General features: G+C 39.4%; 1 protein-coding gene across 3 annotated transcripts; it reads left to right on the top strand.

Annotated features, from left to right (window-relative positions):
* The first annotated feature begins 42940 nt into the window (after positions 1–42940).
* LOC115521210 (neuronal regeneration related protein) lies at positions 42941–70095 on the top strand. 3 transcript variants are annotated; one of them, XM_030326270.1, is made up of 5 exons: positions 42941–43028; positions 43449–43490; positions 44803–44866; positions 65304–65381; positions 69662–70095. In XM_030326270.1, the coding sequence occupies exons 3-5, from the start codon at positions 44864–44866 to the stop codon at positions 69785–69787; spliced, it is 207 nt and encodes a 68-aa protein (XP_030182130.1). In that variant the 5' UTR covers positions 42941–43028; positions 43449–43490; positions 44803–44863; the 3' UTR covers positions 69788–70095. The 3 variants fall into 3 exon arrangements, with proteins under 3 accessions (XP_030182130.1, XP_030182121.1, XP_030182139.1); XM_030326261.1 differs by lacking the exon at positions 42941–43028 and having other exon boundaries at positions 43236–43490; XM_030326279.1 differs by lacking the exons at positions 42941–43028; positions 43449–43490 and adding an exon at positions 44389–44603.
* The last annotated feature ends 1994 nt before the right edge of the window (positions 70096–72089 follow it).

The raw sequence follows: 72089 nt of genomic DNA, 5'->3' as shown, positions 1-72089 counted from the left end.
ATCATCTTTAAAAATTGCTGTCTTAAAAGTGATAATTTCCTTGTTTAAAAAAAATCAGAGATTTTTAAAAGAAAATACGTTGCATAGAGTTTAAACCCGTATAATATGACAAAATTGGTTGAATTGTTTTAATCAATACACATTTACATAATATCTGGTAACTTCCAGGCAAGATTCCTTCATGTTTATTAGTCATTCCTAGGAGTCATCTGAAAGAAAGGTTAGGATTGTTATTCTCCAATGATTGAATAACCTGATGGGATGTAATAAAGTTAGTGATTTTTTCCCCATCTTATAAGAGAGTCTGTACTAAAATTGGGCCTGAAATAAAGCATCTCTGACTTTCCAGTTGTTAACATTGAGTCAACAACGAAGAGGTATGAGATTTTGTTTAGGATTTTATGTCTTTATTTTATTTTATTTTAGCTGACATCTGTAGTCAGATACGTGAAGTTATTTTTTAAGATAAATTAGGTTTAATTGTCTTACATGCAGCCTTGTAAAGACATCAAAATTTGCCAGCCCACATTTTTTTTTAAAATAGACTTTCCAAGTAGCCAATTCCCCAGCACAGTCTGTTCCCTCTCCTCTAGCCAAAAGCCACATCAAATCTGGCTCTCCCTGGAGGTCTAGGAAGGACCAAGGCAGGCAGGTCTCTGTTTCAGGAAGCATGATCTCTGGGGGTCTTGTTCCCACACCAGACACATGTTACTAAAACACACCAACCTCCTCATGCATTTAAGTTTATGTCAGGTCTGTGACACAATCCACAATTTGGTCCATTTCTAGGGGCAGGATCCAAAGGACCTATTCAAACTTACAGTAGAGAAGAACTGGTTACTCCCTTGAAAATTTTTTTAAAAAAATTAAAAAACATAAAATAAAAAGGACAAACTTTTGGATTGGCACCAGAATCCAAATAGTCAGGGCTAGAAGGCCTGAATTAGATACTCAGTGTCCTTCCCATGTTGGACCAAGAATTCAAGGCTAAATTGATCTCCAAGGCTGGTGGTTATAACAAATATGCTGGGTAATTTACACCTCCACCCCCCACCAATAACACTTGGTGAGAAAGTATTTTTTCCTTTCTCACTCCTCACGCTTTGCTATAGCAGAATATGGACATTATGATTGTAAATCTGTTATCCCTCATTGAAGAGCACTGGAGGTCTATGCCTTCTCTGCAGTAGGCTGATCATCCTTCTTGACGAAGCTTAGCACATGAATCTCCCTCTCTCTCTCTGTATGGAAATACTCTGGGACAACACAGAATGTAACTATGTCTTCAAGGCTATGTCAACAGAGGTAGCAGTAACCATCCATAGTGATAGTTGGATATGTGTATTCTTTGACCCAAGGGAGCAAGGGGTGGGATAGGAGTAGATTTACATAGCTATTCCTGTCCCTAATGAATAGGCCTATGCATGTTCTTCTTCCCCTACTCCCAGCTATTTATTTTGGAAAGTTTCAAACCTACAGAATGAAAAAAGCATAATACAGTAATGCTCATACACCTTCTCCTAGAATCACCAGTTGTTAACATTTGTCACATTTGCTCAGTCTCTCCTTCTCTTCTCTACCTCTGTAACAAACATGCATTTTCCATTCGATCATTAATTTGTTTATTTGCTAAAGCATTTGAGAACTCATTATAGGCCTTGTAACAGTTCATCCCAAATAGATGAATGTGTATCTGTTAAAAAAAAAAAGGACAAATCCTATAAAAACAAATACCAAGATATTTGGTATTTATACAATACCACTATCTAATACACAGTTCTAATTTTGATTTCATCAACTGTCCCAATAAGGAACTTTATACTTGTTTTTTTTTTTTTTTTTTAATCTGGCATCCACTTAAGAGCATGTATTAGATTTCATTGTCATGTCACTTCAGTCTCCTTTTTATCTAGAACAACTCTCCTGCCTTTTACACTTTTTGAAGATCCCATACCAGTTGTTTTGCAATTGTTCTTCAATTTTGATTTGTCAGATTGTTTCTTCATGATTGCTTTCAGGGCACATTAGTTCTTCTCAGGAATACTACATGAATGATACTGTGGCCTCACCAGTACATCTATCAGTCAGGGAGCCCATACTTCAGAAGTTACTTGATTCTTTTTTATTTCCTTCTGTGTGGTTATGTTATCTATTTGATACATAGTTAGGTTCATTTGATTCTGTTTGCATTAAATTTTGAATCCCCATAATTTATTTAACCTTTTTATTTAACATGTAAAATATTGGGATGCCTGGGTGGCTCATTCGGTTAAGTGGCCGACTTCAGCTCGGGTCATGATCTCGTGGTCTGTGGGTTCAAGCCGCGCATCGGGCTCTGTGCTGACAGCTCAGAGCCTGGAGCCTGCTTCAGATTCTGTGTCTCCGTTTCTCTCTGCTCCTCTCCCGCTTGCACTCTGTTTCTCTCTGTCTCTGGAAAATGAATAAATGTTACAAAATTAATATATAAAATATTAACATGGTCCAAAAATTAAAATTATATAAAATGAGATGATTAGTGAAATCCTATCCCACTTGCTATAGCTTCCAGTCTGTTCCTTACAGATTCCCTATATATAATAGATTTCTTTTTAGACTTAACAGATTTCATTAGATTGATTATTCTTCCCACACAGACATACACACACACATATTCATTCTCTCATACATATCACATATTCTATTTTGCACCTTACTTTATTCAGTTAACCATATGTTCTAAAAATTACTTCATACAAGTTAATATAGATCTTCCTCACTATTTTTAAACACTACATAATACTTCATCATGTGGCCATATCGTAGTTTATCCAGCTGTCTCCAGTGTATGGGCATTTAGTTTGTTTTCAGTATCTAGCTATTACAAACGTGGGATGAATAACCTCATGCATATTTTTTTTCTGTATTGTTGTAGGTATAAATTTAGGGGGAAATTCTAGATGTGGAATTGCTAGTTTGAAGAATAAATTTCTATAGAGCTTTTTTCCCTCCAGAGCAGTTGTACAATTTTGCATTCCCACCAGTGATGAGTGGGAGGGCCACTGCATCTGTATTGTTAAGCTTCTAAAGTTTTGCCAACTTGATAGGTGAAAAATGGTTTTTCCGTTTAAACTGCATTTGTCTTATTACAAGTGAAGTTGAACATTTTTCTTATGTTCATGAGCTCTTTCTATATGACTTTCATGTCTGCTCATTTTGTGTGCCCTATTTTCTAATATATATATACATGTATAAATAATAAACATGTATAAACATGTATAAGCACATATATATGTATAAGCATGTATAAGCATAAACATGTATAAACATGTATAAGCATATATATGTGTAAGCATATATATACACACAGATTTGTAGAAATTATCTATCTATCTATCTATCTATCTATCTATCTATCTATCTATCACCTATCTATCTTTGCTCCTTTTCTCCTCTACCTTTTAGAATTCGGTGCCATATTAGGGAAAGTAACTTTTTACCTGTACTACCTGATGCAAATGTTGCTTAGCAATTTGTATTTATCCTTGATTTTGCTTATGGTGTTTTTCTGCCATGGAAAAGGATTGTATTGTTGTTTAGTGTAGTCCACAAGTGTCACTTGTTTCTTTTATTACATCTGGATTTTAAGTAATAGACAGTTTTCCCTCCACTTAGGTCATAAAAGAATTTACCTGTGTTTTCTTCTAGTCCTTTTATGGTTTCATTTCATTTTATTTTGACATTTAATTATCAGTTTATTCTTGTGTAGGTGAGGTATAGTGTCTTTTTCCAGCTTGTTATCCAGTTATTCCAAATCATTTGTTAAAAAGTCTCTCTGTTCCCAATGTTTTAAGATGCCACCTTCACCATATACTACATTTCCATATGCCATCTCTTTCTGGATTTTTTTTTTCTGATCTGTGGTTCTAACTAAGCATTCATGGGTAGTACCACGCTGCTTTAATTCTGGAGATGTCTGTTAACATTTCTAATGGACTAGTCCTTCCTTCATTTCTCTTACTTTTCTCTTATCTCATCTCAAATCCTTCATTAAGCCTGTCCTGGCTACTCCAGAAAGCAAGTTTGGAATCAGTTTGTTAGTTCAAGGATGGGGGGAGTTTACTAGTTTTATTGGGGTTACATTACATTATAAATTAATCCATGGAGAACTCATATCTTTATGATATTTATTCATCTTATTCAAGAAAAAGAAATATCTTTCTACTTATTCAAATATATTTTTGTGTTACTGAGGAAGCCTTGCACATATCTTAAGTTTATTCCTATATATTTTATCTTTTGTGTCTATGCATGATTTTGTATCTTCCCCCTTCCAAATTTTAACACTAGTCTCTGTGAGGGACACAACATAAAATGACATTGAAAAATTCTATCAGGAAATATAACTGATAATACATCAGGGGATTTTTAGATGATAGGTCTATTAATAATGCTGAATATTCTTTCTTTGTGACAATAATAAATATTAATAGGCATTTAAAATGCAACCTTGTCTTTGTACTTGCATCAACATAAATGCTTTGAGCAACAGAAGATAAACTTAATATTGCTTACAAAGGGAGAACCCCAAACATTAGAATATTATCAAAACGAGCATGTAATTAAAAGGAAGCAGATAAAGAGGATCAGGAAAGGAGATCATTGCAAAGATGTGTACAGAATTCAGAGACAGCAATTTACTGTTTAGTATGATGTGCATTTTAGACAAAATATTCCATTGGTTCCTGTGACTACATCAATCTAGACTTTTTTGAAACCTCTCTGAATTAGTTTTCTCTACCTTTGATAATCACCTCTGTCAGTTTTTATCAAGATGTGCTCCATCTAAAGCTTCTCCTCGGGAGGGTTCATCCACTATCACAACTTCATTTCCCATCCAGATAAAATAAAACCCTATCATTAGACTTTACCATTTCCCATCCAGATAAAATAAAATCCCTATCATTAGACTTTACCCAAGTAATATTTTTACCTCTCAACGTGACTCTGTGGTTGGTATCAGTGGCACTTGTTCATATCTGTTAACTTGCTCCACAGCTATATTGAACTCACCTTATCTAAAAGCAGAACCAATTTGAGATCCCAGTTTGTGTCTTTGGCAACACCATCTTCCCCAGTTTTGACTCCAGTGTTCCTTAGTTATTTATGATCAGTCAACAAATTCTGTGATTTTTTTTTTCCCCTTCTTATTTCTTGCTTCTGTTATTTCAACTTCATCCTTAAGGTCATTGTCACAGTCTGCTGGAAGGGCCACCTATGGAGCCTAAAGTCCCTTGCAATCCACTAAATATTCTGCAGGATGTTTTGCATTTTCAGAAAACAGAATGATGAAATTATGTTTCCATACACATTAAGTAAGTTTGGATGTAAAATTCTAACTTAAAAAAATACATGATATATTTTTAATAATCTTGGTCCTTTTACTTGTGCTGAAGGACGTGCCAGTTTGCTCTGGATAATTTCCAGGAAGTGGGGTGCATTTGAGTTGACATTTTCATATCATTAGTTTGTTATTTTGTACACTTGCTAAACTGTATTTTAGAAAGTACTGTGCTGTTGTAGACCCTGTCATCTCTCTTGTAGAGAGCTCTGCAATGTCATGCTCACTCTCTTTCCTGCTTCTCATTTCTCATTTCAATACTCTTTCCTGCATAAGGCACCAAGTCCATTCCTTAGGAACATAACCATGCTCTTCAATATTTCCAACAAAAAGGCTTTAACAATCTTGGGGGTCACATGCTTGATCATTCACCTATTTCTTTTGCCCAAGACAAATTTTCTCCCTGTCCTTTCTAACACTCTATTTGACACATCTTTAATGTTTTTTGTTCATTGTGTTCTTAGCCTTAATAGCATCCTACTTAAACTTACACTCAACTAAATCTTATTTTTCCTTCAAGGTTCTTTTCAAATTATTCTTCATTAAGCCTTTTCTGACTACTCCAGGCAGCACCGTCTTCTCCTTAAAGCCTATAGTAGTGGTTCTTAATCAGAGATACTCACCAGAATCCTCTATTTTACATTTAAATTAAAAAAACACAAATGTCTGGGCCCTCTGCCTGGAGATTTTGATTCCATAGGTCTGAATACATAATCAGAGAACTTTATTTTTTCAAGCTCCACCAGTGATCAGAGCTAGCTGCATGATTGGCGGGATCCCATGCAAAAGAGAAATGCAGGGCCCCTTGCTCAAAAAGCAGTGGGGAAAAAAGCCTTTTCCCTCTCCTTCCATTATATCCCATTCAACTTGTCATGATATTTTGTACTTGCCATTTAGTGTTGTTATTTTTAACAGAGTAAAATTTTGAGTTTTTAGGATGAATTTTATTGTTCATCTTTATATTGTACAGTGCCGGTTTTAAGTGCATACATAAGATGATTGAAGTGCTATGTGATACCACTGAAATTATGCAATTCATACTCCGTAGCTCATGCATGCTTATGTTCTTTTCTTATCAGAACAGTGGAAAACTCACAGGCTAACTGAACTGTTTTTATTTCAGTTCTGGTATGCCCACATTCTACCAACTCTCTCTACCTTCCGCTTATTCAAGAGTAAAGAAAAGTCAGAAGGAAAAGCACTTAGGAGAAGCCTTCTGTTTTTCCTTTTCTCTCATTATTTTGAGTAAGTGTTTGGTGAGTTCAAGGAAGTAACACAAGTAAGAGAGGAAATGGTATGATTCCTTGGTCACCATGGCCTTCTTTCTGCATTAAAAGCAAGTGTGGGGATGAACACAAAAGTAGTCTCTGGGGGCTTTCATCACCCTAGCACCCTCACCTCAGTCATAGTGTGAAGGCAAATGCACATTTAAAAATAGGAGGTTTGAATTTCCCTGTTGAAAATATGGAAAGAGAGTCTCCTCTCCCCTCTTTTCTTAGAGCATTTACTTTAGAAATATTATAATTGAGAGTTCTTTCTGTCTCAAATGTATGTAAATCTTTAAAAACTAAGTAATTCTTTTGCTAGCTTAAGGACCCCAGGAATGTCTTTCTCACAGACCTGAGAACCGTCAATTGCAATGTAGTCATCAGGGAAGGTAATGCCCATATATCCCAGTTTCTATGGGAGGGTAGGAACCCGGAATCAATCAAAAACTACCTCCTTTGGTAAGGATATGAGAAGTATATTTTTCCTTTGGATAAAGCCATTTAGCTAGCAAAATGGTCACCCCAATTTCCAGGTGCATTTAAGATGAGCCATGTGTGACAAATGGTACTGTGAAGTCCTCTTACTTGAGGACTAGTTATCGTTTATCTTGAGAACACGTGTGATAATGAGTTATCTCTGCTTGGCTCTATAAAAAAGTGAAATTTCTGTCTTCACAATCTCTTCAGTAGATTGCCTGTGATACAGATCACATTATGGTTGAATGCTTATTCAATAATGAAAATGTTTTTTTCCTCATCTACCTTTGTGGAAAGGTTGCCTGGGTTGGAAGGAGATTTTGTCTAAATATATCTCCCCAGTAATATCTACTTTGAGCCTTCTGAACTCCCATGAACTCCAGAATTCTATGCTCTTGGGCCACCATGAACATTGTAGGTGAAAGGGGAAGCAAGGGATGACTGTAGATATACATGTCATGTACATGCTCTGTTGTTCCATAGGACTTCATTTACAAAACACAGGTTGTAAGATGAAATTATTAAGAATTTCAAGATGGTGGGGCGCTTGGGGTGGTTCAGTCAGTTAAGCGTCTGACTCTTGGTTTCAGCTCAGGTCATGATCTCATGGTTGATGAGATCGAGCCCCGTGGCAAGCTCTGCATTGACACTGCAGAGCCTACTTGGGATTCTCTCTCTCTCTCTCTCTCTCTTTCTCTCAAAATGAATAAATTAAAAAAAAATTTCAAGATGGCATCAGCAGAACATTAAACCAAGTGTGGGGCCCTTTTAAGTTCAGGTGATCCTGTGGGTCTGCAGAGGTGGTATGTCTAGGAAGCCTGCCCTGTTGGTGATTCTAATATGGACCCCTAATTAACAATCACTGGCTTACAGCAAATACTATCCAAACCATTGATCCTCAGTTCTAATAAAATACCTTAAACAATGAAAATGCCAGTAATTTTTCTGCATGCTTATTACTTTTTAAATTATATTTCATTAAATATAAAATTCCATTACCAACAAGTTCTAAGAAAAAGACAAAATTCTTCTAAATTTCATCATATCTACCTTTACCCTAGAGAAGTGGACTTCTGGCTAAGTCTTAGAAACATTTTATTTACAAATAATTTTCCAAGTAAATAACATCATCCTTTACCTGGTTCAGAGTTTATATAACCAGAGATATGTGACTATAGTCTTGGACAACCTTAAGTCAGAAATAACTGGTATTAAATCCAAGTATTTTGTTCCTTAATGGGGGAAATGGAACCAATCTCAGACTTTGTTGCAAACATTTGTATATACATTACAAGAGTAGATTAGGAGCATATGAGAAATGTAGGCCGTATAAACAGCAAGACTACAACAGAGGGAGGACACGAAGAAAGATGTTAAAGGGATTGTATAATAGAATCAACCATCTCAGGGCAAAAAGTCTTCTTTAACACCCATCAATCCCACATGGAATTTAACAATGATAATGCCAAATCTCCCAGGAAATGTTAAAATAGCTATAGGACTCTATATTGACCAAGGTATGGAATTATATAATCCATTTTCTTTTTTATTTCATTTCTAGAAAGTCTATGGCTTAAACAATTTAATTGCCTATTTCTCTATGGTCTTAAAAAAGCAGGAGTTTACTTTAATCATGTTTGTTAAAATTAAATTTGACCTGTCACTCAAACTCCAGCTCTACCAAAGGAAGTATAGTATCCTTTTCCAATAATGATTATAATGATAATTTTTAGGTCAAAATATCCAGGTTAGGTCACTAAATTTAAGGTGGGAAATGGTATAATTATCTAATTAATTCCCAGTAATCTGTGCTTAGTATAAAGTCCCAAATAATAACAATGTGTGAGGGCTAAAATATGAATGAGTTCTTGGTTCTTGTAGACTTGGTGGTCTTTCCTAACAGTTTTTACATTCTGTACTTTCTACACATTTGTTTTCCTCTTACTTAAAGTCTACTCTCCTTCTTCCATAAATGTGTTCTATTGAATTGTCTAAAACTTACTTCATGCTGGTACACTCAGTTTTCAAAGAAAACCAGTTTTTCTATAGAGGATAAAAACACCATCCTCATCAGGGCCTTTGCAGTTGGAAGGCTTTTCTGATTCTTTGAGGCCGCTCCCAGTTCTCACATTTCAATTATCTCATTTAGTGGACTCATTTCATTTGAAGATAAAACTGGCACACTTTTGAACTCATTTGACATGTGAGACCCTGCAACCCAGCAACCCTGTCTGCTGGCCTTCCCAGTTTAGCTCCAGAGACTCTACAAGCTCCAGCAAGATTATCAGCTTTATATTTAGTATCAGAAAGTGCATATTTAAATGATGGACTCCATAAATTCAAGGGAAGACAGCCCATGCAGAACATGATACCTGTAAGGTCTGGTCTGTTGTTCAAATTGTCTTTTCTTCTCTAAATTCTGGTATATCTAAGCCTGATCCTAAAAGTGTTCATATTTCTTATAGGCTAGTGATGGGGCCAGTATTCCTCCATCAATTTTAAGGCATAAGCAGAAAAGGCAATTGCAAGAAAAGGAAATGCCACAGTGTAAATACAAACTGTAAGTTTTCAGTATTTTTGCTCCAGCACTTGCATAGTTCCTGGCACATAATAGTTACTCAATAAATAAGTATTTGTTGAATGGATGAATTGTTGAATCTCAATTTTCTTCTCTAATTTGTCCCACAGGCCACGTGTATTTTCCACTAGTAAGTTGTTTACTTTTATTTGTTTGTATTTGTATACACTACAGTCATGTTTTATTTTCATTCCCAAGACTCTACTATTCCTCTTAGCAGTATGGGTACTATGAATTCTTCACATTTGCCTTCTATTACCCATTTTTACAGCAGGAACAGCAACCCTAAATACAATTTAGATCTCATTTACTGGCTTGGTAGTTGTTTAATGGTTTTGTGCAAGGTAAAAGTGTCTCCACAATGTGATTTTAAGCTTCTTGAGAGCAGGAAAAATGCCACAAGTCCCTTTGTGTTACCTACAGGTTATATACAAATATTAGGTGATTAATAAGTGGTCATTATATCCTGACTGTTTGATTGACTAAGTCAAGTGAGTCAGCTCTTAGCAGTTATTCATTCATTCACTAAATATTTACTGAGCCAGACTGTGACACCAGTGAAAGCTTCAAGCAGACGTTTCTTTAAAAATATTTTCCCTTTGTCATGACTGTCCTTGTAATGTCTGTTTCACAATTTGATGAAAAATAAGAATTATGTAAAGAAGCAGAAGACCTGAGTCTTGGCTCTTCTTTCTTGGTTCAGTGACTTTGGGATGCCAACCAATACAGCACTTGTGGTAGAATAAATGTCCCTCAAAGATGTCCATATCCTAATTCCCAGAACCTGTGAATATGTCACTTTACATGCAAAAGTAGGACTTAAGGATTTTAAGATAGGGAGATGATTCTGGGTTATCATGTGGACTCATAATAATCACATGAGTCCCCAGAAGATGAAAGAAGGAGGCAGAAGAATCTGAGAAAAGAGATGTGAGGACAAAAGCTAGAGGTGAGAGAGAAGGAGGGAGAGAGAAAGAAAAACTTGAAGATACTATGCTGAGGCTTTGAAGATAGAGGAAGAGGCCGTGACCCAAGGAACGCAGACTTCTAAGAGCTAGAAAGGGCAGGGGCACCTGGGTGGCTCAGTCGATTAAGTGGCCAACTCTTGATTTCACCTCAGGTCATGATCTCACAGTTCTTGAGTTGGAGCCCTGCGTCAGGCTCTGTGTTGACAGCTTGGAGCCTAATTGGGATCCTCTCTCTCTCTCTCTATCTCTCTCTCTCTCTGTCTTCTCTGCCCTTCCCCTGCTCATTCTCTCTCTCTCTCTCTCCCTCTCTCTCTCTCTGTCTCTCACTCACTCAGTAAATAAATAAACTTAAAAAAAAATAAAAGCTAGAAATGGCAGGAAAACACACTCTCCCTTACAGCCTCCAAAAGGAATGCAAGCCTTGATCTTAGCCCAGTGAAAGTCTTGTTGGGCTTCTGATTTCCAGAACTGTGAGATAATATATTTGTACGGTTTTAAGTTTGTGGTAATTTATTACAGCTGCAATAGGAAACTAACATGGTGGTTAATTCGGGCTTTCCTGTTTAAACACCTGGCTTTGCTTCAGTAGTTCTACCTCCAACATGGGAACAATGAAAGCATATTCCTCATAAGTTGTTTGCTAAGCTATGCTTGGAGATTAATAAATATCCATTTATTCCATATGTTCTACATGTTTTCAGTTGATTTTAAAATACCTGTTATGACTGTCATTTGTATATTGTTTACCTATTTAATTAGTTATTCCTGGAAGAAATAGCTAAATTTTACAAAAGCAATGTATTCTCAAAGTATTAGTATATTTTAATGCATGAATAGTTTCTTAAATACATAAGTGGCTAGATTTCAGGGTTAAAGGATATAAATTCTCTGATTTGATTATTAATAGTAATAGAAATTTTAATTCCTATGTAATTTGGACAAATTAAATACATTTTTTTAAAATTCACAGACTATAAAAAAGAGGCAAAATCTAATCAAAAGGGTGATTCAAGCAACCGTGGAAAAATTTTGGTGTCAAGGGAAATGGTTCAGAATAATTCAGATTGATTGTCCACACAGCTTGAATTTGCCAAATGAAGGCCAAGTTTCCACTACATTCTGCCGTGCAGGGCTTCCTTGTGAAGCAGTGTCAGCAAAATCACCTTGAAGTTTCTTACAGGAATCAGCAGTCATGAATAGAATATAACCATGAGGTAGCCAGTCCACTCCCTGGCCACTGACATCTTCATTTTATTTATTTTTGTGTATTCATTTAGTAATCATCCATCTGTACTTCCCCATCTACTTATACAAAGTAGAAAGAGTTAAGAAGAGCAAAATAGAGACACAACACAGTAAAATATCAGTGTCTCCTTATAGAAGTCATTATTATACTACTTTAATCAAAGATACTTAAGCTGGCTAATGAAAACATTAATTCTTTTCTGTTTATTAAAAAGGCTATAGATTACACTTAGATCTTAGAAGCTTTTTACAGTAGACATTCACTCATCAACTTTCCTTAGCATTCATTAAGTATAAAGCATTACACAAAAGAATGAGGAGAGTTCCTAAAACCCGACACTTCTCAAAATAAGGAAAAAGAGAATTCATTTGGGAACCGCCCATATTTTATTTGAATTCATAGCACTTAACTTGAGTGAGTGGCTTGGGGAGAGCTCTGTCATTTCACATGCCTGGTTATAATTGTTAATCAGTACAACATGGCCCCTTTCCTTTCCAAAGACCTGTTTGTATTCTTTGTATGGTAATGTTCAACTTGGAAGAGCTAGAAAAACTAGATATAACAAGAAACATTATCACAAAGGAATGTTCACATTCTGATGTGGCTTTAATATATGCCAATTGAGTCAATTGCCATCCACTGTATAAATAACACACAGAAAACTAAGTTATGGTTGAATCACCAGTAGAACTGAATTTTGTATATTCATTGCATTCAAATAATTTCTTCCTATTTTCTCCTTTCTTTGGTCTTTTCTCATCTCTTCTTTCTCTTACTCACATGCTGAAAGATTGCCAGAATGTGTTTTCTACTGGTTCTGTCACATCTAGTCATCTCTCTTTTCAGAATACGATAGACAGTATTTATATAAGTGAAGTATCTCAGAGAAAACTGCTTTGCCCTTTTTCCATGTGGGTGCTGTAAGAGTAGAATCCAATTGTTATCTGGCCTGTGAAGACCTTTTGTGGGAAATCAGGCCATTTGTTTTTTTATTGTATACACAAGTTTAATTTACACAATCTTTATAATAGTTTTCTTTTAATTCTAAGATGTTGGTAACAACATATATGTTAACTTTTTCCAAAAATATTAAACAACTGGGTTAGTTGGTTATTTAATTATGGTCTATCTCATTCTAACAGGATATCTAGGGCAGTATATCAGACTCTAAACAAGACAATAGAAATTAAAAAATAAAAAGTTTGGCTAGGAGAATGAGACTATCAGGAGGCAGGTAAGGATGCATTCATGCTGGCCATAAGAGCTTATATAATTACAAAACCTGGGTCATAGAATGGGCTCTAAGCAATCAATTAAGTGTGAATTTCTTTTTTTTTTTTTTTTTTTTTTAATTTTTTTTTTCAACGTTTATTTATTTTTGGGACAGAGAGAGACAGAGCATGAACGGGGGAGGGGCAGAGAGAGAGGGAGACACAGAATTGGAAACAGGCTCCAGGCTCCGAGCCATCAGCCCAGAGCCTGACGCGGGGCTCGAACTCACGGACCGCGAGATCGTGACCTGGCTGAAGTCGGACGCTTAACCGACTGCGCCACCCAGGCGCCCCAAGTGTGAATTTCTTATTGTCAATTAAAAATTAATATATTTGTCCAGAGAAACAAGTAGTTTCTTCACACCTTGGTCTAAAGCAAATTATTTGTGTAGTAATAATAATTCGTGTTCTCTGTCTCTTTGTCTCACACACACACACACACACACACGCACAAACACACGCTATTGGGCATTGGAGCTGAAGTATATGTGTGGCTTCAGAATGTTTTTTACTAAGACCACTGAGGAATACCAGTGTCAGGTGAGGAGTGGTCGTGGGGACCTAGAGCAGAGGATACTGCTGGCTGGGACTTGGGAGTAAGCCCGGTGAGGACATATCCAGCAGGGCTGAGAATATAAGACAGAGACATTTCCTAAACTGACAGGTCTAACGGCTGCTGCTGGCTCCATGTAGTTCACTCTGATATGCAAAATTCTGATCATTTCCCCCTGCTAGGGAGATTAACATTTGTCAAGTCTTTAAAAATCCTAGTTCCCTGAAAGTGCCACCTTTAGATGCAATGGCATTAGTTCTGCATTGTACATTGATTTTCTTTACTTCATACTGGATTTTAAGAAAGGCATTGAAACCTGACATGTATGCAGAGGGAAGTGACAAGAACAAAGAAGTTTTCCCAAATCATTGTACCTGAGGAACATGTGACAGACTTGGTGGTATTTGAGGACAACAGTAAGTTGGTACCAAGGATCTTTAAATGTTTAAGGCAATCATGTTAAAGACTTTTCTTAAAAAGTTATTTTATTTATTTATTTTTTCAATATATGAAATTTATTGTCAAATTGGTTTCCATACATTTAGGAGGCCAGGAGGGGAGCAGAGCTAGAACCAATAAATGAAAGTAAGCACAGAGGACAGATAACTTAGCAAATAAGAAAGGACCCTCTAAGGATTAGAATTGTTTAAAATCAAATGAGCTGCTTTGAGAACAGTTAACATAAGCACCTTGTTGTTAGAAGTAAACAGTCAGAAGCTGAATGAACATTAATGAAAGATGGGGCTCTTTTAGAGGAAATTGGACAAGGTGGCCTTTTCTGGCTCCTAGACAACTCGATGAAAAATAGTGATCTTCCTTCATTTTTCTCTCTAGCTTTTGCCCTGCCCTCACCCTCTCTCTGCATCTTCTTCCCTCTACCTATCTCCTTCTAATAGCTTATTTATAAACTATAAGGACTCAGGAAGATGTAGGAATGTTTCAAACCTCACTCCTGCCCCAGAGTTGCCTCTCTCATCCCCCTCACTTCCCATTCACTGCTGTTGATAATTGATATTTTCCCCTATGTGATAAAATGTGCTAGACAAACACAGCTTCAAGACCTCTTTCTTCTCCCACCAACTCACTACTCCAAGCCACTTCTTACATATAAATTGTGAAATTACCATGGCATGCATGTGTTTTTTACCAACAGTAGCTTGCAAAACTTGGAGTAACGATTATTCACTTTAAGATAAAAATGAGTCATGTCTGAGATCAACGTCTCTCTGTTTAACAATGCCATGTTTCTTGTTAATGAATAAAATCATAATGGATATTTTGCGGTCCAAAGAATCTATATTAAAGGAAGAAATGAAACAAGGTCCCAGTGATGGATTACTAGCTGAGAACACGTCCTCTTCTTTCCCTCCAGGAAAATAGAACACAGATTCTGGTTGTAGTTCATATACAGATCTGATGTCCTCTCTAGGCAAGACACTCAGTGACTTTGTAACTCCAAACCCGATGATGGCACCAGAGGAGCCCCGTGTATACAAGCCTTCTCTTGGATGGAACAGTTTCTCCTTTTCCCAGGCACACCCAGCCTGACTTTGTGGAACGTAATTTTGTGTCAGATATCATTGTACATTCTTTATAAAAATGAGTGGAATGAGTGACAGCTAGGAATGCTGAAAAATATAACTTTTTATTTTATTATTATCATTTATTTTTTTATTATTATATACCATTGCCTTAATATTTCTCAAACCAAGTCCCATTGTCTTCATAGGTAATTTACAACCAAATAAGGTTTGGAAATGCTTCACATTCTGTGCATTCTTGGAGAGACAAAATGTATATCAGTATATTGAAGATTCTGAGAAGTCCTGCAGGAAAGAACTTGTTTAGACATGTTTGACTTAACATTTCCTCAACTTATTCGACCATGAAAAACCTTTCTTTCAAAGAACATCAGTGGAGCAAGACTTCACTGCCCTGTTGGACACAATCTGAGGAATGCTACATTATAGTAAACCAAAGGTAGTGTAGTGTACAGGTACGTAGCCTGCTACCTGACCTTAAATGGGTGCTTAATAAATACAACTTTTTTTTTTGTTTGTTTCTCAAGGCAGGAGTAACTGTCCACCAAAAATTCATGCTGCTCTTCTTTACTGTAATTTTGCAGGGAAACAAACTACATTCCCAACCTCCCTTGCGTGAGCTCATATACAGAGTTCTGACCAGTGAAATATGAATAAAAATTAAACATAGCACTTATAGGCATAGCTTGTAAAAAACAAACAAACACACACACACCCAATGTGACATTCTTTCCTACTTCCCCAGCCTACCGGCTGCGTATATTGCTCAGGAGAGCATTGAGAGCCACATGTTGAAGATGGCAAACCTTCTATCGGTTTGAGTTCCTGAATTTTTTGTGGAGCAGAGCCCTCCCTTCTGTCATCTACCCCCCACCGCACATACATATCAATTGGATTTTACATGAGAAAAAAAATAGTGCCTTATCTTAAATTTATGTTGGCCAGGAAGATTACTGAGTTCACCGCTACTTGGATAGGAAGATTTTATCATTGCTAAACAGAAATATAAGCCAACACCTACTTGATATGTCTAGTGTCATTAATTCATTTATTCAGCCATTCAACAAACAATTTATTGGTCATGCACAAGGTGCTAAGTTTAAGAATATAAATATGACTAAATTACAGCCTCCATCTAAAGGTAAACAGATATTTATACAAATGAAATCACAAAATTTGGAAATTCCTCCAAGTGGTTATATTACTAGAATGAAGGAGAAAACCCATATATCAATTTAATAGATGTTTGTATGCTTGGCAAAATTCAACACCCAGTCAGCATAAAAAATGTTCAGCAAACTAGGAATAGTAAGGAATTTCCTCAAATGGATAAAGAATATCCATGAAAAAAAACAAACAAATTACAGCTAATGTCATACTTAAATGTTGAACAACTGATTGTTTCCCCCTTGACATCAGAAACAATGCAAGGGTGCCTATTTTTCATCATTTCTGTAAAGCACAGTTCTGGATGTCTTATCCAGTGAATTAAGGCAAGAAAAATACACAAAATGCATAAAGGTCAGGAAGGAAGATTTAAAAGTATCCCTATCGGTAGAAATGATTGCTACAAAAAACCCTAGGGAACCTGAAAACTGGCTAGAATTAGAACTAATTAATTCATCAAGATCCCAGGATGCAAGGTAAATATACAAAAAAATGAATTGTATTCTTATGTGCCATCTGCAAACAATAGGAAAACCAAACTTTTCAGCAGAAATTTATTTTTAGGAATAAACTGAACAAAAAAAGTCTAATATTTAAACACTGAAAACTAGAAAATGTCACTGAGAGAAATTAAAGACAACATAAATGAATGGAAAGATATACCACGTTCATGCATCAAAAGACTCAATTTGCAATTTTAACCAAATTAATGTATAGATTTAATGTAGTCAAGTGAAAATTCCAGCAGTTTAATTTTGTAGAGATAGACAAACTGATTCTAAAATTCATGTGGAAATGCAAAAGACCAGAATAACAAATGCAAATTTTTTTAAAGGTAAATTTGATGCTTAACCAACTGAGCCACCCAGGTGCCCCTTCAAATTTTTTTAAAGGTAAATTTGATAGGGCACCTGAGTGGTTCAGTTGGTTGAGCATCTGATCTCAGCCCAGGTTATGATCTCATGGTTGGTTCAGGAGTTCAAACTCCGCATCGGGCTTCCTGCTCTCAGCCCAGAGACTGCTTTAGATCCTCTGTTCCTCTTTCTCTGACCCTCCCCGACTCATGCTCTCGCTCTCTCTCGCTCTCTCTCTCTCTCTCAAAAATAAATAAAGCATTAAAAAAAAAATAATAAAGGTAAAGTTGGAAGACTAATCGTACCAGATTTAAGGACTCATTCTAAAGCTATAGTAATAAAGACATTTTTGTATTGTTGAAAGTACTGACAATAGAGATAAATAGAAAGGTCCAGAGTAGACTTATATATATATGGTCATTGATATTTGACAAAGAAACCAAGGCAGTTTGATGAAGAAACAAATGTCCATTCAAGAAATTGTGCTTGTTAACGTTTGGGCAGTGGGTGTGGAGGCATTGATCTTTACCTTTTTCTATACACAAAAATTAAAGCAAAATATATCATAGACCAATATGTAAAACCTCAAACTATAAAACTTCTAGAAGAAAATCTTTGTGACCTTGGAGTAGGCAAAGTTGAAAAGGAAAAGACTGAGAGAAAACGTTTGCCACAGATATATCAGACAAGGGAATTGCTCTATATATCTAAAGACTATTAAGCCTAAAACAAGAAAACAAACAACCTAGTAAGAAAATGGATCGAAAGATTTGATCACAAAAGAAGATATAGGGATGACCAATAAGCATATGAAAAGATGCTGAACATTATTAGCCATCAATGAAATGCAAATACAATGGGTACCACTACACACCCATTAGAACGGGTAAAATTTTTAAAACTTTGATCATACCAAGTGTTGACAAAGATGTGGAGCAGCTGGAGCTTTCCAGTACTCCAGGTTTAGTTTTTTTTTTCCTTCCAAATTCTTATTTAAATTCTAGTTAGTTAACATATAATGTAACATTGGTTTCAGGAACTGAATTTATTGATTCATCACTTACATATAACACCCAGTGTTCCTCACAACAAGTACTCTCAATGCCCATCACCCATTTAGCCCATCCCATATCCACCTCCCTCCATCAACCCTCAGTTTGTTAAAGAGTTAAACTTCCATCTACCCTATGACCCAGCACTTCTAATCCTTAGTATTTACCCAGGAAAAACAAAACCTATGTCTACACAAAGACTTGTACACAGATATTCAAAGCAGCTCAATTTGTAATTGCCCCAAACCGGAAATAATCCTAATGTCTACCAATAGGTAAATGAATAATCTAATTGTGTTTTATTTACATAATGTAATATTTATTACTCAGTAATAAAAAGGAAAGAACTGTTGAGGTATCTAACAATATGGATGAATCTCAAAGTCATGCTGAGTGAAAGAAGGCAGGGAGAAAAGAGCACATACCCTAGGATTCCATTTAAATAGAATTCTAAACAATGCAAAATAATCCATAGTGACAGAAAGAAGATCTGTGGTTGTTTGTGGATAGGAGTAGAAGGAGGGAAGCTTTACAAAGGGTCACAGGTTAACTTTTAGGGGTGATGGAGATGATGAATATCCTGATTCTGGTGATGATTTCATAGGTACATACATATGCTAAGATTGTTCAAATTGTACACTTTACATATGTGCACTTTATTTTTTTTTTTTTAATTTTTTTAACGTTTATTTATTTTTGAGACAGAGAGAGACAGAGCATGAACGGGGGAGGGGCAGAGAGAGAGGGAGACAGAATCAGAAGCAGGCTCCATGCTCTGAGCCATCAGCACAGAGCCCGACGCGGGGCTCGAACTCACGGACCGCGAGATCGTGACCCAGGCTGAAGTCAGACGCTTAACCGACTGAGCCACCCAGGCGCCCCTACATATGTGCACTTTAATGTACTTCAATTATACTAGGTAAGTTGAAACAATTTTAAAAATGAAAAAGTTTAGCTTGACAATTTTCTACCTTAGTCAACCTCATGCGTTTCAAAACTGATTTGTTAGGCTTTGTGAAAATCTGTACGAATTTGTACACATTGAGACATTTTTTTGGCAAAACTGATTGCACCTCCAACAGACATCTTAGCTAATTCTTTAATTTTGTTGTAGCTGCCTGGCTGGTAAAGTTAAGGTAAACAACAACAAATTGGTTTGAATATTTGAGCTAAGTCATCTCCTAATGTATATTTTTCCCCAACTTGAAGAATATATAAAGTTATCTTGGAAAGATTTTTAACCTCTTAAGGAAATTGAAATTCCATATTGCAAAATAAAATAAGAATTTACACAATATAGCTGAGTTGCCTCAGGGAGCCAGTGCATCTTCTCTGCTCCATCTCAAGGGGGAACAATTAGCATGAAGATTTTAGGTGGAGAAATTATGACCAGTTATGTAGTTGGTAAGTGTGTTGAAGTGTCTGTCACCTACAGTTTGGGGGTTGTTTCCTGCTGATACTGTAGAACAATGAGGCCTTCCTACTGTGAGTTCACCCAAAGTCTGAAAAAAGGTCTCTATTAAAAAAATACCATGTGGTTCTTTGTTTTCCTACACCCACTTAGTTGAATTTTCCACTTGTTGTGTATATTATGGAAAATTTCTGGCTTTTCTCTGCTTTACTCATCAAAATGTTATTTATAGAGTTAATTTAGAACTATCAGATGCCCAGAGAAGCTATTTTCAGCTCTATTTTGCAGAAGAGTCAAAAGTTTCATATAGTTAAGCGTAAATGGAATTAACTACTCAAAATGTAAGAGTCTAATTTGAAACACAGATTCTCCAAGTTATGAATATGTTCCAAGGTTGGCACAATATATGATCACATCTCTAAGGATTGCCATTTATACTCCAACACATGTAGAGATGACTCAATGCCTTTTTAGGCTGGTAGTTAACAAACAAATTGCTTTAGGTTAGGACACTTTGAATGAGTTCAATTTTATTGTGTGCTTACTAATCATACTGGTATAGTTCATTCAATATACTACGGAACTTTCTGTCCTCTTCATATGGAAATTCCAGGGATATAGCCATGGAAATAGGAAGGCAGAATTTAGTGATGTGGAGTAGCATTAGCTCCAAGTATTTGGAGTACTACAATAATTGCATCTACGATTTATTAAGCCATTACCTAGTGTTAGGTACTATGCTAAGCATATTACTAATAACAATAGCTAGTATTTATAGATTGCTTATTCTGTATCAGATGCTATGCTAAACACTGTATGCATATTCTCTAGAAATCCTTATAGTTATAAACATGGATTAGCTGGATTTACAGGTGAAGAAAATGAGACAAAAACCAAAGTAGTTTTCCAGTAACATGGTTAGTAAGTAGCTGAAACTGGAGGAATTTATTCTTTAGTGTATTGAGCCACTTGTTTTCTCCTTGACCATTTTTGGAGTGTGCCTTTTTATTCCTAAAAGATGAAATAACTCCCCTCCTGTCTTAGTATGTTCAGGCTGCTATAACAAAATACCACAGACAGGGTGGCTTATACACAACAGGAATTTATTTCTCACGGTCCTGGGGGCTGAAAGTGTGAGATCAGGACGCCAGCATGGTTGGGTGAGAGCTCTCTTCTGGTTTGCAGACTTCTTGTTGCAGTGTGGTAGAAGGCGCCAGGGATCTCTCCAAAGCCTGTTGTATGAGACACTAATCCCATTTGTGATGGCTCCACCCTCATGACTTAAGTACTTCCCAAAGGCCCCACCTCCTAATACCATTAACTTTAGAGGTTAGGATTTCAAAAAATGAATTTTGTGGGGAGTCAAACATTCAGATCATCCCTTTTATGCCTTGATATCCTTTTTATTTCAGGGTACAGGACTCTTGAAGTGCAAAGAATAGTACTTGAGATCTAGCAAGTGCTATGAAAACAGATATGACCCAATTCTTTAAGCTTCAAGTAGAATTAGTCCAAATTTCGTCACAAACTTGTAAGTTTTCTTCTGGGGATTCTGGGAGTGAGGATATATTATTTATCTAATGTAGCATAACAAATTTCCCTAAAACTTAGTGGCTTAAAACAATAATTATTGATTATTTCTTATAGCTCCTGAGTAGGATATAACAGAGATGGCTTACCGCTGCTGCACAATGTATGGGCTTTAAAGCTGGAAAACTTGAAGACTGAGAACAGGAATCATCAGAGGCTTGTTTGCCTACATTTTTAGGAGTTGAAGTTGGTTGGGTGCATAGCTGAGCTGCTGGTTAGAATATACACACATGGTCTTTCTATAATGCATGGGCTTCCTCACATATGGAGGTGTGGTTCCAAGGGCAGGCATCCTGAGAGAAAGCAAGAGACAGGTGGGAGCTGCATTGCCTTCTTTGACCTAGCCTCAGAAGTCATGCAACATCACTTCCACCTTATTTATTGATTGAGGTACTCATGAGGATCCAGCAGATTCAGGGAGAAGAATCATAGGCTCTATCCTTGATGGCGATGTGTCAGTGTCACATTGTAAAAAAAAAAAAAAAAGGCGATACACTGGTGTGGCCTTCTTTGCAAAGTAAAGGTTCCTACAGGAAGCAATAGTGAGGTATTGAAAAGCTTTCCATCACTGATGACCCTTAGCTCTTGCTTTTACTGAGTTAGTTCCATTAATGAATAGTCTGTTTTATATGCTCTCTCCTATTCTCTACCACTTAGAAGACTTGAAATCCAGCCTCCCTCCATGATATACACACACAAAGAAATACACCCCACCAAACTCTCACAAATAAAAACACTCATAGTCTTCTCCATGTAGCTGACTTGACTGACACTTGCAGTAATGGATGGGATTTTCACTGTAGCCAAACAAATCGCTCAAAATAGAACATTGGAAACCCCTAATTTGAAAAGCTCTATGGACCCTTTGCTGTGTTCCAGGGCTTTCCTCTCTCCCTATTTCCCTGTTTCTTTGTCTGCCTCTTCCCTCTCAGGAGTAAAAACTTTAAAATACCTTCCATTTTCTCATAAAAAGTAGTATTTCACCTTGGCTGCCCTGAATCTCCATACCCTGCACTCAGGAGACAGACTCTCTCTGTCTGTGCAAAGACCCACTAATGTATTCTGCTAAACCACACAGGCCGTCTAAATCTCAGCCTCACCTTTTCTCCCTCCTCCACCTCCTTGTGTGAGGGGAAGGAGCAGTGAAGAGATTCAATCCTTCAGCTGTATGAATTATTCCCTATTCCCACCCCTGTCTTCTCCATGGAAAAGGCAGAAGTTGCTACATTCAGTTGTGGTTTTAAATAACATTCCCCCCTCTGCATTGCACTAGCATGCATTGAATTGCAGCCAGCACTATCCACTTAAGTTTTCCATTTCTGATTTCCAAAACATTCAGGGAGAGCTCCAGCCTCAGACATTATAAATATGCCTAAGCACAGAGCTTCTGAGGCAAAAATCATCCTACAATCTAGAAGCCTTCAAGTCTCCATTAAAATCTAAATCAAATAGGTAAATCCCACTTTTGTCCTCTCTCCTATAGCCCAATTCCAAAGCCTATCCTTAAATCCTGTGAACTTTCAGAAATAGATTGACTCAAGAGAGGCCTTTATGGAAACATCTAAATACGATAAAGATGCTCTCTGCATCGTCCCTAAATAGGCAGATTCTGGAAGAATATTGCTTCCCACATGGCAGCTATATTACAAATTGTAACTCTTTTCACCATAGTCAGGTCCTCACTGCTCCCCTGATCCTCTTAGCAAGTCTCCCTGGGCTCACTCCTCTCCACTCCCACAGCCCTGCTGAGAGGGTGGGTACCCTGTCATCCCACACACCTGCCTGCAGCTGAATGGATCATGGTGCCCACTGGCTTGGACTAATGCAATCAGATGGTTTCTGCAGAACAATGGGACAGGACTAAAAGATAATAGCTCAAAAAATCTGAGCAAGGCAGAGCAAACCTGTCAGCTGAGGCAGAAGCCCAAAGTAGATGCTAAAAGATTTGACGCGGATGCAATCTATTTAGCTTCCAGAACTAGAGAAAGAAATCTGGTTCCCCAAAGCCGTCTAGTTCCTGCTTCCAGGTCCTTGAGAAGTCTGATTACTCCTCTTGCCCCTGGGCTGGCTGAGAGATACCACAACGAAACAATAAACTGACCCTATTCAACCACTTTGCAACCAAGCGAACAGAGATTATTCTACACAGAATCTGAGAAAGAAAATGGAAAGATATTCCTCTTTTCATTAATTTACTTATCTAATATTTTCTGGACATATATGCTGTAAGCAGTGAAGGATTTTAAATCAAGGAGTTTCCATATAGTGTAAATGATGTTCCTCCCTGATAGTCTAGGACCATTAAAAGGATAAAAACATATTTGAATACTGAAGGAGATGTTGCCATTGTGAACTTATCCTAGATAATCAAAGAGCTTTCTCCAGAAACAATACGCTATTGAAGTAGCTCTGAAGGTATTTTACATTTATTAACACTCGAACAACAAACTTTATTTGAGAGGGCTCCATCACAGGGCTTTGCAAGATGCTAAAGAATATGCTACTTGTCAGCCTTTTTCAATAAATCTCTATCTGCTCCTGAGGATGAGTGTCACAGCAAAACAAACAGGCAAACAAATAAAAACAAATCTGTAAAGTATTTCTAAGAAATTAGTGTCCATTTCGAGAAATGGGGTCAAATGCATTAGCAAATTAAGAAATGTAATGGATTGTGGAAAAAACCTACATCATGATGAAATAAATAAGGAGTTGGGCTCTGTGTAAAGCTGCATGCGTAATTCTTGACATAAGGAACTCAGAGAACTGACTGATGCTGAGCCATGTAATACACAAACAGGATATGGCTCAGGGGAAAGGAAATAGGTTCCACACTCAACTATTAAGCAAGCTACTTAAACTCATTGAGTCTGTTTCCTCATTTGTAGTATGAGGATAACAGCATCATTACTGCAATGGGATGCTCTGAGGGTTTAACAATATAGTGTACCTGAAGCACTTGGCACATGCCTTGATGTGCTCAATAAATCTCATAGTTCTTATTCTATAGTAGTTACTGTATAGTAGTTACTGTATCTCCATTATTACAAATGTATCTGGGAATTCTGGTGCGACTTTCCTGGTATATCAAGAGCCTGATGTGTTGGCTGGAGACTGGAACATGACTTGCTTCTGCTCACCAAGACCACTCCCATTTCTGGTGTATGTGAATGTATGTGCGTGCACATGCGTGTTAAATTGGTCTCTAGAAAATCCAATACTGTCTGCCATCAGGCTTCAGTTTCTTTGTCTTTCTTTGGCTTTACTTACCTTGACCCACCAGCAAACCAGGAGCTATTTTGATATTTTGCTGTCTAGCCTTTAAAATTACCAGGAAAACAGTCAAATTGCTGAGCCTCCCCTCCCCTATTTATCTCAATCATCAACTATTTCACATAAGCCATCACACAGGCCATCAGATGACAGTTGGGCTAGGTGGGAAGAAGAGACCCAAACTGCTAGTAGAATATTACTGGAACTTTGCCATACTTTAATTATGCCCCTGAAAAATTTCTTTTTTTCCTCTATATCTACAATTTCTGGAAGTTTGGAAATCTTCAATCATACACTTTGCCATCAAAATTCTTATTTTTTCTTTCTTAGATTATGCAAAGTAATAAAAACAGCATTTTGGATTTAAAACTTGAGCCTAAAACATTTTTTGCTGCAAAATGTGGCTAGCATATATTTCTTTGTTAACATACAACCATACATTTATTCCTAAGTATCCCAGCTCTCTTACACTCCAACGGCCCCATCTAGAAATCTGTGTGTTTACATGCACATAGTACACAATTCAAATTGTACAATTGGTCATAATAGCTAGAAATGACCTACCTAGTTCCTACCCCAGACAATCACTATTTGTTTTTTGTGATAAACATATATTTTTTAAAAACAACACAAAATGTAGCATATGTAAACATTCTCAGCTAGGATTCCTTGAGAAAGTTAAGTTCTGGCACATGAAGGTATCCATGGCATGTAATAAATTAACATTTCTCCTAGGCCTCAGGAACAGTATTATGTACCATACTTGGGAGATTTGAGGAAAAAGTTATAAAGACTCATCTATGTGTTGTGGTTCAGATGAGGAACTCTAGTTGAGAAATGCTTTCACTTAATAATCTAGCGTATAAATTAAATACACAGATATGTATAAGTATGCTGTCCTCTTACTCATCCTCATGTTTTTCCCTATTCTTCCTCTTTTAGGTTTTTATTGAAGTGAAACATAAATCAGAAAGTGTATAAAGTGCATCAGTCTTAAGTGTGCATCAGGAAGAATTTTATGTATACATTCATGCAACCACAATTCAGATCATGATACAGAACATTCCCATCATTTTAGAATGCTTCCCCATGCCACCAGAGGCAACTTCTACTCTAACTTCTATCATTACAATTAGTTTTGCCTGTTTTGAAACTTCATATACATGAAACCATATCTGTATTTTCCTTCTTTCCCTCAACATGTTGGAAAGATTTTCCATGTTGTCACATGTATCAATTTATTTTTATTGCTGAGTATTATACCATTATATGAATAGATCACTATTTATTTACTCATTCTCCTGTTGATGGACACCTGGATTGTTTTTAGTTTGGGATTATTTTGGTTAAAGCTGCTATAGACAGACTTATGCATATCTTTTAGTGGATACAGGTATTCATTTATCTTGGGTATTTATCTAAGTGCAGACTGGGTTATGAGGTTGCCCTTTAATTAGCTTTAGGAAACATAGCCAAACAGTTTTGCAAAATATTTATTCCAAGTTTGTTCATTCTCTTTAACTGCTGTACAGTATTCAGTGGATTTTCCATGATTTATTTAAACTAGCCTACTGATAACAGAAATGTAAGTTGTTTCCAAACATTCGCTTTTATAAAGTGTGTCCCAAATATTATCCTTGTGCATAGATCACTTTTCACGTATACAAGTGTAAGAAGTGTAAGAAGTAAAGTTGCTGGACAGAGGGATATGTGCATTATTAACGTTGGTAAATGTGAATAAGGTGCCTAGGTGGCTCAGTTGGTTAAGTGTCCAACTTTGGCTCAGGTCATGATCTCAAGGTTCATGAGTTTGAGCCTTGCATTGGGCTCGCTGCTGTCAGCACAAAGCCCACTTGGGATCCTCTGTCTCCCTCTCTCTGTCCCTCCCCCACTTGTGCACATGCATGCGTTCTCTCTCTCTCTCTCTCTCTCTCTCTCTCTCTCTCTCTCAAATAAGTAAACATTAGAGAAATCTCTAGTGGATATGAATAAATTGTCTCCACTTGATCGTAGCCAAAAGGTCCAGAAGTGATTTGTCTCCAAAGTGTTTTCAACTAGCATGTGCACGTCTGGCAAAATCTGACACTGTTTCACCTCATACACATGGCCACAGTAAATCAGCAAATGTTTGAACATGTCTGTCCAATATGTATAAATCATGTTTCTTTGTAGTTTTCATTTGAGAGTCTTTGAGTCTCTTCTCAAAAGTTTAAAAGCATTTGTATTTCCTTTTCCAGAATTTCTCTTTTAATATACCTAATCTATTATTTTATAGAGTTGTTGGTCCTTTGTTGATTTATGGGAGCTCTTTGGATAATAAAAAAAAATGAGACCTTTCTCTGTGATATGAGAATATTTCCCCCAGATTGTTGCTAGTCTTCTATCTCTATTAATAATTGAGAGAATAATTTGGGATGTTTTCTTTACACCAGGTTTCCAAAGCATATTTTACAAAGCCCTTGTCTACTTTTTCTTTCACCACCCACAAGATGTGTCTTGATCATTATTAGTCAATAATTTATGCTGTAAATTCACTCTCTGGATTATTAAAAATAATCTTGCCCTAATGCACACTCTAGAGAATTAAAAGGAAGCCTGCATATAAAACATAAGTATGGTTGCTATCTTAGTTTTTTCAAGAAAGCAAAAGGCAAGTTACATTCTTAGTAATATTCTATGTTAGAGTCATTTGTTCAACTTTGATGTGTTCAAAAAAATTTTTAATGTTTATTGATTTTTGTGAGAGAGAGAGAGAGAGGGAGGGAGGGAGAGTGTGGGCGGGGGAGGGGGCAGAGAGAGAGGAAAACAGAATCTGAAGCAGGCTCTAGGCTCTGAGCTGTCAGCACAGGGCCTGATGCAGGGCTTGAACTCATGAACCATGGCATCATGACCTGATCCAAAGTCAGATGATGAACCTACTGAGCCACCCAGGCGCCCCTGAAATGTTTTATATGTGATGATCAGATTGCTCACACAACCCTAGGACAGCCTATAAGTCACAGATAGATTGGTAGGCACTAACCACTATGCCCAAAGACTTGATCTGCTTAGAGGATCTCATAAAATGCCCTCAAAATGAGGACTGGTATATAGACAGAGACCTAAGATGATATCACAGAGATGCTCAAAACTATTGATCTCATTCATAAGGATGATTTTGCCTTATCCACTGACCCCTTCTATTAAAATCATAGTATTATAAGCTTGACATTTACTCACTTTCTCCCCCATCAGATTCTTTGCAGCTGGGAACCATTTATTATTTGTATCAGTTTTCCATTGGTGCCATTACAAATTATCACAAATTTAGCAGTTATAAGGACACTCATTCTTTTATCTCAATGTTCTATGGGTTAGAAGTCCAGATCATCACAGCTCAGCTGAATCCTCTGATTGGATTCTTGTAAGACAGAAACAAGGATGTCAGTAGGCTGTGTTCCTTTCTGAAGGCTCTGTGGGTGAATCCATCTCCAGGCTTTCCAGGTTGTTGGCAGATTCACTTCTTTGAGTTCATAGAACTGAGGCCCTTGTTTCCATGTTGGCTGTCAGCCGGAAGCATCTCTCAGCATCTTGAGGCCACCTGCACTCCCGCATTATTGCCCCTCCTTCTTCAAGCCCACCACAGTGCATTGACTTGTCACATTTTCAGTCTCTCAGAATGCCCCCTTCTGTGGCATCCCTTTTTGCCGCACCTGGAGGAGTTTCTTTGCTTTTATAGGCACATGTGATTAGGTGGGCACAACTGAATAATCTAGGATGATCTTCCTCTTTTAGGGTCTATAACTTTAATTACATCTGCAGAGTCCCCTTTACCACGTAAGGTCATATATTCAGAGGTTGTGGGGATAGGACATAGACATCTTTGGGGGACCATTAATCTATCCTCTGGTTTATTCTTTTCCTCTGTACTTTCTCCTCCTTCTCCTCCTCCTCCTCCTCCTCCTCCTCCTCCTCCTCCTCCTCCTCCTCTCTCTTTCCCTCTCCCTCCCTCTCATCCATAGCATCTAGCAAAATTCTAGGCACGCAGTGCAAGGAGAACTAACTGAATACTGGTTAGTTGAATGATGTTTTTAGAGCTCTTCGTCTTTGAGGCTTCAGAGTAAATTCCAGGAATATATACTGAATCAAGAACTTGTTTCCTAGAAGAACAGAGTAGAAAAAAACACAAGGGGCTCTTCATCACCTTTTCCCTATGGCCTAGAGGTGAAGGGCCTGCCTGGTTCAGGAGTGTGGTTCTATGTCTTTTGGTCTAAGCTCACCTTTGGGGTTGCCCCAAGCACTTCGGGGTTGCTGTGCCGTGCAGGGCTCCGTGATGACATAAGCCAAATTTGGACTCACCAGGGTTTTTAGAAAAACAGAAAAGAATATTAAGCACTCTGTAGAAGGCAACATATTTTTGAACAAAGAGATATCCTCTTGTGATAGGGGAAGAACTTTAGATCATTTCTAACCTTATCTTTGGTTATGGGTCTTCTTGGTAAAGAGCGAAGAGACATCTTGGCATGATAATTTTGATTACAATTTACCCAGAGGCAAATTCTTATTGATCTTTGTTGGAAAACTGAAAAGGACAGATTCTCACCCTTTCCGAATAAATTCACTGAAGATATTATGTTAAATATTCTCAGTGGAATAAATAGTTATTCCCAAATATCTTGAGCAAAGAGCTTTTGACTAATACTTCGGCTCCCACTTCTTGATCTGAATGAAATAAAAATAATACATCATTACCGTTTTTTGTGCGGTCAAGGACTAATGAGTACTCCAAATACCATTTGTTACACTTGTTTTAGAGAAGTAGATACTGACTAGTGTCTTTATGTATGTTTATAATTCTGTCCACCCGACTAGGCTGCACCTTTCTTGAGCAGAGGATTCATCTTGAATCTAAGAACATGGTACAGTGCTGGGTGTATGGTAGCTTCCTAAATTGTTTTTAAATAAATACTGATAGAATCAAATGAAAATTATACGCACTATAATTTGCCCGCTTTACTGTCTGTTGTAACCTGCAGCTGAGGACATATAGATAATGTATGAACCTGCTTAATAGTTGACAGAAAGTGTGTTTATATAGAGGAAAATTCTGGAATTATCAATACTATGTTGACTTTAGTTGAATACAGATGAACATAGAATCTAAAATAAATCATTTGAATATCAACATTCTGCTATTTAAGAGAAACTAAGCAGCAGTAACCATTAGTAACAAGGTAACATTACCTCATCTAAACCTTCTTGCTGTGAAATTCAGCATCATTTATGCTAAGCTGATTAATAATACGTAGTAAGGAGGATTCATGAAAAGGAACATTTCAGGAAAATAACATCTTTCAGGTGCTGAATCTAAGGTGATTCCAGTTATGTTCTTTATGGAAAACATACTGCCCCACGGTCAAAGCTGCATTTCCAGTTCCCATAAAGACCTAGAGGCATCCTTGTCCCCGTGTTCAGTGAGAAGCTGGAAGAGATGACTTGGTTGCTAACACTGAGGCTTTTCACCTTTTCCTAGATGTGGAGCCAGACCAAGTAGGCTCACTCTCCATCCATCACCTCTGACTATTTACCAGGAGTACAAAAGAGAGACCCTTGACCAAGTAGAGTGCAAGTGAGATGATAATTTTACAAGTCAGCACAGTTGGAGGGCAACTAAAGAAATGCATTTAAGCAGGAGATCCCATTTGTAAATTTTCATGCAACCATTCCATTCCATGCTTTAAAGTCATAGGATTTTTACAATGTTAGAACCAGAAGGGATTTGGAGACACTTCTAGTCCAAACTCCTTGTCTTACAGACCATGGAGTTCCTAATAATTCCATTTCCTCTAAAACCTATCCTTTAATGGTGACATTTTACAGTGGCCTTCATAACTAAGCTATTGTAACAACAGATAGATATTTTTATTTTATTTTATTTATTTATTTTTTTTTATAAATTTTTTTTTTCAACGTTTATTTATTTTTGGGACAGAGAGAGAGACAGAGCATGAACGGGGGAGGGCCAGAGAGAGAGGGAGACACAGAATCTGAAACAGGCTCCAGGCTCTGAGCCATCAGCCCAGAGCCTGACGCGGGGCTCGAACTCACAGACCGCGAGATCGTGACCTGGCTGAAGTCGGACGCTTAACCGACTGCGCCACCCAGGCGCCCCAGATAGATATTTTTAAATCATTCTGTAATCCTGGTTCATTTGCTTCAATTGTTGAGCTAAAACTGAAGTCGTGCAGCATGTTCTTAGGGACTGGGGTGTAATTTTTGGTTTACATTAGAAGGATGGGGAAATACTAAATTTTGATGGCACGATAAAACCCTGCTTCTAAATTTTCCATTGGCAGATATAGCTATGTAAGGAATATATATTCACTTGTGCATGCATATGTATGCATGTTTGTGTGTATAAAAGTTGTGTGTCAAAGAGAATGAAGCTTCTGGCCAGTCAGTCCTGCTTTCAAATCCTGTCTCTTGTCATTTAGTAACTGTGTGTGCTCTCAGGCAAATTGTTTACTCAGTAATCCCGTATCTGTTAAAATGTATTAAAATCTGTTAGAATCAGTTAAAGAATGTCTAACTCAAAGAATTTGTGGAAGTTTAAGGGAGATTATGCAGGTGAATGTGCTAACACAGAACCTCTAAAAACATATACATTAGTAGCTGCCCCTCTTATGACTTATGTCCCCCCTCATGTGTCTTTACCTACTGCTTACATGCAGTCTGCATCATTTCATTCTTTCTAAATGAAGCATCGGTGCTATTCCCCTAACAGCTAGAGGAAAAGAAAACAAGGCATTAACACGGATGAGAGATAGAAGTTTGAAGACTTTTTTGTTCTTCAAGTGAAACCAAAATTTTCCGTATTGAATGTTTCTTTCCTGGGAGAAAAATGGTTCTGTGCATGAGCTTTGGAAAATATTTTGAAAGAAGTCATTCAAGTCAAGCTGTCCCACTTTTTTCTCTTGCTTGCCCAGGGAGAGGGGATTGGGAATAATTCATTATCTTTTCTTCCTGACATCCAGTCAGATTAGCATCAACTCAACTTCAACTTTGGCATTAAATCATACTTGAGTTTGGTATGGTTAAGGATTAAAAAAATAATTATAATGCCTCAAATAAATTCTAAAGTTAAGCATGCCTTGGGGTGACTGGGTGGCTCAGTTGGTTGGGCACCCACGTTTGGCTCAGATCATGATCTTCACAGTTTGTGAGTTCAAGACCCATGTCGGGCTCTGTGCTGACAGCTCAGAGCCTGGAGCCTGCTTCGGATTCTGTGTCTCCCTCTCTCTCTGCCCCTCCCTCACTCATGGCCTGTCTCTCTCTCTCTCTCTCTCTCTCTCTCTCTCTCAAAAATAAATAAAACATTAAAAAAATTTAAAGTTAAGATATGCCTTGATAACCTAAGGAGGGAAACCATAGTTTGTATAATTCTCCACAAATTCTGTGCATCTTTGAAGTTGAATATTGATGATGGAACAAACATTTAGTAAAACTCCGTTATTGTGAACTTATTAGACTCTTGAAACTCTATTTTAAAAAAATTTTTAAATGTTTATTTCTGAGACAGAGAGAGACAGAGCGTGAGTGGGGGAGGGGCAATACAATGTGATATGTGCTAAACTAGAAGAATGCCTGCCTTTCTGATCTCATCTTCACTACTCTTTTCTCTTACTCATTACACTCCAGCCATATGATCTCAATCACACTCTTCTTATGCCTTAAATAAGAGGCATAAGAATCACACTCTTCTTATGCCTTAAATAAGAGGCATAATCTAAACATAGATTGATGCCACAGTACCTTTGCACTTGCCTTCCTCCCCTCTGATAGAATGCTCACCATCTATGTCTTTCAGTTACTGGCTCCATCTCATTTTGCAGGTCTTATAGCTCAAGTGTCAGCTCCAAGACGCCTTCCCTAAATATCCTTTCCCCCACCCTGCCCCCAGCCATTCTTTGGCACATCATTTAAAACATTTTTTTCTTTATCTTATAATTTGTTGATTTGCATCATGAATTGTGATTGTGACTGTAGAATTAAGTTCCATTAGGACAGTGCCAGGGTCTGTCTTGTTCACTGTTCTAGCTCCAGTGCTTAGCACTTTCCTTTGTGCCCAATAAGAAGGTGTTCAACAAATACTTAGTCAAATGAACAGTGCCATGAGGTATCACAGGCACCATCAGGGAAGCGCCACACAGGAGGTCATGTTTTACTTGAGGCTTGAAGGGTGCTGTTTAAGATAAAGGATTAACACCAACCAGAGACTGATCAGAACAGTGAGTTGAAGAAGGTTTCCACCTAGAGTGAGTGAATGCATGGAGCTGTGACCATTTGCATAAACAGAGAACTGAAGCTATTCAAAGACTTTGAAGAAAATGATAATTTCAGGTTGGGATAAGGTGAGTTTATGATGCCCATGGGACATTCAGGTAGGGATGCGTCAGGGACACTTTGTCAAAAGAGCTAGGTCTGTATAGGAGATGGAGATTTCTGCTACTTTTTACCTTGTGAGGCCACCAAGAGAGTTGCCAGTGTGCTAACTACTCCTAAGCATAGATCCTTCAGGGACTACTTTAATAAATAAGTTCTTTTTTTGTAATTTACAGCACATTTTATGAAAATTATGGAAAATGTGCTGAAGCTAGTCTTTAAAACAGTGAGCTAGGCTTTTGGAAGGTTAAATCTTTATCTCATTAATTTGTCTCATAAAATCTTCCTTTCATATATGTTACAAAAATACAGTTCTGTCTAATCTCTGTGTAGCCTAACTCAAGTTGAAGCATCAAAATTGTTGACTGCTTAGATTCCCAAGGATGTGATGGTATATCACCAACAGAGGCTCTGTTCCTGTGTATCCTTAAATCCATGGAGTAGGGTAGATGTTAAAGTAAATTGCAATTTGTGGAAAGTGGACAGAAAGAATTCAGGACATTTAAAACTGCGAAACTGTAAATTTGTTGACAGAGGAATGAAAAAGTTTCTGAACTTAACAACCAATGAAGAATTACCACCCAAAGGATTTATGACAGAAAGAAATGTAACCTCTGCCCCTCATCAGACTCTTCAGGAAAAGGCACTTATTCACCCCTTTCCTGAGCCTTTGGCTCTTGTCTCCCATTCAAACTAGAAAAGCACCCAACTCCATGGAGGAGAAATCAATGGACTGCTCATTTGAACTTGAGGTTTTGGGGAAGAAGCAACAGAAGTCCAGGGGGAGAGACAAGGCTGAAAATACCCAGTAGACAATGAGGGAGGCAGACCCAAGAAGAGAAGTTTTCAGATGTCTGTCCTGGGTGGATTCAGTGTTGGGGAGGATAACAGAGCACCACCTTGCACGCCCTTCTACACTTGTGTTCTCGATTGCCTGAAGATTTCTCTCTTTAGTGAGGAGCTGAGGTGTCTTACCCTTTCAGTTCTTCAGGGTACAGTTGAGACATTACAGTGCTTTAAGGCGCTGACCTTTTGGTGCAAACTTAGGCAAGTCCATGCAAAAGAAAACCTGGCAATTTGTCCTGGAACTGTCCTGATTTCAGCTTCTCAAGTGCACATTCTCAGAATTCTCAGGGAAGTCTCATGGGCTTTCCTAATCACAGAGTCAAATTCTCACTATTTTATTATAATGCCTTTGAGGATCTACAAAAATAAAACTTTACACAGTTTAAAAGAAATGATTAGGACACCTTTTCTAACTCCAGTAAGGTGTTGAATTTAGAACGAAAGGGCTACATACAAGGCCAAAACCAAGGTGAGCATGAAGTCATGATATGTGTGCACTTTTAAAAGGAGCTATAATAATAGGTGTGTATGTAAATGAATACATGTGTGTGGAAGGGGGGAAGAGAATCTTGGTTTTTCAGGGGTGTTTCCTGACAGTTTGTCATTACCAGTATGGAGTGGAGTAACTAGCACATGGTGTCATTCAAAACCATTTTTAAAATAAATTGATCACCTCAGAGGATCACAAGCTGTTTTAGAGACAGTTTAGGTGCAATTTCAACAAACTGTTCTGCCTGAAGAACCATCTCATTTCTGTAAATCACAAAAATGTATGGGGTAGAAGAAGGAAGACATGTCTGTGAAAACATGAGAGAGGAAGCCAGAGAGTATGGCCAAGAAATTAGGGGAAGTCGAAGAGTGAAGGACTAACCAGTGTCCATCGGATCTGGGTTCAAGTCCCAGCTGTACTATTTACACTGTGCTGAGCGGAGGGCTTACCCTCTCTCTACTTCAGTTTTTCATCTGTGAGATGAGAATGTCACAGAATCGATATAAGGACTACATAAGCCAACTGCCTGCACATGAGCTATGCTTGTTTCAAATGCTATGTTCTGTAAAACGGTGGGCTTTCAGCGAAAAGTAATGCAATCTAGTCATGATTTAGACAGGCTAATCAATGTTGCTAACTGAGCTGTGATCCTAAGTGACTCCCTTTGTTTTTGCTACCTATTCCCCAATCTTATGTATATATGTTTTAAAAGTACAACAAATATATGTGATATTATTAGTTAAGCCTAAGCACCTTCATTATTCTTTGCATGTATATTTCTATGAATTCCAGGGGAATCTGTATCTGAAGCTTTTGACAAGGGCTTACCTTCTTGACTGCATCCACAAGGAGAAGAGGTACATTACCCCAAATTTTGAAAAGCAGAAGTTCATTCTAAAGGCAAAGAGTCTTCTGTCTTCCAATCAGCTGTTTCTCTCTTTGGTCAGTCTCCTCCTTTCGTCTCCAGTGAGTGGTCAGGTGAGGAAGGTGCCTCAGTGAGGGTGCCCTAAACTCTAATCCTGGGTATCTCAGGCTCTATTAAAGTCTGGAGAATGGGACAGAATTTTGCTCAGCTCACAAGGTGCTTGAGTTAATTTCAAAATGAGAGCTAGTATGTGCAGAATGTTGTAAACACAGCACAAGATCAAGGGATATTTACATCTAGGGACATTTTGTTACTCTACCTCTTGAATGATAAACACCACCTTCATATCATGTAATAGTATATAGTTTGTCAGTTTCTTAGAGCACAATTCTGTACTTCCCTAGTGCTGTGGAGAATACTCGTTGATTACTTTAATCAGTTTTAAAATTCAGAATTTCCCACGGAAAAAAAACATTCTTCTTTGTTAAGGGTAATTAGCTAACACACACACACACACACACACACACACACACACAGGTGCACACACATTGGGATTTTAAAATAGTTTCCTTTTACTTGTTTTGGAACAGCATTCACCACCGGTATTATTTTTAAAGTTTTGCATCACCATTCAGATAACTTTTAAGGCAAGCAGAAGGCTAATTTTTAAAATGTGTTTCATATGCTCTGTTTTGCCTGGTAGGATAATCTGGATAAATCTTCCTTTGAGACATTCCTTCCATTTATCTCTTTGTTTCTGCAACAGCTAGCTTATTCCTCACCTCCAGGAGGGCTCACTTGACTTTTCCAGGGATTTTCAATTATTTCCAGATGTTGGACAAAATACAAGATTGAGGGTGCCATGGTTTTCAGAAGATCCTCACCTCCTATGTTTGTCCTTTATTTTTTTATTTTTTAATTGAGAGAGAGAGAGAGAGAGAGAGAGAGAGAGCGAGCTGGGGAGAGGGGCAGAGGGAGAGGGAGAGAGAGTCTCTTAAGCAGCCTCCATGCCCAGTGCAGAGCCCAACGCGGGGGTTGATCTCACGACTATGAGATCATGACCTGTGCTGAAATCAAGAGTCAGATGCTTAACTAACTCAGTCACCCAGGTGTCCTTGTCCTTTATCTTTTGAATACTATGTTCATTGTTATGTTTTATAGAGTGACATAGGTTATAAGTCATCCTATATTCACTTTTAAGTTTGTATTTCATACTTTGCTAAATTTACACTATTTTTCCTCCTTTCATTGCCAAAGTCCCCATGTCAGTGGCTTAATTCTTGATGTTTTGTGTTCCTTCCTGAGACTTAGTGAATTCTCAAATATGAAGGCGTTTTCTGAACTATTCTCAGTGTGGGTTTCTAAGTGGTGAAGTGGAGAATCCTTCTCATCTGCGCTGCCTTCAGCAGCTGTGTAAATACAGCTGGAAACTTGCAAGCAGACAGGGTTGAAATTGTAAATAGGTTTCCTTATGCGTTTTGGAATGCTGATCTGAGAACCACGGACCCTGAATTTCAGAGGAGCCTCCACAATGGCAACTTTCAGATACCTATTTAATGTGACTTTCTAGATTTATACACAGCCTTGCCCTTGGAGACATATTACTTCTTCAGCTTCAACATATTTCTTGGACTTTACATCTTACAATACCCTAAATCTCATAACGAATAGAAATACTATGAATCCTCTACCCTTCTGAATGTTCAGTGCAGGGAAGGTGTATTAGTTTGCTAGGGCTGCCATAGCAAAGTACTACAGAGTGGGTGGCTGAAACAACAGAAATTTATTTTCTCACAGTTCTAGAGATTAGGGTGTCAGCAAGGCTGGTTTCTTTTGAGGCCTCTCTCCCTGGCTGGTAGATGGCTGTCTTCTCCCTATGTTTTCACAGGGTCTTCCCCATGTGTGTCTATGTCCTCATCTCCTCTTCTTACAGGACACAAGTCACATTGGATTAGGGCTCCCCTTATGACTTCATTTTACCCTAACTACCTATTTCAAGACCCTGTCCCCAAATACAGTCACATTCTGAGGTGCTGGGCATTATGACTTCAACATAGAGGGGACACAATTCAACCCATCCTAGGAAGGAAGCACGAAGAAAAGGGAAATAAGAAAATTACTCAAGGCTTGCTCTTGGAAAATTGACTATGTGGGTTCTACGTTCAGCAGATATACAACTGAGCTCATTATCACCCCCTTCTCCTCCCAAATCTACTCTTCGTCTAGTATTTTCTGTTTTAGGAAGAAGCACGATCATCCAAGCAATCACAGAGTCAGAAGTCTGGGATCACCTTAGACTCTTTTCTCCAGTTAATCTGTAGTACTCCATCAAGCCCCCAAGGACCCCTGCAATTCATAATGTAACCCTACCTCCATAATGTAACTTGACTCCTTCTCTCTTCTTCTTTCCCATGAGCCATTCATGATTACTCACCTAGATTACTATAATAGTCTCCTAATTGATCTCACTTCAATTCTTTACCTTCTTCATACCCAAATACATCCTCTGAATTGCTCTAAGAATAATCTTTCTAGGAAAAAAAAATACCTGTTCATGTCATGTTCAGATTAAATGTGTTCAATAGTTGTATATTGCTTTAAGCATAGGATTCAAATTTCTTAGTTCAAGCATGTACTATAATTCTTTGCTTTCAGTATGATTGGTTGAACTTAGGTCACATGCTCATCTCTAGCCCATTATCAGAGCCAAACAACTTAATTCAGTAATGGGCTAAAATAATTAGGATCTACTCCTCAGGATCACCTTCCCTGGAACTTTAGGGCTCTAAGGTAGAAAGGATGGAGACTAGGACAAGACAGGATTTCATTAACAAAGAGGAAGAGGACCCAAAGAACAAATAATCTAGTTAATAAATGGACAGAAGATATGAATAGACATTTTTCCAAAGAAGGCACCTGCATGGTTAACAAACACTTGAAAAGATATTCAACATCACTCATCATCAGGGACATACAAATCAAGATTACAATGAGCTAGCACCTCACACCTGTCAGAATGGCTAAAGTTAACACAGGAAGCAGCAGATGTTGGTGAGGTTGTGGAGAAAGAGGAAACTTCTAACACTGTTGTTGGGAATGCAAACTGGTACAGTTACTCTGGAAAATAGTATGGAGGTTCCTCAAAAAGTTAAAAATAGAACTACCCTACAACCCAGCAATTGCACTACTAGGTATTTACCCAAAGGATACAAAAATACTGATTGGAAGGGACACATGCACCCCGATGTTTATAGCAGCATTATCAACAATAGCCAAACTATGGAGAGAATCCAACTGTCCATCAACTGATGCATATAAAGAAGATGTAGTATGTAGTACACACACACACACACACACACACACACACACACACAGACACACACATATACCTAAAGGAATATTACTCAGCCATCAAGAAGAATGAAATCTTGCCATTTGCAATGATATAGATGGAGCTAGAGTATATTATGGTAAGCTAGAATAAAGAGAAAGATAAATACCATATGATTTCACTCACATGTGGGATTTAAGAAACAAAATAGATAGAGATAGGGGAAGGAAGAAAAAAGAAGGAAGCAAACCATAAGAGATTCGTAACTATAGAAAACAAACAGAGGGTTGATGAAGGGAGATGGGTGGGGGACGGGTTAAATGGGTGATGAGCATTAAGGAAGGCACTTGTTGTGATGAGCACTGGGTGTCATATGTAAGTGATGAATCACTAAATTCTATTCCTAAAACCAACATTATGCTATACGTCAAGTAACTAGAATTTAAATAAAAACTTGAAAAAAAAAAAAAGGAAAGAAACAATGCATGTTAGGCAAGTAACCAAAAACGTCTACTACAGTCTGTTCCTTCATGGAATTTACAGTCTGGTGGTGAAGAGAGGAAAATAAAGCCAAAGTTACAGCAGTGTGATAAAGGCCATGGAGAGCTCTGAGCACAAAGACTCCTTTCTAAATTGGGCCAGTGGTTCCAAGCAAGTTTCCTAAAAGAAGTGATACATAACCTACATTTATGAAGAAGGAGCAGGAAATGTCGAAGAAAGGGAAAGGGGCATTGTGGTGGCGGAACAGCAAGTGAAAAAGTCCAAGAGTCATGCTGCAGAATCACTCACTGGGGAGCCACACATCATTGAGGCTGAGCAGAGGGGGACTGGAGGTGAAGCTCAGAGAAGATATGGTGCATAAGTTTTATTCTAGAAAGTTACCTATAATACCCATTACTTCCATGTGTGTAAGGCTACCTAGTACAGTATGCAGTTTCACATAACACGGCACTCTGGTACTACCATATAAATTGCAGTTGAAGAATGAAGAAACAGAGACTAAAAGGTTAAATAACTTCTTCAGGGTCACATAGAGCTGGCTCTAACCACTTGTTTTTTAACCACTTTACATGCAGCCTTTTGCACAGAGCTCAGATTCATGGAACTTGTTACCAGAAGCAGTGAATGACACAGACTGAAAATAAAATTGCCAGAATATATATTTGAGTTACATTTGAAAATATGAAGATATATTTTATCTATCTAAGGGAGGTGGAAGAAAGACCCTGTATCTAAAGTACCTTCTCCTTTTGACCAAATCCTCTGATGGATGGACTCTTCTTTGGCATTCACATTCATGTAAGGGACAGAACACAAGGGTCAGCTTCTGACCCGGGATTCTTATTTCCTGGTATCACCTGGCTGTCACCAGGCACTGATCAAATTCCTTAGCTCACAATGTGCCCCTGCCTCTACCCCAAATGTCCCTTTCCCCCTTCTTGAGTTTGCTGGCTTTTATTCATTCTTTACAAGTTCAGTTTAAGCATCACCTCCGTTACAAAACTTTGTTTTAAACCCCAGTCTGATTGAGAAAGGAGGCTTTATTCATTCTCACAGTGTACCCTGGTGCAGAGCTCTGCAATTGTCCTTATTACACTGCACTGTAAGTTTGGCTGTGGTTGTGTCTCCACCCCTCACCCCAGACCATAGATTCCATGAAGATAAGCACATTGCCTACTTCTTTTTCCTCTTTCCTAAGAGAACCTTGCTTTTGTTCAGGTCTCTGTCTCTTTTGCATGTAGTCCACGTGACTCAGGGGAGGCCACCTCTCCCATCTCAACCCATGGATTTGATCATTTGAGACAATGGTTCTCAACAAGGGGAACTTTGCCCCTTCAAGGAACATTTGACAATGTCTGGACACAAATTCGGTTGTCACACTACTGGCATCTGATTGGTGGAGGCCAGAGATGCCACTGAACATCCTACAAGGAACAGGATATCCCTACTTCCTCCACCTTGCACCTTGGCCCCATCAAAAAATTATGCAGCACCAGAAGTCAATAGCACTGAGGTGGAGACACCCTGGTTTAAGTCAGTCTTTGTGTGACTTTGCTTCCTGAATGATCTAGGGATAAATAAATGCCCTAAGTAATCAGACTGAATCAAAGGACTCCTATAACTGGGAAAGAGACAGATGAGGATGATAAAGCTAGAAAGTTGGATTGTGGTCACATTGTGGTGAGAGTTGAGTAGAAGGCTAAAGTGTGGTCTTTATCCTATAATGGAGCAAGGGGGTACGATGATTAGAAAGATATTTCAGGAGAGTGGGTCTACCCTACACCCTGTAGGGCAGATGGGAGCAGGGCAGAGGGTGCTCCCCTGGAGCACTAAGACATTTCCTGAATGCTACATTGCCTGAATGAGGTGGCATGCTGTGAGTCCCTTTATGTCCCTAGTGGTTAGTACAGTCTCCTCTACCCAGAAGGACTCAAGAATGTTTCTTGAATAGTTGGATTATAACCATTTTCTGGAACACAGTAAATAGACTATGATTCTGACCCAGTGTTCTTATTTCTTAAAAAAACAGAAAAACAAACACACACAAAAAACTATGTCACCCAAATATTTGTGGCTACAATGAAGAAAAATTAACACATAATAAATCCCAAATTTCCCTGTGTTTTTAAAGGCCATCTTAGGGAAGCTTTGTATAAATACAAAAGTCAGTGTGTATGTATGTGTGTGTGTGTATGTTTTCTTGAAGAAATAACTTTTGAACATATCTCTCTGGGATAGATTTTTGGTTGATGTGGCAGTGTCTTCTTGGATTTCTTTTTGAACCTGACTCTGAGGTCAAGGATCTCAATGTTGAGGTGCCCTTGACTAGCCTCTTGGGGCTCGGACCTACAGAAGCAGCCCCCAGGTTTCTGCCCACTCTCACCTCCCCACTTACTCTTCAGACCATTTCCCTGGTGAACACTGGTGAACACTGGCCCTGAAGGCATTTAGGGAAGTTTGTTGAGTTTTGTGTCTTGCCTTTGTTCCTAGCAATGGCTCCAAGGTAAGTTTTTTTTGCAGGAAAAATGTGACGTTTTAGATTAATTCAGGAAAACTCCTAGCTGGCCCCTTAAATGTTACACCCACTGTCAGATCAAGAAATATTTGTTGCTGCAGTGGTTTTTGTAGTGTGAAAGGAGATCTATAGTGCTGGCAACAAGCTTATAGAGAATTTTTTCTTTATAATAGTGTAAAATATTGCTTTTTAAGGTATGCTATTTCTGTACCCCCCAAAAACTTATTTTTTTTGATTTAAGACAATCTATAAACATGTTTTTGTAAATTCTCCCTCTCCCCTTCCCCCCTCACCTTTCCTGACTGCTATGATGGGAAAACACTGCTTTCAGTGATTAGAAGTAAAATGTGGATGGTAAATTTAGAAGACGTTATGATCTTTTATATCTTTTTTTCTTGGCAAAGCAATTTAATTAGGAAATAATCTTTCCCTCTAACATCTGACATTTACCATAAAATGATATCCTGTTTTGTTGGCAACAAAACCAAGTTGTAGCAAAATTTTGAGCTGTTACACTACTATGAAGACAGATTTTAAATAAACCAATTTTTAAAAAAAAAACACAAAGCACTTTTTAAAAAAGCAATCTCCAATTTTAAAAAGTATAATTTTAGGGCGAGGAGCAGCGGGAATAGGCTAAATCCTGCAAGGAAAAGGGAGCAAGAGGGGAGTGTGTCTCGGGCCGATCATACCAGGTCGCGGCTCACGGCTGTCCGCGCACCTATGGCCGTGTGCACACGTGTGTGTGCCCGAGTGTGCGCGCGCAGCCACTGGGGCCTCTGGGCCGGGCCTTGGGGGTGCTTCCGACCCCGGGCTTCCTGCGGGCTGGGGCGGGCACGCGGCCCTGGCGGGGCTGCGGGGCAGACCCGGGGGGCGTGCGCAAATGCATGCTGCGCCGCTGTGTGTGTGTGTGTGTGTGTGTGTGTGTGTGTGTGCGCGCGCGCGCGCGCGCGCGCGCCTCCGCGCCTTCGCGGGCACCATTTTCTGCTTCGCTCGGGACAGGCACATAAAAGGGAAGGCGGCTGCCGCCCCGTCGCCGTCCTCTTTCCCTCAGATGCCCTCTGCTGCAGGTTTATTATTACAGTACGGGCCGCGCCGCCTCTCCCCGCGGCCTGGCGGCCTGCCGGGCTGTGCAGCGCCCTGGCCGCCTTCACGCCTGGCGCGCCCCCAAACCGCCTCCTCCGCCTCCTTATTTGTCTGAAAAGCAACCGCACGTCGAGGCGGAGAAGCCCGCCGGGGGGCGGGAGAGGCTGGGCCGGGGTGTGTGTGCGCCGTGCTCCGGGGCGGGGCCGGGGCGGTGCGCCGGTCTGCGGGCCCTTTTGTCCCCCAGGGGCCCGGCAGGAGCAGTAGGGGCGGCGGGGTGCTCGGGTGCGGGGTGCCGGGGCGCGCTTGCTGGCCGCTCGCCGACGGGGCCCCGAGTCGCCGATTCCTGCAGAGTAAGCAGTCTGGCTCCGCTGCGGCCGCACAGTGGCAGCAAGGCTGGGGCGCTGGCGCAGCGCCAGCCCCATCAGAATTAGCTCATTGTTCACTAGCACACTGGCAGCGGAGAGCGGGAGAGAGAGAGAGAGAGGAGAGAGAGAGACTGAGACTCTTAGAGAAAGACACACACACACACACACACACACACACACACACACACACACACACTCTTGGAGAGAGAGCGCGCGAGGCAGGGAGACCTTCCCCTCCTTTTTCCACGGCTGTACTTCTTGGAAGTGAAGCCGGTCTGGGTTTTGTTTCCCTTCCCCCTCCTCTCTCCTCTTCCTCCACCCCTGTCCCCTCCCCCTCCCCTCCCCCTCCCCCTCCCAGCTGTCTTTCTAGCATGATGCCCTTTTTCATCCACATTTGTGTTTCAGGTGTAGAGAGGAGAGAGTGAACAGGGAGCGGGGCTTTTGTCTGTAAGTATATGCCTTCCCATCCCCGGCCGGGAGCGCTGCTTTCTCTTTTGTGTCGGTTTCTTGCCATTGCTCTTAGCTGGACCCTTCAACCCTGCAGAGTTCATGCTTCTTCCCTCTAAATTTTAAAGAGCTGAAGCGTGTACCTTGAAGAAATTCTGGCATTTTGGTCCTGGTGCATTAAGGCTGGAATTTAACTTGAGCTTTTTTTTTTTTTTTTTAATGCACAAGTTGAGAGGGAGAATTCTTTTGGGAAGGGGTGGGGTTTTTTGCTTGTTGGTATGGTTAATTTTTGTTCTTCTTGCTCATATAGCATTCTTAGGGACTGGTTTGTTTCTTTGCATTAGATGCACTTTGGTGCATGCACCCCCACCCTCTTTATTAAATGAATTTGTATCCCTCCATCCATACACTTTATTACTCTCTCAGCGCTGCTGCCGCCGCCAAGGGTCTTCTCAGGCATTCGATCTTGCAACACTTTTTCTGCATTTTCTTATAAAGCAGTTGAACTTTGGGGGAGGGAGGGTTTAAAAATACATGACTGCTTTTTGCTGGATGATGATGATAACAATCTGATTTGCATTTATGTGTATCTATAATAACATTATAGGAAAACTCTAAGAGCTTATGATACCCTGTTGGAGAACTTTTAGTTTTTCCATTCATCTTAATTTTTGCCATAACTTATGTTAACAAAAGAACCGTGTTCTAACGACATAAAGGTGGAGAGGAAAATCACTGCAGCATGTACATTAATGTTTATTTGGTATAAAGAGAAGGGCATAATGGTGTATATTCCTGACTCCCCCCCCCCCCGAGTGTAGTTTTTTTTTTTTTTTTTTTTTTTTTTTTTTAAGACACGGAAGGTTATGTAATGCAGTGCCATTTCCAAAAATACCCACTCTGAGGCATTACACTACACGGTGGAAGGCTGATTCCTATTCTGCTGTCTTGATTGCAAATATACTGCCAGTAGTATGTCTGGGAACAAAGAGCAGCCAGAAAACAATCTATTTTTATCGCTTGGTTCTACTTTTAAGTTACTAAACCTTTTGAACTCCCGCAATTTAAAGAGGAACCAAACACTAAGAATAGCCCAGGACTCTGCAGAGCCAGGTACCAGGAATTTCTTTGTCCCCTATTTAAGCCTATAGACCCTTGGAAAGCTCTCTGAGAAGCCCCAGTGGTTACAATAATTTGCATGTAACTTATCTTAACCACAGAAAATGGTTGTCTGTAACCTCTAAACCGGCATTTTTCATTTCCTGACCTGCGGTGAGGCGATTTGTCTTCTGTATTTAAACGTATTTTGCAGGTTGATCTCCCTGGACTGAAGAGAGGGAGGGTGCAAGGCCAAGACTGTTACGATTCTCAAAATGGTAAGAATGGGTCATCAGAGGCAATTCTCAGTAGGTTCTCGTGTCTTGATTTCATATAAATATCAACCACACGCCTTCATCCCGCCTCAACCCCTTATTGTTCCTACCCCATTTGACCTTTAAAGGGGTCTTTCTCCGTCCGGCATGTGGGAGCTTTGCAGTGCAGCAATTGATATGAATTGGATGTGGTGAATTAGATCTTTTTGATTTGCAGTCATTTTGAACAGAAACTGAAATTCCTCTTTCAGAAGCAAAGATTTATTTAACTTGAACAACAGAAACCGTTCTGTTCTTTAAGAAGAGCAGTGTGTTGTGACATGCATGGAGGGAGGTGGCAGTCGTAGGGCTCAAACAAAGCAATGGGTCCTATTTTAGAGCTCACCAGAAGTCACCCTCAGAGTAGGGGTCCGTGTCCTGCTCATCAAACACCTGGACAGTCTGCTCTCCTTAAGAGCAATATATGTGAAGAGCTTGGACTTTATTTTACTTTCATATACCCTACCTATTGTATCTCAGATATAATTAGCCTTGATACTTATTGTTGATGTATAACTTCACTTCTCAGAGGCATCTGCTCCGTTTCAGAAGTCAAGCACATTACCTCTGAATGAAAGGGTGACTATTTGTGACAAGCATTGTGATACACACAGAAGGCAGTTTCATTTTGGATGTCTGTGGAAAGAGCGAAACAGATGAAATACACATTAAAAACAGCTGAATAAGTATACTGATCTTCTATGAAAAATTTCCTCCTTGGAAATAAGATTGGACTGTGAAGAAAATAATCGAAATGTCAGGCAACTTTTAAGTACATGTCCTACTGCAGATGTCTACACTGTTTAAAACACCTTTCTGCCACTCAGAATGTGTGATTTCCAAATTTAGTTTCAGGTTTTATTTTTTTTTTTTAATCGAGGGTGGAATTTAATGAATCAAAATTAAATCTGATATACTTGGTGTTTTCTTTGAGAACAACCCAAGTATAAGCTTCCAGGGAGAAGAATGAATCAGAGCAATTAAATGAGTTCAGTTTGAATCCTATTAGCAAGTAAGCTCTCTATTTTTTGTGTGTGCCTCACCTGTCAGTTCAACAGGTGGGTGGCAAAGCCTTGTGGAAAGTAGCTCTTGCTCGGACTTAGCGGATAGTGACCAAATTAAGGAACTTGAGGTGGATGGGCAAAAGGGATGAACAGAAAAGTAAACTGATCAGCAGGTGTTGTGCAAATGGTTCCCAACTTCCTATTAAGTTCCAATTAGCCACTGTCATAGAGTGCTAGGATGGTAATAAAATGAACCGCTGCACAGTATTTTTGTTTATTTTTCTTTTACTGAGACTGGCCGCATCACTTTGTCTTGTCGCTTTTTATCCAGAGTCTTACCCTCTGTGCCACCATAGGTGGACAGACCACAAAGGTTCACATATGCTGTAATATGTCAGGTGACCAGTTTGGTTAAACATAAATTTGACCACTGACTCTGCCAAAACTAGCAGACCTGACTGTAGGTCAAAAACTGACTATAGGTCAGGCTCAAAGAGTAAATACCGTGTTTCTGTATTAGTGAGTGGAATGAGCTTCGTGAAAGGCAAGCGTGTGTGCCAAAGCCGAGAATGAAAGTTGGAACAATTTGAGTGCAGAAGAGTAAATCTGAATTATTATTACATGTTGTTAATTTCTTACAGTTGTCCTTTATGTATGGTGGCAGAATGAGAAATCACAGTGTGTTGCTCTTGGAAGGATTTTTACTCATGGAAAAATTCTCACAACTTTTTGGTGACCCTTTCATCAAGATGTCAGTCCCTTTTGGCACAAGCCCATTGCCTGAAATGAAACCACCGACAGTTATTGTCTGTGGGTGATTCCAAGTAACTTTCTAACAATTTGCTTATTCTGGGAAGCCTGAGCCCTTCAAAGTCTCTGCACCTATTAATGTTAAAAAAAAAAAAGTTTCATTATATTCTTTAAAAAACTTATTAGAGGCATCTTGTACCTCCTTTTATCCTTTTTGGCAAAATGGAGTTATTTTCTTTCCTTGATTAGAACTGGAATTACTTTGCTGATCTCTGTAACTAGCTTACATGAAGACTTAGCCTACGTACAATGGAAACTTCTTCTAGGGAAGCAGCAGATTTAATACCTGGCCACCTCTGCAAAATATATGAACATGCCTTTTCTGTTAAACATGTATTTCCATTTACATAATTTAAAACACTAAAGAGGATCTCATTTCAGTGTATTTATCTGGTTTAGTTAAGGGCTTATGCCAAATACAAATTTATAATCAGCTCATTCCAGGGTACAAAATTACAGGTAGACTTCAGAATTCAAAACAGAACGATTCAGTATCTAGACATTTTACATATGCCTTAAAATGATGATGTTTCACAACAATAATTTCAAGACACTCAAGACTCCTAGAGTGTCTTTGCATTACCAGAAAAATACAACCACTTTGTTAACTCTCCCAGGCACTGATCACAGTGTATTCTGTGTAGGGGACTCTCTGAGGGCAATTCTGGGGGCACCATTTACATAGTTAAAATATATTGTTATACAACTCAGGAGTACTGTCAAAGGTGCAATTTTGAGTTTACTTTGCTGTGTCTTAGTTGACCAGAGTGTTCTTTTCAATAACTCCTTCCCAAACTTTTTAGGTTATCTGGTACATGTGCATTTTTTTCCAGTTGCCTATTTTGTTTTGTTTTGTTTTGTTTTGTTTGATTGATTGATTGATTGATTGATTTTTTTTTTTTTTTTTTGCAATTAACAAGATATTGCAAGTCTGCAGAGATTTTCGGTAATTTATATTTGGCTTTTTGCTAAATTTGAATATCTAAGATATATTTTGTATGGGTTTTTGGTATTTAGGTGTTTTATTTTAAAGGTACTTGCTTCAGATACATCAATGAGAAGAAAATACTTCAGAATGAGCAGATGATCTTGAATAGCTTGAAAAAATAATCCAATGTCAAGGTTAAGTCCCAATTTACAATATGACTACCCTCTGTGCAGTAAACTTGCCTTTGCGTATGTGTGTGCATGGACTCACAGTGGCATAAGCATGGACTCATTATGTTTTAATAGAGATCTAGGAATTGGAACTATTTAAGTTCTCTGTAAGGCTGATGCTGAGCTTTTCACAAAGATGAGTTGACTCTATTGTACTGTTCATAGAGCTCTGCTTTTTGTACAGTCTGTGAAGTGGCATTCATGGCTTACAAGGAGACTCTTTCAATAATCTCCCCATTAACATAAGGTTTTCTTATTTAAAGGAGAAAGACAAAGATTGAGGAGGAATGAGGTACTATTGGTCACTGTGCCATTGGGCTTTGGAATGTAAATTTATAGGTTGCTCAGTTGATTGTGGAGTTGCTGAAGAGTACCTAGGAGGGTAATTTTATCTGGTGCTATTTTACACAAGGCCTTCCAGCGCACTGTAAGGGGGAGATTGGGGATTGTTTGGGGAATTAGGACAGTAGGGATGATCTATCCGGCTTTAACCCCAGCCCAGCTTCATCTTGAGTTATATAGATAATTCAGGTAGAAGGCATTTGAGCAGAAATCTTTGAATAAACAGTTATTTGGAGTCTCACTCTATTTTAACCTGATGGAATTCTTAAAAACTTGTATGTAAAGCAGATCATCATCAAATACTAAAGACACTCATTTTATTTGAAATCCTGAAATGAGTACTTCTGAAGTAGAAAAATAAACTTCTAAAATGTGAATACTTCACTAAATTAGATGAGGAACCTCTAGATTACAAGCGTTATACGTTAAGTATTCATCCACACTGGGGATGGGGAGCCCTGGGGTGAAATACCGGCTCCCTTGGTCTTCCACATGTTTTTCCTTAGTGCTGTTCCTGGCTGAAAAGTCTCCTAAGGTCTTATCCTCACAGCCAAAGTGAAATGGAGCACTGACATAGTTATCAGAATAATTACGCTTAAAACAAAACAAAAAGCTTGATTTCATCTGATTCATCTTCGTTATTCAGAATGTTCCTGGAGTGATGTAGGAGTGGGAAGGATTTGCCTGAATTATCTGTGTAATTCCTTTGTTCTACGGGAAAAGACTAGGGATAAGGAAATCATATCCACAAATCCAATTTGAATATACCAGAGGAAAATGTATTGAATGTACTTGGACTATGTCATATTGGTTGATCACGATATATTAAAAGATTCCAATTTTAAACTGCTCCTTTGCTTTGAACTGGAAAACAGAGTAACCATAAATCTCAGCCCACATCTGTAGAAATCATGGTTGCTAAAAATACCATTTATTGGGTCTAAATTTATCTGAAATGGGTATTTCTAGACATATTTTGCAGGTAGGGACAGCTTCAAAGATTTCTATCTTACTGGTTTAAAAAATAGCAGTGACCCTGAAATTGATCTGTGAGGGCATGATTAGCAGCAGCTAATGGTTTAGCAGCTCTAATGGTTTGGGATTTAAGCATTAACATGGCTCTCAACTAAATTCTAAATATCAATTCAGTTATTAGTAGCCATGACATGGTGTTAACCTGGGTGTAACACTAGATTATACTCTCCTGCATTATTGGTTGGTTGGATCATACTCATTTCTTTCATTAACCAAATAAATTACAGGCTCCCAGTGGGTTTATAAATTTCACATAGAGCGCTTAATAAAGTTTTAAATATATGTTAGAAGTTCAATAAATATTGGGTTGGACTTTTAAAAATTCATCCTTAAGACTTAATCATGTTTAGTTTTGGTGATCTGGAAGTAACTTGTACCCTTACCTTCTTCTTAAGAGGTAGGAAGTTGAAGTGAATATAATTTTAGTTTTCACAGTCAGTCATTTTCTATTATTTACTAACAAGAGAAAAAAATTGTGGTTAGTCCAGAAAGCCACTTGCCAAAAGAGAGTGGCTTGCAATTGCTCACATTTACCAGCTTTGGAGCCACACTCTGATCAACCTGGTGATATGCTAGGTTTGATCCAGCTGTGGTAACTTAGAGCTAACAGTAACTTTTCCTGTAGCCATGAAAATCCCCTCCAGGATCCAGGAGGAGCTTTGATCCCAGTACTGGAACTTTAAATCCCCCACTTTATAATCAGATTCTGTGATATTATGGAAATGACCTCGAGAACACAAAGGTGCCATGACTAGAGAGTACTGAAGAAAATGAGAAAAGTTCTTGGTGCGATTGTGCATCTATTCCCATGTCAACTGAACAAGTATTTTTTGAGCATTTTATTTGTGCTTGGTTCTTTGCATTGCAGAAGATGCACACTTGACCTGTGCCCTCAGTCAGCTTAGATTTTAGTTGTGGAAAGAAGGCTAACATGTGTGACAAATTTAATGTAATGCAATAGAATCTAGTTCTAAATTGTAAGATGCAGAAGAATGATACTATTGAACACTGGGGAATGGGGATTGTAGGGGAATTTTTTTTTTTTTAGGAGGTAGAAATTAAGCCAGACCCAGAGATGGCAAGTATATGGCATGCATGCCATCACGAACTCCTGCTACCCATGTGGCAGACATTGCTAATCAAGCTTGATATACCCATTATTATTCAGCCTGAATCGGATTTCAGAATCCTCAGTATAGAGTTCCGTTAATAATTGGTTGGAGTTGGCACTCAACTGAAAACCTAGGAGTGGACTATTTGCTCCTTGACAGCAGGTGTCATGCCTTCTTAAGCTTTTATCCCTAGGGCTTAACACTAGTCCTTAATAATTATTAAGTGAATGAAGAACTAAGAATATTTGGATAGATTTAGATGAGAGAGAAGCGTATTCCAGATGAAGGGAATACATTAGAAACATATGCTTGCAAGAGTAAGCACGATGCATTTGTACACAGTAGAGACTGTCCTATTTAGGGCCTCTGTGCCATCAAGCACAGACCGCACAAACTAGATCTAGAAGCCAAGGACTTGATGTGCTAAGCTATAGGAAGCCACCAAGCCAGCATCTTAGAGTTGGCCCAAGGCCATCACTCGGGTTCCAACCTGTCTGCTTCTTTGCCTTTTGATTGTGCCCAACAGAAAGGAACACACACTTCTATATACTCCTGGCTAGATGGTAGCTTATTTTGTTGTTTCATCTCCCTGTCCTCAGGCTGGGGTGGAGTGGTGGAGAGAAGGCTGGCCCCTAGCTACAAGGAATTGGGAAAGAAGAAGGGAGCACTGTTAACCCCTTTCTATTGAGAAGGTAGCACCATTTCCACTGGCCAATTACAGCAGGTTCATTAGCGCCCATGTGGCCGGAGAGGGCGTTACTGCTGCCTGAGAGGAGGCACCACACTTCCCTTCATGAGGCTAACTGGGTGGAGCCACGTGCTAATCAGTTGTAACCACATGTACCCGGTTGGTTCCCTCTTTCCACTTCTTCCTGATTAGTCAGACACACTTACTCAAAATTCAAGCCAACACTGACATCATGATCATAAAATTGTTTACAGTTTGAGGCCTACAGGCTGTTACTAAGTTGGTCAATAGTGTAGTGACCATTTGAAGGGAATCTCATCACATGACACACACAAGTTGGGGAAAGCCAAGACTGAGAAGGATTTTCCTTGAATTTCTTCTGGTTACAGCCTAGACTCGTAGCTTAGACTACATCAGCTTCAAGATTTTCAATGTGAAATGACTTCACTAACTCTTTTAGTTCCTTCAGATGAGGCTGGACTTACCTGATTCTCTTGGTAAAAGTAACATAGGTAAACGTCATTCCTTGAATTCTTTATGCCTACTCTCACCTCATACTTTTAAATAATTTATTTTTTAATTTCTGTGTTTAGACCTTCATAAATTTAGTTTCTGTCAGTGGGCAGTCATGTCAGGAACCATGTAAATGAATCTTATTTCTGGCCACAATGGAATATATTTTCCTAGAGGAACCAGGCACTTGTTACTCTAAACACACCCCAGGAGTCCCTCTGTGCCTTTGCTTACTCAATCCTAGAAAGAAGGCTCCTTCTGACAGAATAAAGCCATTCTTCAAGACTGAGTTTAAATAACAGCTCCTCTACGAAACTCACCCCTGCATATCCAGTAGGAATAATCTCATGCTTTCTCTATACAGTCATCACACAACATTCTACTTATTGGCTGGTTTATTTCTGCCCATCTGTTTTTCTACCCTCCAGGTCTGTAAACTTGAAACAAGAACACTGACCACTAGTACATGGGCATCATCACCTCTCTCTTTGGTAGCAGTTGAGACTGTGATGCCTTGTGTTTTGTTTTGTTTTGTTTCCTTTTCCTCTCTAGTCAGGATGGTGAATTCAGATGTGGAAAAGTTTCATCACTGAGAGGGAACTCTAGAACAGCTAGTGAAGTTGACTGGCATTCTCTTTCTGCACAGTGGAAGGAAACCCTAACTTTCATTGACATGTCCTAATGGGACGTTGGAACAGATCCCATGTCTCTGAACCAGTCTGATTGTTGCTTCAGTACCTATCCAGGATCTGGCACATCCTTAGTGATCAATAAATGTCTGTGGAATAAATGAATGAGTCAGTAGTTGGGGAAACATGGAGATCTGTTATTTCTGGGCAGAACTAGGCGACTCACCTTGAGATTTATAGCTAGTAACAGCCTAATACTCTGCAGAATTGTGACAGCTCAGGTTGTAAAATTTATGGCCCAGGAAATGAGATGAGCACAGGTAGATTTTGAATTTACTACTGAAAAGCCCCTCGCAATAATCATTAAAGGTAGCTCGGTGGTAGGGAGGTAGGGGGATAGCTAAGTGAAACCTACACACAGTACAGGAACAACTCCTACATTTGGTGCTCCTTTCTTTTATACTTCTTTTGACGGAAGAGGTCCTAAAAGAGTCCAAAAAGTTCACTTGGAATGGCCTGCTGAAAGAGGAACCTCCTCTCAGGGTAGAGTCACCCGTCTCATCTGCAACATTGCTGTGGAGAGCCATTATGTGCTGGGTTATTAATGCTGTTTTTCTAGCAGGTCCACAGTTTGTGTCTCAGCAACCTGACTGAGGCGGTCATGATGGTAAAGCATAATCAGCTTTGGTTTCGCAAGGTAATGAAATCTTCATAAATATAATCATGGCCTATTATTACCTTCGAGTGGCTCCCATTTTAACGTTGTGCCTTAAAAGTGTTAGGATTGTCTAGCTGGAGATGTTTTGAAGCCCTTGACTTTAGGCTGTGCTTGTTCAGCATTCATCCTTACTTTCATAGACAAAAATACAAATGGGACTCGTGTTTGAAAAGGAGAAAGAGAAGATACGTAAGAGAACGTGGCCAATGAAAGGAAGGTCTGTTTGCCCCTTTTAAGCTGAAATTGGGAACCAGAGCCATTGATTGGAAAGAAAGGGAGAATAGCTCAGCAGTCATTGCCAGTAATAATATGAGCCAAAGACTCCTACCAAAAAGTAATTAAAACAAGAGGGAGATTCATAATGTGCACAGAAGTTCTGGTGTGGTTGTCCAGTTCTAGCTCCTCTCCCTTCTCCACTCCAACCGGTACTCAGATCACCATCACACGCCACTGTCCTTTGATTACTGGGGCAGGTAACAGCCTTCCTGTCTGAACTGCGTTTGATACAATTCCAGCGGGGAAAAGTACTGCAGTCTGGTGGCTGAACAGGGAGAAATCTACAAAAGTTGTTGTGTTTAAAGTGGGTCCAGGCATTTTGAGGACGCTTTTGTTGGATAAAGTCAGTGTCGGATGGAAAACCTGTTCTTGGACAGGAAAGAAGAGAAATTAGGAGAAGATACTGCATCTTAGGCAACCGACATTCAGAACTGTCAAGGAAAAGCTAGAGTTGGTAGTCAGAGGGATAAAACTTACTTAAGATAGTAATAAACATGACCCAAGTAAGGGATTGCTACTAAGTACTTTTCCAAGAAGTACTGTTTCATGCCCTTCATTAAATGATGGTAGTGAAAGTTACCCAGAAGGCTTACTGGGATCATGATCTGAAAGTCTGTTCTTGTTTTGCCAGGCATTTGCTGAATCTTAGCCTGTCAGTGTGCTGTGTGGGTTTGGCAGCACATGGCTGAACACTTAGCCCAGTGCCTGCTGCATTGTGGGGGACTCGGTGAATGCTGGCTGAAGGAATGAAGAGTGGGCAGGGAAAGGAACCACTCTTTGAAACATGCACTATCAGGGACTTCCAGTTGTTGTATGGTCCAGAGAATTCAGTTTTGAAAACAGGACTTAATTACAAGTCCAGTCCTTTCCTGCACAGACACCCCAGGATTTGATGGCTTAGTTCCAAGGGAGAAAAAAAAAAAACAAACAAAAAACTCTTTTGAAGAAATGTGCTTGCTGCTTTGGCACTTCCAGCCCAAAGTAGTGGGATGTACTCTTGGTAAGATGTTCATTCTGTAGGATTGAAAGCTACCTACCAAATAGTGAATACCTCACCAAAATTAAGGACACAGCAAGTATTTTTTGATTAATTGCTTGGATAATTGAGATTATATACCCAACCAATTCAGTTAATACAGCATCAGAAATTCTGCCCACATCTTCTCTGAGTCCTCATGTTCATAATTTTGATCCTTCCTTAAGTGGATTTGACTGTTTCTGGAGCCTGGATGCTCTGGACCATAACTGAGTGTCCATTTCATGCTGCCCTGTGGAGACTTGGGTCTAATCATACATCATGAAATGCCCCAGGCCCTTGCATATTTTGCTCACTTCTTGATAATAGAATCTTAAATTGTTCTGATCTTGTTATCAAGGTCTGGGAGCCAAGTCTCCACATCTTTTCATCTTTATTAAGCATATTCTTTTTCCTTTTTTTTTTCATGATGACTGCTCTTAAAGTTTTAATTTTATTATATGAGGCTTAACTGTCTACACTGTCACAATCAATTCAATCAGGGATTCAATTAAATTTGTTCTTTGGCATCCTAGAGCAATTCATCTGATTATTGTGAATTTTTATCAGCTGTTCTTACACTGTTTGGACAAAGCCAGAGGGACGCTGTATTTTTGAGTGGGATGGAATACATTGCATCAGTGTAATCTGAGGATCACCTGCTTTGTTATTTGCTCTTTAGTGCCTTCATGATGATAATAGCTAATTGGCTTGTTACCCCGTCTCTGTGTTTCCATTTTTCTGACTTTAGGAATATCTGCATTTCTTCTGCATTAATTAAATGTTTCCAAACTGAGGTTAAATTTGTTTCTCTTTCTTGAATTACCATTCTTAGTAGTTTATACACTGTCTCTCTGGGCTAATGAGTGTTTCTTCCTCCACTAGGATGATTTCATATTTTTATGTAGTAGAGTTGACCCTTGAACAACACAGGTTTGAACTGTGCCCGTCCACTTACATGCAGATTTTTTATAGATACAGGACAGTAAATGTATTTTCCTTGTGATTTTCTTAATAACATTTCCTTTTCTCTAGCTTCCTTTATTGCGAGAATACAGCATATAGTACATATGACATATGAAATGTGTTAATTATGGCTAAGTTTGGGGGGGGGTTAAAAATTGCACACAGATTTTTGCACAAGCCGTTGGTGCCTCTGAACCCCATGTTGTTAAAGGGTCAACTATATATGGTTTCTATATTTGAAGATCATTGATAAAGATAAGGTTTTAATTCTCCTTTAAGCAGTTTGTTTTTAAATTGAAATATTGGAAAGCAAAGTTACGGTGAACATGATTTCAAATACATTTGATGAAAGAAAGATCTTCTGAATTAGACTGTGCATTGCTAGGCCCTCTGCGAAGTTGTTTGAGAGTTCATTTGGGGGTCATATTAAAACAATTTGGTTTCTCAGTAAATGCCCTTTGTAATTAGCTGCAGCCATTGCTAGATACTTGTTTTGTTCTAAACATTTCCTTCCACGGAAAATTGAAAAAAGACAAAAGTGTGATGACCAGTGTAGCTTGGGTTTAATTAGATCCAAAGTCTTAACGTAACCAAGCCAGAGTTGCTGGTCTAAAAGCAGTCTTTCCTCAAGGACTGTGGCAACACATGGATACTGGAGAGCAAACCCTCTCTGCCCTCAGACAGTGCTAATTGGTTTTTAGGTAAGTTATTTTTGAAGGGCAACACAGGCAGCAGAGCAACAAATATTTTTGAGAAAATGCCTCTTGATAGTAGGTGTCAGAAATTCAGCATTAGGGCACTAAGCAGAGATGCTCAGCGCCTCCTGTACTTGGGGTAGTGAAAACCGGCCCCGGCACTCGGGGGAGCTTATGTCGGCACTCTAGGTGGCCCTGGGGAACCGGCAGAGGAGGTCCATGTCGACAGACAGTATTCTATGAGAGGAGAGGCTGGGTTTGCATCCTGCCTTCTCCACTGCTGGGTTCTGTGGGCAGGCTCCCTGATGTGTCTCCCTCAGTATTCTCATCTGTAAAATGATGAGGATGATGGAAATGGCAGCCAGTCCAGATCCCCTTATGTGTGTGCCTCAACCTGTTGCAGCACTGTGATGTATTGGTGAATTTCATCCTTGGAACCACACCGAGGATTAAATAAGCACACCTGGGAAACATGCCTAAAGACATTATAGTGAACCCGTGTGTGCATTTCCACAGAAAACTGGGGTCTCCAGATTTACATACTCTCCCCGTGTGGGTTCCAGCAACTCCTGTGTATTGTTCATAGTTCTCTTCCTTTGGAGAAGTCAAGTTTTAATGATTGGTTTACAAGGGAAGAGAGACTGAGGGGGAAAAAAAAACCAAAAACATGAGGTCAAAGTATTGTGTTGTTGGAGAATGTAGTCAGGACTTAGAATCAAGGCCTGAGTTTCTTTGTTTTAATTTTTTTGGTAATGTTTATTTTTGAGAGAGAGAGAGAGACAGAGCATGAGTTGGGGAGGGGCCGAGAGAGAAGACACAGAATCTGAAACAGGCTGCAAGCTCTAAGCTGTTAGCACAGAGACCGATGCAGGACTCGAACTCACAAACCTTGAGATCATGACCTGGGCTGAAGTTGGACGCTCAACCTACTGAGCCACCCAGGCACCCCTTGAGTTTCTAATACTACCTTTTTCATGTCCATTAGAATATAAGTGAGGTAATTTTGCCTCCCAAGTTGGCATTCCTCTTCCTTTTGCAGTTACCTTCACACTCTTGATGTATGTGTGTCTTTGGTGACTCCCAGCCCTGAAACCCTACATCAATTTGGGTGGGTGGCTGCCCCTTTGGGTCTTGTTTGCTTCCCACAGTACTGCCTGACTGAGCCCTCATCCCTCCTAAATCAGACCATGCCTCCTGCCAGTGAGGTTGAAAATCCAGGTGGTGCACGGGGGCACATCCATCCTAATCTTACTCTTATCCTCTGGTACTTTTAGTTTTTTGCCAGTTTTCGCAGAGGACAGGTTATGGAAATTTCTTAGTGGCCTCTCTGTGACCTGAGCACTTACAGCATGTGGGTACAGATCTGACTGTATTTTTCCTTTTTTAAAAGCCAAACTTATAAGACAATCAGCTAGCATCTGATTTAAACTACTTTTAATTATAGCCTCTTGCAATAGAAATGACTTTTTCCCTCCAAATTTGGTGATCTGTTATGATGCTGTTGAAGAGGTAGCAGTCTTTAAATGACCAAGGCAGTGCGGGGCAAGAGTGAAGCTGCAGAGTGGCTTGGGCTGGGGGATTTATTTGCAGTTGCCAGTAGAAGAGGGCACACCGATGGGAAGAGTGAGTGATTTCTTTGGGAATGAGCACTTGGGGACAAAATGCACACTTTCTGGAAAACTCAGTCTTGAACTTGTCAGCAAAAGGAATGCTTTGATATTTCCACAAACTCCTCAAAAGCAACTGGCTATCTCATCATCCACCTAGAGCAAGAAAAGTCCAAAATTCTTAGGTCTAGATAAAAAAAAAAAATACTAGTCTTTGAAGGCTTTAACAAAAGAAACTGATTTTGGAGGACTTTTATGTTGGTGAAAATTTTCATAAGGTTTTCGTGAGTAGCACATACTTTGGGACAAGAGGAAAAAATGGCATTCTTGGTGAGTAGAAATCAGACTTCTTATAGTTATTTGAAGGTGGAACTCAGCATACCTAACATTACTTAAACCAGCTAATAAAAGCAAGACGAGATGTTTCCTATTAACCTTGGAATGTGCTTGGAAAAAGTCCTGCTAGCTCCAGATGTCTGATATTGGAAAGCATATCAGCAGCATTACCCTCGTTTGTGACAGAAAATACCATGCAGAAATTCACAAGTGCCCTTTGTCATAGTGAGTGCAGTATAGTTTTCTTCTTTTTCTCCCTTTCTCCCCCCACCCCCGGGGCCTTCCTTCTTTTTCTTCTTCCCCTCCCTTCTCATCTTTCATCTTAAAAGTAGGAGAAACATTGCAAAATATAGTATTTCTAATTACAAGTAAAACCCAATTTGTATGAAGGAATAAGGTGGTCCAGACTTAGAAACCCAACGTGTTAAGTAAATATTTAGTCTGGTTCCACTCCAGGGAGGTAAAAGATTTTATTAACATATTTGTTGAGGTCATGGGGTCAAGGAAAAACTTATGCTGTGCTTAAATGCCTGAGGGGCCCCCTTTTTTTTTTTGTTTTGCTGCTAGTTAACAAAGGCCAGTATTTTTTTTTTTCTGCTGAAAAGAGCAAATATCTTGTTTTGTGGCCTTTACTTTCTTATTGTTCATTCACAAACTGCTTAATCTCAAACCAGAGCTTTAAAAAGCTGCTTTATTTTTTCCCTTTGTTTGGAAAAATCTCTCCTTAGATATCCCTTATGAGATTTGTGTCCAAGCTTTGTTCTCGTACTTACTCTTCTGGTTTACTTTGGGCTGTTATCAGCTGTTTGTACTTTGTTTTGTCTTCATCACCGAAAAGAAAAATCGTCCATTAAAAGTCAAGATTTGAAGCATTCAACTTAATTCCTTGAGTCCAGTCCACAGTTTGGCTCGGATTACTGTACCAGGCTGACCTCCAGCCCAGGGGAGGGTGCCTTGGCAGAAATCTGAGAATTCCTCGATCAGTAACTCCCTTTTTTGGATTTATGGAGTCTTTAGGTGGATTGCTTTGTGCTGAGCATGTTCCTGTTGGAAAGGAATGAGGCAGGGGTGAGAGGAGGAGTTTGCGCAACACACGTTTGCAGCTGACCTCGGTGTTCACCACGCTCAAATTAGCCAGCTGCCGCTGCAGCCTGCCTTAAACCAGGCACCATCAAAGACTGAAAAATCACACAACAGTCTCAGATAGTGGTGGCAAAGCAAAGTTGGATCATTGTGTTAACCTTTTGTGGCTTGCTCCCGACTTGATTCGTGGCTCCTCTCGAAAGTCTTTGCTATTATTCTTAGAAATCAAAATTTTAAAGACTCAGCAGCTAAACAAGCAGCATATTATATTGTGGAACAGAGTGACTGGGAAAGCTCTTTGCGCTGACGATTAATTTCACATGTAAACACTTTCGTTTTGTTGCCAGCGAGGAGATTTCCTTTTCCTTTCTCTGCCTCCTTGAAATCTAGAAATAAAATTCCACAGCTGTCAGGTTCCCACATATTCATCAGCGGCCTCTCAAGATGGCTTCATGACGAGCAGAGTGAATTTAAAGAATTCTACTATGAAAGTCTACACAGCTTGTCTCAGACACCCCAACTCACAAAGTAAAGAATTCTAAATCTCTCGCCTGCCTGTAACAGGTAGTAACACGCTGCATGGGAATAAAACGTGGACGTTTTCTGTGCCCATAGTGGACACACGCACCCAAAGCAAAGCTCATGCCAGTGGGCTTAGCCAGTGTGAGCTCTCATCATCTTGTTCCTTGAGACCCAGTTTTCTCCTCTACCCCTGTTTCTACAGGTTAAGAACTTGTCGGGCCACAGAAAAGCTGAGAGTGTCAGCAGGTGCTATAATACAGCAGTGCCCTAAAAGGTCCTGGTTTCCTTTCTAGCAGGACGGCACTTATGGCTGAGTGCAATATCAGGTGTTTGCAATGCTTTCTCTGTAATTACCCATTGTTACCGCAGCCAGCTTGTGTGTGTGTGTGGCATTTAGGTGGCTGCATGTTTCATTTAGTTCCCAAACAAGAATGTTTGCCAACTTGGGCACCAACTAACACTTACTCTGCTTTCCAGAGTGCGCACAGGTGACATATGTTATCTGAATGGCCCAGTGTTCTTTTTATCTGTCTTCTGGTTGCAGGGCATTTCCTTCATGGTGTGCTCCATCTCCAGACAGCACTCGCAGGGTTAGGCGGATCGCTAAGACTAGGTCTCTAGAGAGAGGGAGCTGAGTGCATCATCTTTTGGCACCATCTGATCTTTGATGTAATGCTGTTCAGAGAAAATGATCCTTGTAACTCATTTATGGTTTCAGTTTACATCCTGCCCTCTCACATGGCCAACAACACCTGGGAGCAGACTAGCTTTTGAGGGCGATTCTTAACAGCACCACTTCAAAAGGTATCTGCAGAAATGAAGTACACGTATATGCATATAAATTCTCCTTGTAATACAGTGCCCGCTTTCATGACCTCCCAGCCAATTAGTCGGAACAGAACATGTACACACGCAGACACACACACATACTGTTTAGTTGGCAGAGATTACGAAATATGCTACTTTGCTGTTTGAAGAATTAATTATGCAGGTTGGACACCTGCTGCCCTGGTCTGTTTTCCTAATTGCAGGGGGTGGGCACCTGTCCTTGTTAAGTCATAAAAGGGCCATGTGTGTGCATTCCTTAAGCACACAGAACTCCACCAAGGATAGAATAAGTGTGGTCATTAACAACCAAGCCATACAACATCTTCATAGCAGGTTGCTAAGAAGGTATGTTAACCAATTAATAAGTAAGCTCCATATACATATGTGATGTTCAGGCTCTGAAATGGCCATGAACCTTCCTTTGAGGGTCATTCTCCTATAACAGGCTCTTCAAAGAGCTACTGCTAAAGAGAGAAGTGAAGAGAGGAAAATACAAATTTAGAACCAGGAAACATGTCAATTTGTTTGATTCTGTGTGTGGACCATACTATTGGAAAACATGCTGCAAGATTTTAAATGAAAAGCTTAGGAGAGGTTTAAAGAATTTAAATGATAATCTAGTTTGTGTGGTTTTAGGACCTTGCAGGAGTTGTCTCTGACTCCCCCCACATTTTATTTTTCTAATCTGGATACCAAGTAATAATATATTCAGTGACAAGCACGAACACTCAGCCTTTCCCAGAATTCAAGCAAAACTTTTGTATGTTCTCCAATTTAAAACAGTAAAATTTTCCTTGCCTCTGTATTTTCTCAAACACTCAGGTTTTCTTAATTGTTGAGGATATGGCTTGTTTCTCTGATTCCTGACTTCTGGAAGAATAGTATTCCAGAGGGTTTTGAGGATTTTGCTTGAGCAAGAGCAAACAACTATTTTATATATGGAATATATAGAATAATTTAAAAGAATAGGGATGGAATATATAGAATAATTTAAAAGAATATGTATCTTCATAAAAGAATGCAGTCTTCTATTGGGAAGATTATGGCAAACTTTGGTTTACTTGTTTAATAAAACAATAGTTTTGTACTGCCATGTGTATTACTCAGAACGCTTACATTTCTGAGATGTAAACCACAACCAACAACAGAGAACTCAATGAAGTTTAAAAAAGAAAAAATTCGATTAATTGGCCTTCATGAAAAACATGAACTTGAATTCAGAAAACTGAATGAATAGAATGAGTTGAAGCCATGTGTCCACCCTTGGAGCATCAGCTGACCAGGACCAAAAAGAATGAACAGGGTTAGGGTCCAGCAGGAACAGATGGGCTTCAGGAAGACAGATCAACTTACCTCTGTTTTCTGACCCATATATTACCAGCACCTGATATTCAGAACCAGGTAAAAGACTGGGTACAGCAGCCTGTGGGGTTGCATTTGTGCTATTGCTATTATGGCCACTGAGAGCTGCAATGAGACCTCCTGGCCATCGGGTGCTTTCCCACATGGACCTCATTACATCCTTACCCTGAACCCACTATCTTCCTTGGCTTGCGTCTGGTAACCGTTGGATGCCCTCCCAGATCTGCTCACTGCCATCCCCATTTCCTCTGATGACAGCACAACTGGATGGTTTGCTGAGTGTTGGTTTTGTTTCTTTAGCCTGTGGAGATGGGTTCCAACAACTATTGTATTTGACATAACCTATACGTTTTTGTTAATTGCACTTAAAGCACACTATTAATTTGCTAGGGCTGTCAAGACAGAGTACCAAGGATTAGGTGGCTTAACCAACAGAAGTTTGTTTTCCTACAGTTCTGGAGTCTGGAACTCTGAGGTCAACCTGTCGGCAAGGCTGGTTTCTTCTGAGGCTGTTTCCTTGGCTTGTCGATGGTCATCATCTCCGTGTCCTCACGTGGTCTTTCCTCTATGTGTGTCCATGTCCTCATTTCCTCCTGATAAAGACACCAGTTTTATTGGGTTAGGGCCCACCCTGATGAACTCATTTTAACTTAACTGCCTCTTTAAAAACCCTATCTCCAAACATACCCACATTCCAACTGGGGGGTAGGTTTCTGACAGGAATTTTGTATGTGAGGGAAGCACAATTCGGCCCGTAGAACACCCTTCTATGAAATGATCTTTTTTGAAGGTCTGTCATCAAGCCCCCCCACCCGCCCACCCCCCACCACCAGCACAACTAGATTTGCGCTAAGAGGCAGGAACTGTATTTCTCTTCTTGCAATCCCTAGAATCTAGCAGTGTCCTGGCACACTGCAGGTGCTTCCCATACTTGAAGTGAATGCATGCATGGGCAAAGGCATTCTGAGGTATTTGAAAGCAAGGGTAATGGTCGTCCTAGATCTTTTCCCTTAAGTCCTTTGTTTTAGAGTCTCAAAACACCACTAGTATGAAAAAGAACCAAGCTGTAATGTAGGTAGTGTATTTCCAGTAATCTACCAACTTTTTCCAAATCCAAAAAAGGTTACATATCCACTTTAGATGCTATAGCCAGGGGTATGCTGAGTTCTTAGAGACCAACCAAGCAAGTTTTAAGAATGTAACTAAGATTTCTCTATCCCTGCCATTTTTGGCTTGAAGTTCTGAGTCTCAAGGAGACTGGAAGAATTTACCACAAGGCCAAAGTGACATTTCTTTTTCCTAAAGAATACAATGATTACTTTATGATTCAAACACTAAAAAATGCCCTTGGTCAATTCATGGCTAAATTAAATATGTTTCAAAAGGACCAATTTGGGTTAGGGGAGGAAGTTTCCTTAGTTGTGGGTTTTACTATCAGATACTCATGTTCCTGAGTTCTTTGGAAAAAAAAAAAAAAATCATTGGTTTTATTTAAAAAAAAAAAAAAGGAAAGTTCTTAGAAAAAACAAATTGTAAAAGTAACAAGCAAAATGATTTATGAGGCAAGCTATTTATCCCTGCAGATTGGACTTGAGCGGCTTTCATAGTGATGCTTTGAACCTGGGAAGTTAAATGCGGAAACAGTGTCATTTTGTTAAGATGGAGTGTCACAGAAAAGCTCAAGAACAGAGACATAACATTTACTTGATATTACTTCTCATAGTGTCCGTGTGCCTAAGTTTTTACATGTATTTGTGTCAACATTTTTGGTTTGCAATGGAACTTCATTTCTTGCTACATGTGTAATATTTGAAATTGTACTTAAAGCCTGTTTTTAAAGGTAGTAGTAATGTAAAAATGTAATCATTTTATATTTATATTAAGTGAATCTACAGTTGATTCCAGTTGGGAATCTCCTTAAATTAAGCACTAATTGGTACTTTGTATGCTGTGACATTGTTTTAAGCCCTTAAAAAAGCTTATATATTTTAGATTGCAATTTTGTGGTCTTCCCCCATTCCCGGTTAGAGGGAGTGTCAGGGGTGACTTGTCTGTCCCAAATGAGGCAGGTGGTAGAATTCTCCCAGAAGGATCTGAGCACAGTAGGGGAAAGCTGAACAAGAGAAAGGAGGTTCAGGTTGGGGGAACCACGTGGCCCAGAAAGCAGACCTGTCCAAAGTAAGAAAATAAATCCAGTTCTTGCAGGATGAGCTCTCAAATATTTAAGATACAAGAGAGGTGATAGGCAATTTGCATTCTGGGGTGATTTGAGGGCATCGGGGTAGTGGGAAGGAATCTGGAAATCTAGTTTTAGTTCATGTCCTATCCTCCACTCACTTGTGGCTTTGGGCAAGTGGGTGATCTTTCTGAGTTTTTGTTTTCTCATCTCTGAAATGAGAAGACCTATTTACAGGTTTATTGTCAGGATATATTAGGGTGATATATGCAAAACTAACTGGGATGTGCCATAAACGTTACTGGAGTATGGCAAAGATGGGTACTGTTAAACTACCCCCAAAGAATCAACACAGCCATCCACTGCTCCTACCTCAGGCCCCCTGACCAAGCGGATTACCTGGGACACTGAAAACATTACACTTAGCCCAGTGACTAGGCTACCACATCTCTGCTTCCAAAACCAAAGATGTTACCTCTGCTTGTTAACCTAGTAGTGAGATGTGATTCTCAATATTATTTATTAAATGTGAGGCTTATTTAGAGCATTTAGTGAATCAGATCTGGAGGGAATCTTATCTAATTTTCTCCCATCCTCTCCCCTCCCTTCAAGTCAGGCTATATCAAATGTGAATTAACTCTGGCAGATGGCTGTTAGATTCTGTTTCTAAATTTCTTGAAGGAAATTTCACAGTTTTTCTTCTTTAAATTCTTTCAGTAATTTAACAATTCTTATGCCAAGTCCTTCCTTATAGCTGACCTAAATCCATGTTGTAATTTAATTCCTAACCCCCTACTCCTGTCTTTCCCAGAGATGGAGAACAGCTGGTCAGCAACCTTCTTATGATAATACCCTCTGTATATTTAGAGAATTACTCAGTTTGACTCACGCTCTCCACCTTGTCCCAGCTCTGCCCCCACCCCCAGATTCATCAGCTGCTATACTCTGAGTCATTCATGGCGATGCTGCCCATCTCCCTGCCTCTCTCTTGGACACTTTGCTACTTTCAGGCACGGGACAGTGTTGCCAGGGGCCACATGGACCTGGGGAGAATGCAGGCCGCTTGTTCCTGCCCTCATGCTTTGTGCATAATGTTGAACTTTATAATCAATTATCAGAATAACCCCTAACAGTGTTTTATGGGTGTGTGGCACATTTATCTCACGGAGTTTTGCAAGCATACTTATCATAGGTTGCTTTGAAAGTTAGGCCTCCCCAGTACCTTAGTTTGCTCAGCCAGTCATGTCATAATGCTGCCATTTAGCATGCTAAAGGTAACACTGATTGACATCTTTGTTCTGTTGGGACTTAGTCCTGGGAGACACTGAGCCAGAACTCTCCTGAGTGCAGTATACATTTGGAAGCACACAACAGTCTGAAAGAGGTGATGGGCTTCCCCAGTGCTCCAAGTTGCCATCAGGAAATAAGTGACACTGAGGGGGATTGAGCTCATGAAGTTGATCCCGTGTGGTTTCAGAGTGGATGCTGTTTTTAATTTGAATGTGTGTGCTTTTATGTCTCTGTAGGTTTATTACCCAGAGCTCTCTGTCTGGGTCAGTCAAGAACCATTTCCAAATAAGGAAATGGAGGGAAGGCTTCCTAAGGTAAGATCCCTACCTACCATTTTGTTAATTTTTTTTTCAATTTCAAGGCAATTAAAAAAATCAGTGTCTTTTTTAATATTCATCTAGTCTACAATAATAATCCATTGACATGGTACTGTTATAACTTTGGAAATAAAATATACTAATATGTGTGTATATGTATTATATGTGTGTGTGTGTGTGTGTGTGTGTGTGTATATATATATATATATATATATATATATATATATAAAAGGTTCTTATATATATATCATATAAGAATCGTGGAATCAATTTATCCAATGTACATTTTACAGGTTTTCAATTTGTTCCATACTTGGGTAGATAAACTCCTGTATGGTGATTAAACTGAAAAATATCTTAAAGGTAGAAGATGATGACACTTTTGTCTGGTAATAGTGCCCAAATGTCTGATGAAATGCCCCAAGAAACAAAACAGAAGGAACGTAAAAAACTATTATTTTTCTTTCTTCTAATTTTTAGGCCTAAAAATATTTTCTACAAACATGCTTTCATTGTTCTGACATCTTAGGTATGACAATTTTCTGCCTTAAGAAAATCTGTCAAATTTACATTTTGGATTTTAGCACCATTTCCAACAGCAACAGTTTTTAGGGTAGATACCTTTGGACTTTCCTGTTAAGGTAAATATCAATTTGACCTTAAGGAGGAGGACTGTACTTTTTACCACTGACCTGTTGATTTTGCAATTAAGAAAGAAAAAGTGCACTGAAAATAAAATTTCCATTTAAAAGTTTCATAAGTGTAATTGACAAATGGTGAGGCCTTCCCAGATCTTATTGACTTTTTAATGTTTGAGAAATTCTTACTTACACTAAATGGTTTCAGCAGTTCCCTTTTACTGACAGGCAGAACTTGAAGAGATTGTGTCAACTGGCAGTTTGCATTAAGAGAAAACAGTTCTAAATCACTTTTAGTCTTTCAGAGAACTTCTGACGGTGCGGAGTGAAACCACTATTAGGAAAGTGGGTGAACAAAATGATTCTGGCCATGCTCTAGCTACACTTGTGCTGTCTTATAGAGCTGGGATGGAGGTGAGCTAGTGTACTGGAGCTTTACTTACGACACACACACACCCCACCTCACCAGACTACCTCCCCACCACCACCAACCACTCAACCACCCCCCTAGCACAGCCCCTGCACCATACCGCCTCAACGCAACCCTACCACACTGCCACACCGTCACCTTACCAACAGCAGTAGTGTAACTCTTGACATCCTTTACAGAGAAGCTCAGGGCATAATTTGTCCGAGCAGCTGAGGGTAAGACATGATAATGGAAGGGGTAAAGAGAGTATAGTGTTTTCATTATTTCTGTCCCATTCAGCCATCCAGAAGTCCTTGATACTGGTGACATCAACCAGAGTGACAAGACTAGGCAAGTTCTTCAATGAGGTCAACAATGCCTCCCTTTTTCTTAGAAGGCCCATCCAGGTCATCGGCCTTGCCTCCATTGAGGCATCCTCCAGGAGGTTGGCACAATGAATCCTGAGATTCAGGTCTTCTGTTAATCTCTTTCCTCTCTTCATATGTGAAGAGTACTTTAAGCATATTTGTCCTTCCCAAGCACTTTCTTTGTAGAAAAGCATATCTTTGCATAATAGAGAAAAATAATTTTGACTTACTTGATCCGAGCCACATGACTGAGTAATTGGGGGATTCATACACTAACAGTCCTCAGCAGAGAGGGGCCACCCAGCTTGAGGTAGATGAGCCACAGGAGCGTCCAGGAGCACCGGTCTGTGGAAGTCACTGGACACATCTGTTCCTGCTTCTCCAGCCTTCTAGATTGCTGAAGATCCTCAGTCCTTGGGAGCCATTATGTGCTGGATAATGGAGGAAGATAGGATTAGTTTTGCCTGAATTCTTACAAGGCCGAACTTCTGGAGAAATAAGACTACATTGTAGTCTTCCCCCTGCTGCAGAAGCCTACAGTTGCTTCAGTGGGTGCAGACTTGACAGGGATTAAGGGCTAAAATCTAGTAAATTCCAGCCTCCAAAGGGAGGATGTGCAGAACTTTTTCTCCCCAGGAGCTTCTCTCCCCCTAGGCTTGTTGGGTTGTAGTCCCTCAGGGTGCTTTGCTAGCACACCTGCCTGCATGGCTTACCGCCACTTCCTTGCAATGTCCAGTCACTTGGGTATCTCCTATACAGCAAGTTGCCGAAGGGCAGGATGGACAGGGACTGTTTCTGCCTCTGTTTTAATCTTGGTAGCCTTAAAATCTGAGTACTCAAGCCACAGTAGGCACTCAGAACATGAAAAATTAAAGAAGACATAAATGTTTGGGGGGGGGGGCTCAGAAGAGAAAAAAACAGTAAAAATGGTACTTTCAAATCTGAAATAATCTCCTTCGTATTTTTTGGTCTGGAAAGACCTCTCCCCAAATTACCCAGAATCCCACCCAACTCTTCATTTGGTTTTGCTGTGTATTTTCCACGGAGGTAAAAGATCAGTAAGACAGAGACTTACGTAGAGACAAATGTTCTATATATTCACTCTATATTAACGAACGAAGTATGAACTAAAGTAAGCAACTTTAAGGCCAGTCATGTATAGAGTGCAGTTGAGTGAAATAACACTTAAGAACTTTTGATTTCCCTTCCTGGCCTGTGATAATTAGCAGCCATTGAATTCTTCATTTATCCAAAACCTAAGTCTCCCATATCTTGAAACGTGCTGATGGCTGATAGAGGAGCAAGAACACACATTTTAAAAGCACCAGGATTATAGTGGATTTTTAAAAAAAAATCTTGGGGTTGTATGCCAAAACGTCATGATTAAATTTATTTTCACAACTGTAAAAGACTGCCCAATATAATGATTTTGGAAACTTACCTAGATCCTTAATTGTGTGTGAGTGGTAATTATATTTTAATTCAATTTTCTGATTTTGTCCTATTGCTATTTAGTTGTGCCAAAACAACTTCTAAATCACAGTCTAAGACTGGAACACTGAAGTACATACTGAGTGGATTTTCTATACATGCGGAAATGTAGTATGCTCGCAGAGTCTGAAATTTTTAAACCCAAATTTAGGCATACCAGATGTTTAACATGAAAAATCTATACAGTAAATAAGACTTATTAAAGCTAAATTATCTATTACATTTAGTTCATCCTGGGGCTGCTGAAAACATTTATTCCATTTCAAGTTGTTTTAAAGTCCCTGACTTCTGAATTCTTCTTAAAAAGAAATTCAAATGCCATAATTTACAGACCTCAGAGCAAGATTATTACTTTACTCATATCCAGTCAAAATAGCTTGTTATAAATGTCCTATTGGAATATGTCACCTGAGCAAAAAGGGAAAAAAAAAAAAATCTCTTAAAACCATATTGGATAATGTACCTGAGACAACTACAGCAATTAATGGTTTGGCCGACAGACAGACTGTTGTCAAATCACTATTTTCGTATCTGATTGGGGCATACGGAGTTAGCCCTGTATTTTTCAATTACACCTTGGGCAAATGGGCTTCCTTGACCTGCCCTCTTGCTGTTTGGTTATGATGGAGAGCTTCTCCTCGCGGGTGCTTGATGGAGCATCAGTCACATTGCAGTTGGATTATTCTAGACAGAAGCACAAACACCTCACTTATCAGGCTTGTGAGGACAGATTTAGAATAGCCCCAGGCCAAACTCGCTGATCTCACTCTCTCCTGGCCTGGGTTTCACACTGTCTCCCTCTTTCCCACTCCCACCTTTGGTACCGCTTGTGATTCTGATTATCAGACCCACATGGACTGGGCCAGGTGTTCAGAGAATGAACCATACATAAATTACATCTGTACAAGCTGTGATATTCTTTTAAACCTTTTTTTATTATATGTTGTCAAACAGGCAATTACCCACCTCCACAGCCATTGAATGCTTTAAGCAAAATGTATTAACGCTCATGAGCACCTCTTACCCAACCTCATGTTGGGCCCTGTCTGATACTAGAAACTGTCCTCAGAAACCTGACTCTGGAGAATGCTGCCTCCCACATGGCTGGGCACAGCCATCAGAGAAGCACTTGATTCTACTGAAGCCAAGGCAGCTAGTGTTTAATTACTTCATGCCCCCACAGACCTAATGTTTACATTCAGGTGAACTGTGTTTAATATGTAAACTCTGCAAAACATCGGGAGTTCAAGGATAAAAGGCGGGAGGGAGAGGCAAAAAAATTCAAATGGTTTCACAAGCATGACTAAGTGCCTTTTGTGTGTGTGTGTGTGTGTGTCCATCTGTTTGTGTGTGGGTCCACCTGCTTTTCAGGGAAGCCTTCCTGTCCCCAAGGAGGTGAACCGCAAGAAGGATGACAAGATTGAGGCTGCCTCCCTGACTCCACTTGGCAGCAGTGAACTCCACTCCCCAGGCATCAGTTACCTCCACTCTTTTTAATCGTTAACACCTCCATTTGTATTACATATGGTGTATGGGTATTGATGAGGTCATGGTATCATATATGGGATTTTTTTCTGTGTAAATCATCAAGTATAAGAAGAAACTATGGGACTCTGAGCCTTGCTTTAGAGAATTTACAGTGGACAAATAGGTATCATCAAACCAGTTTTTAATCATTCTGACTCAAGTGAAAACGCTCAGAATTTCACACTGTGAATCCACGTTTACAACCCTTACAGGTGGGCCTTCAGGCCTGGTTCTCGATGACGATGTCTTCCACAACTCAGACTCCCTCTGCTGTCACACAACCGGTCCACTCCTGCCTTTTCACTCACACAGCTCCCTACTGCTTCTTGCAGAGGCTGAGAGTCCCCATTTTTTTTTTCATTTAGATGTAACAAGCCTAGTAGTTTATGTTCATCAATTGTCTGTATATCTCTATATTTTATCCATGTACTCTTTTGATGTATAGAAGTAGTTTGAAACTCATTGTTTCCTTGTGGTAAGTGACCGAGATGCTGCCACAGGACCTGAGACACTGATGAATGGTGCTATTTTGGACTTTCAACATGCTCCTTGGCGAGGTAGCTCTGACGGAGTTATATTTTATTTCCATGTTCTAAGAAGGTGTTGGTACTCTGTTTCCCTGAATGTTGTTCTCTAGACCGGATTGACTTGTTTTCCTCGTGTCTTCAGTGTGGCTTTCTTCTTCAGCGTGGTAGGTTGGCGAATGCTACCAGAGAGAGTAAGAGACTCACGTCTCATTGGCTGGCGCTCATGGACATGCAGTCAGTGGAGCGGGAGCAATCACAAAACTGTAACTTACTTACCAAATCTCTTCTTTCCGGTAGCCTCGCCTGCCTAGCTTAGAGAAAGACAAGCAATAATTTGACAGGCATTTTTAGGTGTCTCTTTTGGTTCTTTTTGTTTGAAAGGATATGGGGGGGGGGGGGTGGGAAAGGGCAAACTTTTAAAATACATGCCCTCCAGAAAAAAATCCAAAACACTGGCATCTGAGTAGGTATATACAAATTACACCGTTCCCACAAGTCAAGTTGGAAAACCTATCTATAAAAAAAAATTTTTTTTTAAAGGCAGAGCACTCTTTTCCGGCAGTTTTGAGAAGCAAGGTGTAGATTTTACATTTTTGTCCTTGCTCCCAATGAAATGGATAAACAAAAATAAAATCAGACAATACCATCTTCTCATGGATTGTTGTTGTGTTAGCCAGTCTGAAAGCCCACCTTAATTTTTATATAACTGTCTTGTAGCTCTTCCTTTGACAAGGCAGGCTCTGTCCCGCCCTGTCATGCTTCTGACTGTTAACACAGATGATGCATGTAACTTCTTCTTTCTCTTCTTGCTCCCCCACTGGCCTGAGTTTCTTGTGCATTTTCCTCCTCCCTCCTTTGTTAGAATAGGTATATCAGCTGTGTAAATAGAGCAAGAAAACAGTATTCTGCATCTGTGGCATTTATGTAGAGTTGCAGTTGTGCGCTGCTGAAAATGCAGGCTTTTGTAACAATGTGATCTTTACTGATGCACTCACAAGTACCCAGTGTATTTTAGCTATTTTAGTAGTCTTTGTTCAATAAATATGCAAGCTGTAAGGTAACTGGCTTGGCTCATCATTGGAGAGGCCTACTTTTGAATGCTTTCCCTGGTTCATGTTAATTCATGTGTTCTCAGAGCCCCAAAAGTAGACCGAAGGGCAAATCTGGAAAGAGATAGAATCTGCTCTGCCTTTCATGTGCGTTCCCTTCTGAAGGTTTTACGAGATGAGGGGTGAGGCAGTGGCTTGTCGGGATGGTTTTGGAGAGCTGCCTCTGGATACAAAGAAGAATTAAACCAAGACGCTTTTTATTTCTACACTTTTTCTTTCCCCTTTCAGGGTACTCCCACACACCTCAAAACTTACTCTTTCTTACTCCTTGCCATTAAGACCTACCTTACGGCATTCTTTATCCCAAAGATACCAGCCCTCACGTCTTCATGGCATATTTGCACTTAATACACAGATAAAAGGCTTATGCTTGGAAGAAGATACAAATTTGAGACACGATTTTAAGTCACTAATTCATAGGGGTCCAGCTACCTGGAATCTAGCACATGGTAAAATGGCATCACAACTCCTGGAGGTCTCCTGTGACCCTGAAACCCAGAAATTCAGGGGGTTCATCCTCTCCCTGTATGAGAAACACAGCTGCTCTCTTCTCCTTCCAATGACAGTGAAACTTCATTGCCTTACCACAAGGTGCAAAAGTGGCTGGCTGGGTTCAGACACTTGAGTTTCACCTGA

Source organism: Lynx canadensis, chromosome A1 (genome assembly GCF_007474595.2).
Source record: "Lynx canadensis isolate LIC74 chromosome A1, mLynCan4.pri.v2, whole genome shotgun sequence".
NCBI classification, from domain to species: domain Eukaryota; kingdom Metazoa; phylum Chordata; class Mammalia; order Carnivora; family Felidae; genus Lynx; species Lynx canadensis.
Note: the sequence above shows the minus strand (reverse complement) of the source record. Positions and strands in the feature narration are given on the sequence as shown.

Coding starts and splice junctions, on each gene's coding strand:
- LOC115521210 (XM_030326270.1), top strand. Junction 65,382..69,661: donor TGGAGGGAAGGCTTCCTAAG/GTAAGATCCCTA, acceptor CCTGCTTTTCAG/GGAAGCCTTCCTGTCCCCAA.